This window comes from Medicago truncatula, chromosome 7, assembly GCF_003473485.1.
Source record: "Medicago truncatula cultivar Jemalong A17 chromosome 7, MtrunA17r5.0-ANR, whole genome shotgun sequence".
NCBI classification, from domain to species: domain Eukaryota; kingdom Viridiplantae; phylum Streptophyta; class Magnoliopsida; order Fabales; family Fabaceae; genus Medicago; species Medicago truncatula.
In genome coordinates this window covers 53,070,433-53,140,406 of record NC_053048.1, presented here as the reverse complement: position 1 = coordinate 53,140,406, position 69,974 = coordinate 53,070,433, and the positions used below count along the sequence as shown (strand labels likewise).

The 69,974-nt window shown below is 32.1% G+C and overlaps 9 protein-coding genes and 2 non-coding genes across 19 annotated transcripts in view; 4 read left to right on the top strand and 7 right to left on the bottom strand.

Moving 5' to 3' along the window:
• The window catches only part of LOC25499658 (protein SUPPRESSOR OF QUENCHING 1, chloroplastic), an 18,581-nt gene extending 12,913 nt beyond the window's left edge, over positions 1-5,668 (bottom strand). For 5 of the 6 annotated variants that reach the window (XM_013595008.3, XM_024770502.2, XM_024770501.2 and 2 more), the window contains exons 1-11: positions 5,134-5,668; positions 4,529-4,629; positions 4,383-4,439; positions 4,196-4,290; positions 3,755-3,854; positions 3,286-3,344; positions 3,014-3,138; positions 2,296-2,425; positions 1,153-1,240; positions 954-1,032; positions 345-405 (exon numbers count right to left, since the gene is read on the bottom strand). In XM_013595008.3, the coding sequence (XP_013450462.1) occupies positions 345-405; positions 954-1,032; positions 1,153-1,240; positions 2,296-2,425; positions 3,014-3,138; positions 3,286-3,344; positions 3,755-3,854; positions 4,196-4,290; positions 4,383-4,439; positions 4,529-4,629; positions 5,134-5,485 (1,247 nt within the window). In that variant the 5' untranslated portion in view covers positions 5,486-5,668. The remainder of the gene's footprint in view (positions 1-344; positions 406-953; positions 1,033-1,152; positions 1,241-2,295; positions 2,426-3,013; positions 3,139-3,285; positions 3,345-3,754; positions 3,855-4,195; positions 4,291-4,382; positions 4,440-4,528; positions 4,630-5,133) is intronic. The other variant, XM_013595009.3, reaches the window with a different exon arrangement.
• Positions 5,669-10,608: 4,940 nt separating this feature from the next.
• On the bottom strand, positions 10,609-12,008 carry LOC25499657 (nicotianamine synthase). Its single transcript, XM_013595007.3, has one exon. It carries the CDS (start codon positions 11,952-11,954, stop codon positions 10,992-10,994), a length of 963 nt encoding a protein of 320 aa, XP_013450461.1. The 5' UTR covers positions 11,955-12,008; the 3' UTR covers positions 10,609-10,991.
• A 5,065-nt stretch (positions 12,009-17,073) lies between these two features.
• On the bottom strand, positions 17,074-19,108 carry LOC25499656 (uncharacterized). 2 transcript variants are annotated; one of them, XM_013595006.3, is made up of 2 exons: positions 18,950-19,108; positions 17,074-17,707 (listed from the first exon to the last, which is right to left on the bottom strand). In XM_013595006.3, the coding sequence occupies exons 1-2, from the start codon at positions 19,056-19,058 to the stop codon at positions 17,130-17,132; spliced, it is 687 nt and encodes a 228-aa protein (XP_013450460.2). In that variant the 5' UTR covers positions 19,059-19,108; the 3' UTR covers positions 17,074-17,129. The 2 variants fall into 2 exon arrangements, with proteins under 2 accessions (XP_013450460.2, XP_039683401.1); XM_039827467.1 differs by lacking the exon at positions 18,950-19,108 and adding an exon at positions 18,202-18,591.
• A 2,938-nt stretch (positions 19,109-22,046) lies between these two features.
• Positions 22,047-23,789, bottom strand: LOC25499655 (uncharacterized). The gene is made up of 2 exons (XM_013595005.3): positions 23,503-23,789; positions 22,047-22,810 (listed from the first exon to the last, which is right to left on the bottom strand). The coding sequence occupies exons 1-2, from the start codon at positions 23,582-23,584 to the stop codon at positions 22,245-22,247; spliced, it is 648 nt and encodes a 215-aa protein (XP_013450459.1). The 5' UTR covers positions 23,585-23,789; the 3' UTR covers positions 22,047-22,244.
• On the bottom strand, positions 22,680-28,578 carry LOC25499654 (peptide chain release factor PrfB2, chloroplastic). Of its 2 annotated transcripts, XR_003007108.2 has the most exons (9): positions 28,077-28,578; positions 27,772-27,984; positions 26,539-26,640; positions 26,163-26,300; positions 25,203-25,507; positions 24,972-25,125; positions 24,626-24,884; positions 23,503-23,601; positions 22,680-22,810 (listed from the first exon to the last, which is right to left on the bottom strand). XR_003007108.2 is itself a non-coding variant. In XM_013595004.3 (7 exons), exons 1-7 carry the CDS (start codon positions 28,455-28,457, stop codon positions 24,750-24,752), a joined length of 1,428 nt encoding a protein of 475 aa, XP_013450458.1. In that variant the 5' UTR covers positions 28,458-28,578; the 3' UTR covers positions 24,183-24,749. The 2 variants fall into 2 exon arrangements, 1 of the variants encoding a protein (XP_013450458.1); XM_013595004.3 differs by lacking the exons at positions 22,680-22,810; positions 23,503-23,601 and having other exon boundaries at positions 24,183-24,884.
• Positions 28,579-30,654: 2,076 nt separating this feature from the next.
• On the top strand, positions 30,655-33,536 carry LOC25499653 (GTP-binding protein SAR1A). Its single transcript, XM_013595003.3, has 3 exons — positions 30,655-30,951; positions 31,809-31,940; positions 33,041-33,536. Exons 1-3 carry the CDS (start codon positions 30,823-30,825, stop codon positions 33,359-33,361), a joined length of 582 nt encoding a protein of 193 aa, XP_013450457.1. The 5' UTR covers positions 30,655-30,822; the 3' UTR covers positions 33,362-33,536.
• Positions 33,537-34,373: 837 nt separating this feature from the next.
• TRNAA-AGC (transfer RNA alanine (anticodon AGC)) lies at positions 34,374-34,446 on the top strand. Its single transcript has one exon. It is a non-coding gene; the product is annotated as a tRNA-Ala (tRNA).
• A 5,839-nt stretch (positions 34,447-40,285) lies between these two features.
• On the bottom strand, positions 40,286-44,605 carry LOC25499650 (zinc finger matrin-type protein 2). Of its 2 annotated transcripts, none has more exons than XM_013595000.3 (9): positions 44,445-44,605; positions 44,261-44,366; positions 44,113-44,195; positions 43,773-43,805; positions 43,008-43,086; positions 42,856-42,908; positions 41,705-41,765; positions 41,092-41,171; positions 40,286-40,781 (listed from the first exon to the last, which is right to left on the bottom strand). In XM_013595000.3, exons 1-9 carry the CDS (start codon positions 44,466-44,468, stop codon positions 40,692-40,694), a joined length of 609 nt encoding a protein of 202 aa, XP_013450454.1. In that variant the 5' UTR covers positions 44,469-44,605; the 3' UTR covers positions 40,286-40,691. The 2 variants fall into 2 exon arrangements, with proteins under 2 accessions (XP_013450454.1, XP_013450455.1); XM_013595001.3 differs by having other exon boundaries at positions 40,286-40,778.
• Positions 44,606-44,694: 89 nt separating this feature from the next.
• TRNAP-CGG (transfer RNA proline (anticodon CGG)) lies at positions 44,695-44,766 on the top strand. The gene has a single exon. It is a non-coding gene; the product is annotated as a tRNA-Pro (tRNA).
• Positions 44,767-44,920: 154 nt separating this feature from the next.
• LOC25499648 (probable protein disulfide-isomerase A6) lies at positions 44,921-48,128 on the top strand. The gene is made up of 11 exons (XM_013594999.3): positions 44,921-45,107; positions 45,437-45,521; positions 45,603-45,700; positions 45,837-45,892; positions 46,505-46,622; positions 46,751-46,778; positions 46,888-46,979; positions 47,077-47,233; positions 47,325-47,449; positions 47,582-47,681; positions 47,978-48,128. Exons 1-11 carry the CDS (start codon positions 44,953-44,955, stop codon positions 48,041-48,043), a joined length of 1,080 nt encoding a protein of 359 aa, XP_013450453.1. The 5' UTR covers positions 44,921-44,952; the 3' UTR covers positions 48,044-48,128.
• A 1,408-nt stretch (positions 48,129-49,536) lies between these two features.
• Positions 49,537-54,369, bottom strand: LOC25499647 (uncharacterized). The gene is made up of 6 exons (XM_013594998.3): positions 54,013-54,369; positions 53,737-53,851; positions 53,239-53,297; positions 51,388-53,136; positions 50,973-51,117; positions 49,537-50,475 (listed from the first exon to the last, which is right to left on the bottom strand). The coding sequence occupies exons 2-6, from the start codon at positions 53,831-53,833 to the stop codon at positions 49,793-49,795; spliced, it is 2,733 nt and encodes a 910-aa protein (XP_013450452.1). The 5' UTR covers positions 53,834-53,851; positions 54,013-54,369; the 3' UTR covers positions 49,537-49,792.
• Between the last annotated feature and the right edge of the window lie 15,605 nt (positions 54,370-69,974).

Below are 69,974 nucleotides of genomic sequence, written 5' to 3'. Positions count from 1 at the left end.
TTATCATAGTATTTTAATAACAAATTACAACCTCTTGCTTACAAGCTACAATTGTTTCTCTCTCCAGAGAGGAGGTAATACATATAATTTCACACTCACAAACAGAAAATACTCCCTTTTTGCTATATCATTGGAGAATATCGATAAAACAGTTAAATATTATAAAATTAGAGTATAGGGTTAAACTTAATTTCACACCCACAAACAGAAAATACTCTCTTTTTGCTATATCATTGGAGAGTATTGATAAAACAGTTAAATATTATAAAATTAGAGTATAGGGTTAAACTTAAAATCACCATAAAATAGTTATAAAGAAAGAAATGTATCAAAGTACTAAGTACCTGCTCTCCAGATCAGCTATGTAGTTCACAAATTGCGGGATCCTATCAGATCTTGAGTTACCTGAGAACAAAAGGAAAATACTCTGACTCTTATTTCATCTCTAAGCATGACCCCAAATTATTGATGAAAATAACCCAAGAGCGTCAATACCAGCATAATTGACCAGAGTCTCAACTTATGCACTAATTATAGTATAAAAAAAAGTTTCATCTGTGCTACCTAGCAGATTAAGTTCTCTGAATGACTTTTTTTGTCATGACCATAAACTTATCTAACATGCTAAAGTTTTGGATTGAGTAGTCCTTTTAAGATTAATAATTATACATAGCATAGCACCATCAACAGAAAACAGCCATAAGATAGGAAAGTAGATTAAAAAAAGTTTCATCTGTGCTACCTAGCAGATTAAGTTCTCTGAATGACTTTTTTTGTCATGGCCATAAAGTTATCTAACATGCTAAAGTTTTGGATTGAGTAGTCCTTTTAAGATTAATAATTATACATAGCACCATCAACAGAAAACAGCCATAAGATAGGAAAGTAGATAAATGCAGGAAGTATATAACAGCAGGGAAGACTGATTTCCCAGCACATCATTGGTTTGTTACCTGCTTTATACTCCATGGGTGGCTGGGTGACACCAAACAACAGATTCCAAATAGCTTGGGGGGAAGTATATTGCATTGCCTGTAGTATAGTAGTTAGCCCGTTAAACATGACCGACTTTCTTTATAAAAAAATTAAATTAAGGTTCAATAGAGATGTAGAACATATAATTTGCAGCATATTCTTACAATATTATTGTACCTTCCAGTTATTTAAGGTAAAGGCAAGGCAAGAGATAGCAATCCCAAGACTTCCATATCGCACTATATCTCGCCGTGAACCCTGCAACCTGCCCACAAATTATTTCTGCACCCTCACAATAGTAAATCAACAAAAACTCTGCTTGATGCATGGACCAAATATTGAAACGATAAATATTTTCATGGTATAAAATTACATACATGGAAAAGCAATTATTCATCAAATAGGAGAATGGCATCAACTTGTTATAAATATAACATGACTAACATCAAAATAGCTTGCATGGGAATTCTCCAATAGGTAGTTCATGAATCACTTTTCTAACATAAAAAATGAAAATACAATATTAACTTTATAATCATATAAATAATATATATATATAAAATAATCACTTCCGAGCATATTTTACACTCTTTTATATTGCATGTGATATATAACAATTTTTTATTTTTTTTGTGTTTAAATGGCAGTGACACAGATATTGAGTTCCCCTCTGTTATACACATATCACCTGATATGTAAAAGTAAGGGAGGGGTGTGTGTGCCATTTATACAGAACTGAGTGGAGATGTGTGTGATTTCCCAATCAAATAAGGGTGGTGAGAGCACTGCATAACACTACTATTTCATGACAACTTGTTTCCTCCTTCCCAAATAGTGAACCTTAGACTTTTATATATTTCGTAATATTATTTCTTTTTTAAAATGCGAAAAATATATATTAAAAGCCAATCCCAGTTCAGTTCAGGGACTAAACTCTAAATTGTCTTAACCAATCCCTGTTATTACATTCAAGGGAAAAGTGAACTCAATTTTCTAATCATGCACCAAATACCGGCACATTATTAGCAAGATTTTCCTTTTGAATGGTCAATGAGTTTTGGCATGATAATTTAAAAGAAGAGGACCAAGTTAAACATAAACCCTCAAAAAGGTTAGTTGAACTAATATTGTAACTTTGCAAGCTAAGCTTCGATTATCTGCTAGTAGTTATGTATGCATTGCCAACACCACAAAAGCTGATTAAAAAGCAATGACAATCATCCTAAGATTGCTTACCTTAAAACCCATAATTCAAGAAAATGTTTAGATTTCAGAAGATAGAATGAGAAGAAAAAGGTAGACAACAAAAAACTGTCTTACCCTCCAGTTGAGGGAGTTTCCTCATCGGTGCCACTGGTAGTTCTTCCAACTCCATCTACTCCTCCTGCAAGCACATCGGATGAAGACAGAGAAAAATTAATTGGAGTTTCGGAGCCCTGCATCTTCTTCTCTGCAATGGCATTTCTAGATAAGACCTCATGCAACATAATATATGTACTCTAGAGCATTATCAAACAACAATTGTCAGGTAAATAACTATTCTGAATAAAAGGTACTCCCTCTGGACTCAAATATAAACAAAAGTAACCAAATACACGCTAATTAATAATATTAGTTAATCTCATATAACTTTCTTGATGTAATAAAAAAGTTGTATGCCCCAAACTACTATCTCGCTTGATTTAATTTACTATGGAAACTTGTTTCATAAGAACATTAATGGAAGGGTAATTTTGGAATTCAATATCGTGAAGTTAATTGGAATTTCCTTATATTCGGGTTCACCAAACATGACTTTTTTTGCTTATGTGTGAGTCTGGTGGGAGTATACTTTATTAAAGAAACTAAAATATAATGTGAAGTATCAAGTGAGAAGGCACACATTGCAATAAGGGAGAAGGATTTGTAATACCCGGAGTACCCATTGCTCATAGTTTTTTATTTAAACAACAATATAGTTTAACATTTTACATCAAAGACAATAAAGAAAATTTAAAGGAAAATGATAGATTTACAACAAACTCCCAAGACTACATACTATATCCAACAGAGTCACCATTGAGAATTTCATCAAGTGAAACACTTCCTATATCGTCTCGGATAAAAGTCGGGCCAGCAGGCTCCAAAGCTTCATCTGATAATGTGGTCCGTACAGCTATGCATCTGCAAATAATAAGATTGAAAGCATACATATTTTTTTATTTCTATTCTCAATAGTCCATAAACAAAAAGTCATTTTAAAGTTTAGAAATTAGTCAGGGTTGGTAAGTTCAAGCAGCCATTATAAATCCATTTTTCACCGGTGCTTACCTCATTTGTGCAGCTTTGGCAGCTTGCACTCCAGCTAGCGCATCTTCTATAACAATACACTGGGACAACATATAAGGAGATCACTTTGTGACATTTAAGTGGAAATGCAACAATTCTTTTGTATAAGAAATTCAAAGTGGGCATGATAAACTACTTGTGGGACTGGGTGAATTAAACTCGGAGTCTCCCATAAGTTATTACATAATCCAGATGCATTGCCATATATAGTTAGAGAAGCAGAAATGGTTTTAGGTTAACATGAAAGAAATTCAAGTCAACTTTCTGCATAGTAGCACTAGCAAACATTCAAGAAATTTTTTACGTACATGCTTGTCAATTATTATCTACATGTTGCTGTTATCCTAAATAACCAACAACAATAAAACATTGCTACTCTAAAAAGTCAATCACCTAAAAATTACAACTTAGCCCTCTCACATGCTCAGTCTAGTATCGTTATATCATATACCTCACTGGCGGGGACATTCAATATCCTTGATGCAGCTAAGAAAATATCAGGAGCAGGTTTCAAATTCTCAAAAGCATCTGCAGAAACTATTGCATCGAACCTGATAAAAATATAAATACAACTGCAAAATTTTAACAACCTTGATAGACAACAGATTACAATTGAAGTCAATCTTATGAAGCCATGCGTAAAATGTAATAGGTGCTGTTAGCACTTCATTTAAAATAAACATCTAACAGTTTAGTATATAATATGCAGCGGACTTACAACTCGTCTTGGATTATTTTGTTTTAATGTCTCAGTGTCGTCATGATTAAATGAAGAAATTGCATAAAAAAATTCAAAAGAAAATGCCAATAATATATAGTGCGTATTATCAATAACAATTAAAGGTCCATATCTTCATGCACATTCAACAAGTCACTCAGAATGTTAACTTACATTGACAATGGCAAACCAGCGGCAGCTAGATTTGCATCAACCTTTATACGATCAGCACTAGATGCAACAGCGACTTTAAGCCCTTTGCTTTTACACTGTCAAACTCAAATGCCAGCATGTCCTATATTACTACATTAATCCCTCCATGAATCAGCAAGGTAATCAGATCATGATAAATCTTACATACCTGAGAAATGAGTTCAAGGGCACCTGGAAATCCTATTCCAGAATCTGGCTTTGCATACTGAAATAAACAACAAAACTTTAGTATTTAGGCAAAATAGAGTAAAAGAAATAAAAAGTATAGCATCAAGCGAAATATACACCTTATACCTTGTCCAGATATATTTCAAAGAACCTCTTCTTTGCAGCTTCAGTATTGAAACCTTCAACTCCCTTAACAGAGGCCACACCTCCCAAAAAGTTTGCTTCTCCTTTCATGTTTTAAATAAAGACAAATAGTTTTCATATAAGCTATAAGTTGTTTTCAAAAGATATCTTGAAGAGCTTATTTATAAGCTATAAGTTGTTTTCATAAGCTATGCTGAAGAGCTTATGAAAATAAGCTGGAAACATTTTATTGACATGTCATGAGTTGTTTTCATAATCTTTCCCAAACAATATCACAAGAGTTTATGACGGTAGATAAGCTCAAATAAGTAAGTTCAAACATAAGAAAATTAGATAAATGCAAACAAAGTAGTAAGATCATCCTGTTTGGATAAACAACTTACTTATAGCTTATAGTAAAAGATAAAATAAATCTAAACTGTTTTCGTATAAGCTATAAACTGTTTTCATAAGTTATCTTGAAGAACTTATGAAACTAAGCTACCACATTTAATTTAATGTAATGGTTTGTTAACTAAGTATAATCTCAAAATTAAATTAAAACTGGACATAAGTAATTATTAATTTCTCTGAACAAGTATACGTACCAGTTCCCATGAACGGAACAAAATCGTCGACGGTGACTTGAACACCGATCTCGGCGAAGAAATCAACACCGGATCTTCTAGAAGGTTCTTCACTGTTACAGAGAACACCGTCCATATCAAACAAGACTGCAGAAACTTTCCCCCATTCTTGTGATTTTGCAGCAACATTCTTCTCTTCAACGTTAATCGCGCAAGCTTTCACAGCAAGTCGTCTCGGAGTTGAAACGAATCGTTTAGAATGGGAATGGAAGAATCGAGAAGGTTTGGTGAGTCGTTTGAGACTAGAAGAGAAGATGAAGTTTGTTGTGGTTAGATAAGAGTGTGTTGTTTGAAAGGCCATGGCCATGGCCATGATGAATGAATGAATGAGTGCTGATTTACTAACGAAACTGATTTTGTATTACTATTACCACCAAATTCATTCATGCAATTTTTAATGTTTTCATTTCAATTTCTCGCTTGCAAGTATGTATGTTATGGTGGGAAAGAACTGCCAGCGATATTTTTTTCAAGGGTTGCCTTATCCAATTTTTTTCGTGGCCACATTTTCATTTTTACTTTTGGGCGTAATTTTTGTTGTCTCATTTATTCTACTACTCCCTCCGTTTCAAAATACATGTCCAATTTTTACAATGTGCACTTGACTTACTTTGACCATACTTTTTAACTAATATATAAATACAAATATTAGCATGTAAGATGTTGTTTGATTTGTTTCGACAAATATTTTCAAAATATTAAATTTTTATAATTTTTTACTTTATAAAATTAAAGATATTAACAGTCAAAATTATGCATTGGCATATGTGAAGTGGTTGACTTGGACATGTATTTTGAAACGGAGGGAGTACTATTTTTAACCAATATTGAGTTCGTACAGAAAAATTAATTATTTTTATACAATGGTGAATATTTGGCTTCGAAAAAAGTGACAACTAGACTACCCATGAAAGAATGATGAGTAATTTACTCCAACTAATACACATTAGCCACATAAGCACATATTCATGAACTATTTTGACCCCACAAATAAATTGTTCATTTTCATTGGTTGGTGGTAAATTACCCACCATTTTTCAAAGGTAATTTAGAAGAAGAAAAAAACCTTTTTATTAGTATCTTTTACAATTTTACATATTTAAAAAAAAAACATGTAATTTATTAATGTGTAATTTCTTTTTAATAAACTAAACTAACACACTCTTATTGGCATAGAATGAGTACACTCCAAAATCTCAAATCAATATTATCAAGTCAACCCAAGCACATTTATTAATGTGTAATTTTATGTATAAATAATTCTTTAAACTTTAATTTGTAGTATTAATAATTTTCATGCATTCTCGATGTAAAGTATTTTACACTAGTCAGCAGTAGCGCATCACAATCATTTATATGCATGATTTTAATTGTGGTTATGATAAAAGTGAAGAAAAAAATTAATGATATAATAATTATGATTGATCATCAATGTAAAGAAAAATTATACCAGCAGTGTATAAGAATTAAATCCTGATAAAAAATATCGTTGACAAAAACTAATGAATTTTTCTATTCACATCCTATATATTTTTGGTTACACCCAGTTTTTTTAAAAAGTTTTTTATAATACCAAAATTGTTCTTTTATATAAATTTTCATAAAATCTTTCATTCATTGTCACTCTAAAATTCCACTCTTTTTCACCCACCAACGATCAAACAATCTTGATGTTCAATTAATCTCTACGGAAGATTAAAGAGTGAATCAAAATATCTTTCATTCATACTCGATTGCATATAAATAAGTGAATTTTTTTCTTCTTTTTCAATAACGCTGGTTTCAATTTTCTTCTTCTTGTTCAACTGCACTATACGACAGTTTCAGTTTTACATTGTTGAGGTTAACTTAAATTCAGTTTAAGTAGGTTCATGAAAACTTAGTTTACATAATCTACTTAAACTTAGTTTACATAACCTACTTAAACTAAGTTTAAGTATGTACACTTAAACTCAGTTTACATGACATACTTAAACTAAGTTTACATGTACATACTTAAACTGATATTACGTATAATCATTGAACAAGGTTGAACTTTTAGATGTACACTTAAAATCAGTTTACATGACCTACTTAAACTGAGTTTACATGACCTACTTAAACTCAGTTTACATGAGCTACTTAAACTAAGTTTACATGATCTACTTAAACTGAGTTTAAGTATGTACACTTAAACTCAGTTTACATGACCTACTGAAATTAAGTTTACATGACCTACTTAACGTGAAGATGGATTTTAGGGTGTAACCAAGAAAAAAGGAAGATGCTTTTTGAAAATTAAATTTTATAGAAAGATAATTTTGTCATTTTAAAGTGCAATCAGGATTAAGCAGGGTGTAATTAAAAAAACTCAAAACTAATAAATGTATCTAATCATTTAATATGTGCTTATATTCAAAGCCTAATTATATTTTAACTTAAATATGTAAATTGTTATGTAAATATCAAACATTTTAGTTTTAATTTTTGTAACTATATTTTTTTGGTTTTATTCCTTGTCAATATCTAATTGTTTACTTTTGGTCTTTGTTGTTTTGTTTTAATCCTTGAAAAATTGGTTCATGTTGGATTCGTTCATTGTAATATGTATAAATTTTTATTTCAGTCTCTTAAAATAAAGACTAAAATGAATTTTATTTAGACCAAATTTTATATGAATATAGATTTTACGGTGACTAAAATAAAACACCAAGAACCAAAACAAAATATTCTATATTTGCAAGAACAAAAACAAAAAAAAATATACTCCCTCCGGTCCTTTATTTAAGAATTGTTTTTTAAAAAAAAAATTGGTCTTATTTATAAGAAAATGTCATAACTTTTAAGTTGTAGTTATTACTCAAAAGACTTTTCTACCCCTCATTTAATGATTGTCATTTTAATATTAGTGGATGTACTTAATATTTCACAACTTTCTATATAGGGGTCTGTCGAAAAGAGAAAAAAGAACTTTCTATAAGGGTATATTTGTAAAAATATTTAAAAAACTACAACAATTAATGATTGTATTAGTTTTAATATTTTTTGGTTTTTCTTCTTATTGGAGAGAGTATATATTTTTACAAAAACTAAAGCCAAAATGTCTCATAGATGATTTTAAACTACCATTTTGTTCTTTTCTGCTCTTCATTATTGGCACATCTTATTCTTTGAGTAAATAGTCAATTTCCCCCCTGAAATTGTAAGTTTCATCAATTACCCCCCTGAAGTTAACAAAACTTCAATTACCCCCTTGAAATTTCACAACGTTAGTCAATTTACCCCCTCCGTCAAATTTGTCTGTTAGTGAACATGACGTTTTGCAAATACCCCCCTGAAGTTTTGCACTTATGTGCAAAATGCCCCCCAAACTTAAAAATTTATATTATTTTTTTCTTAAAAACAAACAATTAATAGTTAAATATTAAAACTAACTATTAATTTTGGAATTTGGGAAAACTACATGCATATATACATCAAAATAGGCTCCAAAATGGGGGAAAATGTGTATTTTTTAAAGTGACAATAATGGTATGATTTGTGGATTAATTTCAAAAGTAAAGAAATAAATTTTTAAGTGTTTGACATTTTTCAATAAGTGTTCCTCTATACATACCGATCACATATTTTATTTGCTGATGATTTATGTCTTTTTTAGATGAATATTACTTAATATGCTATATATGATTTGTCGGTCTGATAGTATTGTGGTGTGAGCTATATTGTATACGATGAATGATTGTCCCTACCTGAAGCACAAACAAGAAGTTAGAATGAAGTTTTCTATAAAGTGTGTAAACAAGAACAAGTCATATGAAAATATTGGGGGTTGTGTAGTTTAAATGGTTTGAACAAATTGTTGAAGGAGTTGGAGGAGTTAAAAGACTAAGATGGTGAAGGAGAAAATATAAATTTAAATCTGATTATTAATTTGTTTATAAACCTCTAAAAATAATAATTTGTCTATTAGAAATAACCATTATTGTCACTTTAAAAATACACATTTTTCCCTATTTTGATGTATATATGCATGTAGTTTTTCCAAACTCCAAAATTAAAAGTTAGCTTTAATATTTAACTATTAATTGTTTGTTTTTAAGAAAAAAATAATATAAATTTTTAAGTTTGGGAGGCATTTTGCACATAAGTGCAAAACTTCAGGGGGGTATTTGCAAAACGTAATGTTCACTAACAGAAAAATTTGACGGAGGGGGTAAATTGACTAACGTTGTGAAATTTCAGGGGGGTAATTGAAGTTTTGTGAACTTCAGGGGGGTAATTGATAAAATTTACAATTTCAAGGGGGAAATTGACTATTTACTCCTTATTCTTTGTATATTCTATTAGGTGCTTAGTTTTTCGAACATTGCTAATTTGAGTCAAGTTGGGTGAATCTATATAAGATGACACAATTCCCCTGACTCCTATTTTTCAACTAACAAAACTATAGATTCGTGACCTTAATTTAGAGAAATGGACTAACACTCCCACGTAATAATTCATAACATTTGAAAAATTAAACACCAAAATACATACATTATATGTGTTTATCTTTATCTACACATTTTTAAAAAATACAGACAAAAATGAACACCATATTCGAAATCATAATTTTGATGTGAGATAAGATTCACCAAAAACACATAACATAAATCTTTTCACATCTTTGATATGAGAAAGAGAAACTAGGAGTATAAAATGGGTACATTCTTAAATTCTAGCACTGGTGTAAAACAGTTCTATCCAGTACCATCTGACTTGACTTTTGTTTGAAAGAGGGAGAAAATATCAAGATATATTCCATTTTTGGAGTTGCACACTGCAACTATAACATTGTGACGAATTAATGCACTAATAGGCCAAATAGATGAAAGGAACCAGCCACCAATAATATCTTTGATCATTGTCTTCTTATTATAACCCAACAAAAATAATAAGATCTCTCCACCATATAAATTTGACATTTTCTAGATTCTTCATCAACTTTCCTCAATATAGCAATATTGGCATCTTAATTGTGGAATGGAAGATATATACGCCTAGCTATTTGATGAACAAGGACAGTTCGAAAAGTTAAGATATCCATAATGCTTCTTCTATTGATTCTTTTCTAAAGTCAAAGATAACTAATAAAACTGTCATCCACATAAATTTTACAACTAAATACAATTATTGAAAAAGGAAGATAAGTAGGCATCCTTTCAAAGCCAACAAAGACGTTTTTGATTTGATAGGCAATGTCCCCAAATTTAATAGACAAGAATGGGGGAATCTCAATTATTTTGATTGATTGAAATTAACATTAATGAAGTTAAAACAAACAAATTAAAGTGTAGAAAAAAATAAACATCTTTAATTTTTCAAGATATACCAATACAAATGTTAGCAAGTTAGAAGTTAAGTTCGTTTTTCGAAGATAATACTTTGAACCTCCGATTAAAAGCAACTATGAAGACCTTAATGTAAATCATATAATTTAATTGATTTAAATTGAGTTCTTACAACAACAAAGGATGAGCAAGATTGAACACAATAAATTGTATACAAGCTATGCTAGTAGTGTGTATGCCCATACGGCTTGCTTAAAGGAACTCGATCTAAATCACAATAATATCTTTTGTATTTATTGAAAATTTAAAAACAACATTATGAAAATCACATATGTTGTGCTCCATGAGATACAAAGCACTCGGAGACATAAATACAAATATATCACAGCTAAATTGTAATGACATGATCCAATCTTCAGCCAAGCTAGCTAGCATGTGCTAGAGACACTAGTCAATTAAGTATATAATAAGTAGTTGATATATAAAGCAAATCAGCTGGAGAAATATAGTTTACATGAGTTGGTCATCAATGGTCAATTCCTCAATCATATTCCCATGGTTGAGTCCCCTAAGGGGATTGAAGACTTGAATCTCAGAACACTTGTTTGGTAGGATCATTGAACAAAGGCTATGATCATGTGAGTGTTTAGGCATAGGATACTTACGCGATATGACAATTGAATTGATAACCTCGTCTGCAGGATGGAATACAGAGAGGACCTCAAAGCCTCGAAGATCAGAAGCTTCAACCACTGGATAGAGAAAAGCACGAGCCCCGTGAGCACTCCTTAACATAAGAAGTGCTCCTGGGGCCATGTGCTTCCCCAAGTGATCAATGATTCGATTTTTTTCCTCCTTGTCCATACCGACCAGGGCAGCTAAGTAAACAATTTCATAGTCTTTCAAATCATTTGACACGTCCAATATATCATTGGTGTGAAAAACCATACGGTTTGACAAGTCAGGATCAGATGAAACCAAGTGCTTAGCACTTGAATTGGCTAAAGGGTCGATGTCGTAGTTGTGAAAAGTGGTTGAAGGTAAGTGGTTCCATGCCAAGACAATTGAAGTAAGGGGAAGGGGTCCCGAACCAATAAAAGCAATTTTGTTAGGGACATGAGTGCAGTGTTGGCTAAGGATAGAAAACTCAAGGTGACCAAGTTTGATGTAGTTTGAATAATAAGGGAAAATATGGAGATGATTAAGAGGGTTTTGGTATGAGCCTAAGATGGCTGAATAGTGTCTCTCCAAATACCCTTCAGCTTCACCACATAGCCTTATAAGATGGGATCTTTTTCCTTGCACAGTGTTTGGGAGTTTAGTGACATCTATAGGGCTAGGTGGCATGCATGTGAGGACAAGTTCGGTGAAAAGCATGTCGACATTTTTGCAAGGTTTGAGAGTTTCAAGGCTTGAAATTTGTTCATACAAGTTAATCACTTTTGCAATCAATAACTCTTCTTGGCAACCCATGTCGACACTATGAGGTTATGGGGAAGACTTGGTTCAAGAAAACACATAACTAGGCCATGGGGAGGAGTCAATATTTATGGCCAATTGTGGGGTCCACAAGGATCACCCCCTTGAGTTGAGACTTTGGTATTGCCTTTTTTTATTCTATTTTTGGATTAAATATATTGTTATGTTAGGAAGGTGTTTTTTAACCTTTTCAAACATTGTTTGATATTAACTAAGTTGTTTAAACATATTTCAGGAATTATCAATAAGATTTTATAGGTAGTGTCACAATAACGATTTCATAAGTCTTATAAGCATGAATTTATAGATATCTTAAATAAAGTTAATTAGAGTAATGTTAAAAAAATTGTCAAAAAAAGTGTGGTGTTAGTTAAAAATGCTTATATTTAAAAAATTGAGAATATTTACATTAAAGACATCAACATTGTCATCTTGTGTTCAGTTTCTTTTAATGTACAAGTTTTGTTTCAAATATTCTTATTCGGCGGATGAAAGATTTTTGAATCAGAATCAAAATTGAATATTAAAAAACTCTAACATCTTTTTTTTGGTGTGGACGGTTATCCTTTGCGTGCAGTGCATAGAATAATTACTCAAGTTGGTAGGACCGCAATAACTCGCAAAAACTCTCGTTCAAAAGATTTAATATTGTTGCATTTTTAGTATTGAATTCAAACTCCAACATCTAATTAAACTATAAGAGATCTCTTATAAAGAAGAAGTTCAAGTAACCTAATGGTAAAGTTTGAAAATATCTTGAGTCTTGCTAACAAGTGTCTTTAGGGCGCATGTTAAAGATACAAAAATGAAAATAATTGATAAATTTTAAATAAAAAAAATTACTTTTTAAAATTTCAATGCACTGAATGCACCATTTCTAAGATAATATTTCACATGTGCCCCAAAATTACTTGTTAACATTTCTCAAATATCTTTTATCATCTCATTCGGTATTCTTGGGTTAGTTGTTGTGATCTCTTACCAATTATCGCTGTTCTTGTAATGATTTCACAAAGCTTTGAAAGCTTTTAACACATTAGAATAAGGACCGTTAAAAGTTCTTAAAAATCAAATAACCTTTTAATCAAGAAAGAATATGCAGAGAAAACTTTAAGAGAATTTCAACTTAGTGTTTATTCTTTGTAAATCTTGATCTTGAAATTTCTATATATTCTTGCGGAGTAATTTATACTTGTTCATCGCATAATATTGTTGAGACTCGGTGACACACATCATACCCATCAAATTTTTCTTTTATGAATAGTAGAAATTTTTTCGTCCAAAATAAATATTGAAATTTATTTTCGTATTTATTTCTAAAGTTGCATATGATTTTTAATATGTGCCTTTTATCCAAAGTCGAATTTTTCTTGTAAGACTTGGTGTAAAGTTAATCATACTAGATAAATGACCACTCATTAAGTATGTGTTTGCTTCAGCGTTTTTCCTTTTCTGCCGCAAGTTTAAAGCACTTTTTGTTGTTGTTTTGAGAAGTTTCTATTTGTAGCTTCTGTGTTAACGTGAATTTCTATCATGCTTTTGCCCAAACGTGAAAATTGTACCGTCCAACCAAACATAATTGTTTATTTCCTTTTTAGCTCTTAACAAGACCCTTAAAAAAAACACTCTAAGCTTGAATCTTCTACAACGGACCCATAAACAATTAGGTCATTTGAAAGATGTTGAGTCATGATGTAGCTTGAATCTTATAATTTCTAATTAAATATGTTTTGCAACCATATTTAATTAGAAATAGTTGACACGCAAAATTATGGACCGCATCGAAGGGTACCGAGGATCGAACCCATGCACTTTGGGAGTTTGTGAGCTCATCAATCCACTGCGACACCAATGTAACATATGGTATAATATGCATAATATGATAATTATAGGAAACTTGGGGGGTGCAGTGGCTCCCATGGGTTTTCAAGAAGATATGTTCGTGTGCAAATGGTTGTTCAAATAACATATCTCATTATATACTCTCTCCGTCCCATAATAACTAAGTCGTTTGCAAAAAAAAAATTCCAAAATAACCGAGTCATTTCACTTTTCAATACAATATTAATTAATTTTTTCATTTTATAACTCTAATTAATACTACTTTATTTTTTTGACGGAATTAATACTACTTTTATCACTCTCAATTCAATATATTTCACTTTGCATTTATGATAGTAGAGAATGCACAAATATTTAACAAGAGCACTCAAAACCATTTTTTTTCTCCTTTATTTATACATTTTTCTTAATATGTATGAAATTAGCAAATGTCTCACTTAATCCGGGACGAAGGGAGTATAGGTTAAGCATTGAAGAAAGAAAAATAAATAAACATGAACTTATAGTAAAATAAATAAGCACAAATACTTCAATCTTATTTTTCTCTAAAAGGATTGAACTTATTTTTTTTCTTAATAGTTTCTCCTTTTTATAAAAATCTTATAATTTTTTTTTAAAAAAATCTCCAATTTTCTCTAACATATATCTATTATTTTTTTAGAGTTGTGTTATTTGAATATCTATTTATATGACAACCTTTGAGACAATCAAAATATACAAAGAAAATAGTAAGATATTGACACAAAAACCAATACAATAGAGAGAGAAAATAAAAATATAATATGAGTATGAGAGAAAAAATTATTAAAAAAAAATTGTTCAAATATCATTTTTATTTTTTTAAAGCTAAAAGAAACCATCCTAATTTGCTTTAAAAAAAAAAACATTTTGGAGAACAGACGAAGAAGGATTTTGACTCATCTTTGATTCCATAATCTTGTTCGTTTCACACTCGTGTCCTTTTTCGGGGGCCATCAATCATATGGTGTTCTTTTACTATTTTTGTCAAATCTTTCACAAAAATCAAGTAACTATAATATGCAGTATCTTTATAGTTTTTCGGGAGTAATAATCATTTGTTTCTTAAATATGCAAAAAGAAGTCACACAAATACACAATAGTCTTACAATATATCAAAGTTTTATAATAATTCTAATTGTATATAATGTTAGTTAAAATAAAGAAGTAGATTTTTGGAATTTTTTTTCTATTATACTTTCATTTTAATCAAATATATTTCTAACTTTTTGCACACACTTTCTCTTTTTAATAAATTTAATATATCATTTTTCTCATAATAAACAATTGTTAGTTACAAATTCTTTCTTGTTTTTGCGCGCATTATTTCTCAACTACATAACAAACAATTGTTAATAGTTTAAGTATTGCACACATCTTTTTAATAATTATAAAACAAAATAAAATTTATTCCAATTACACGTTAATCAAAATTTAACTATGCTATTCAATTAGGAAAAAAATTAACTGTAAGACAAAATAAAATCTATTTCAACTACAAGTTAATCAAAATTTAACTATGTTATTCAATTGAGAAAAAAATAACTTTCTTCTAACTCATCTAATTTATAGAATTTCAACTCTTTATAAGACCATTATTATAGATAACAAAATTTTGTTTAACTTAAAAAACTTGAGTTTTTCAAATAAATATCATTAATTATTTTGAATTTATTGAAAAAAGAGTAAGTAAGAGTAATTGAGAAATGATATAATTGACAAATTATATCCTTAAACTATCAAAATGATTGTTACATAGAAGCGTTACATTCATATTCTAATGACACTTAAAAAGGAATAGAAAGAGAGTAATAATATAGTATTTAAAAATAAATAAGGAGGAAAGCCATGCATAAAATAATATAATTTATCATAACTTCGTATGAATGGTGCAAATGTATTTTGATTCCCTTTATTTCGTGCAAGCAATATTCATAACACGCCATGCCTTGCACGCCTGTAGTAGATTTCTCTTGTACTATTGACTTCCTTGCAAGAAATAATAAATTTTGTTTACATTTTTTATTGAAAAAAGGACAAGGAAGTATTATTTGTCAAATAAAATAAAAGGGGGGCCATAATTATTTTTCTTTTTTGTTATTTCCAATTACATGTCCCCCCCTTTAACTAAAACATTATTATCCGCAGCTCAATAATAGAATGTTTTAATAGTATTACATCATTCTAAATTCCCCAACCGGTCCACATACATGTTATTCAGAAATTGGGACCTCTTGGTAACTCAAATTGGAAAGTTACATGTTTGAGGTAAATGGCATATTATGAACAAAAAAAGCTACAGCTTTTAGAACTGGCCCCTATGAATTATTATGTGTTTTATATGGTTACCAAATTGGCCACTTTCACTACATGATTATACCCGTACCAGCATCAAATGCGATAACTCGACGATGATGGGGCAATAGTGCAAATACACTTTTGCATGGTTATCAAATCAAATCAAAAAGTTTCAACCAAAGATATGCTGCTACAAACAAATCAATCAAAATATTTAAGTTTTTATGATAATTAAGCAATATTCGATTTTTTATTGCTTTACGTAAGACAAGGATTGCATAAAATAATGGGTAGCACATTGGTTGGATATGAATTAAGTCAAATATACTCTTTTTTTGTGAAAGATATGAAGTCAAATATACTTAATAAGTAGTAGTAATTTGTTTTATGCATAGGATGTGTGGCAACCACACGATAGCGTGTGGCCAAAGGAATCCACTTATCCTCTCAATGATGCTCCTGTCGTCATACAACAGCTACATATATCGACTATATGGCCCAAGTGTCTGAATTTTGTTTATACTAATTATATGCTCCTTTCATTGATTCGTAACCAGAACAAGCTACGCAACCTCACATAATCAGTAATTAACACTATATACAAACTCTATTCATTGATTGAAGGAAATTGTGATAATGGATACTACTACTACTAGTGCGCAATTATTTAATTACAAACTCTTTGACATTGTTTAGTGTTAGAAAATTCCGACAACTTTTATACATTCATATAATGATGTATATTATATGAATGGTAATCATATTATCATATTAAAAAAATGAAATAAAATAAAATATAATATTATACGTTTGTTATCTCTCAATTACTTCAGGGTATATCTAAGAATGTACCTAACATATTTTAACGGGCTCACGAATATATATATATATATATATATATATATATATATATATATTAAGATTGGTTAACTCTTCTGGTCATCAACTAACTAAATTTAATTAAGGGTCATGTTTCAACTACATGCAAAAATGAACATTTGTAAATCAAAGCTAATCACGTTCAAATGTGTAGTTGAACAAACTGCAACATATAATATAATGCACTCCATTAACCACATCATATAGCATGAGCCCTATTCTACCACCAACCCAACTTCCCAATTGACTTCCAACAAGATAACCACCAAATCTTCCAAGTATTTGCTCCCCCATGAAGCCTCCACTATAAGTTCCAAAAAATGTACCAGTTCCCCTAAGAAATCCCTCTGTAAAGGTACCACCATGGTAAACAGCTTCAAAGAAGTCCCATCCGAAAGAGATAATCGGACCTATGACGCGGTTGGCCTTATGAGTAGCCAATTTCATGGCTTTCGCGCCTTCTTTCTGAGCATATTTTTCTGAATCAGTTGGTGGCATACCCTGTGAAGCAGCATCTACAAGAGCAGATAGGATTGCATTATCTCTTGCTTTTTCAACATGAGAAGATCTAATATTGTTAGCATAGAGCTTCACACTTTCCTTGACCCCACATGCTAAAGTTCCAGAGCCCATATCAAAGCAATTTAAGAATGTAAACTTCCCACTTTTGGATGATGTATTCTTGCCAACAAGCTCCCTGCATTTTTTAGCTGAATAGAGAAAACATTTTATGAGCATAAGCAAAAAATTATAATTAATGAAATGACCTCCATAGTCAAAGATAGGTACCCAAGGCTAGGGAAACCAATGCAAGGAAAAATAGTCGTTATACTAATTATCACATCACACCAAATGTCTATTTGGATTAACTTATTTGAGCTCATCTAATAGTATAAGCATTTGTGAGACTAATTGATAGAACTTATGAAAATAATTTATATTTTCATCCGTTGTTTTCAACTTATTTTCATAAACTTTTCATGATAATTTCTGAAAACAAACTATGGTAAATATGAAAACAATTTTATTTTATTTTATCTTTCGTTATAGGAATAGCTTATGCATAAGCACTCATGTGATAAACACTTCATTAAATTGTTTATCCAAACATAGTCAAAAACTTTTACAAACAACAAACTAAAAACAATCCATGTTAGAAAAGAAAGATTCATCCCTGACCAAAAAAAAAAAAAAAAAGATTCACCTTTCATCTCCAAAATCAGTCAGCCAATTTTGTGTCACTAAAGGGATTTAATCTTTAAGTTTTCCAAACTATACTCTTCACTCCAAGAACTATCATCACATACAAGATATTGCAACAGTGAATTGACTCTAGACCTCCTTTAATAAAGTTTTGAAATATATGCACTTGGATGAGATTCCATCATAACCATAGGTTCTGAGTTCAAATATTATTCTCGAAATACAATAGTGTTAAATCTCTTGAGTGAGAATTTTGTCACTTATTGCAGTCCTACCCGACATAAGATATTAATCTTTGCGGTTGCGCGCCAATTCAAAAGAGGAAAAAAAGTTTTTGAAATATTATTTCCAAATTGATAAATTTTAATATTAAATAAGATGAACCTGATTAGAAAAACTTCACTAGCTAGATTACTGGCATTAATTGCTCTCAAAAAAAAAAAAAGATTACTGGCATTAATTAACCCCAAAACGTTAAAAAGAAGGAAATACAAAAATGAGAAAACAATAATTGTTCAGTATTGAATTGAGCCTCTAATGTGAAGGGTCCAAGCTTCTTAATCCAATTAAAGTCGCATGGTATAAGATCATGCAGTGTCTGCAATTTAAGAGTTTTTTTTTAAACAATATTCAAATATTATTTTAAAAATCACAAGTGGTCCAAAAAAAATGTAATTCGAATTTCGTTTACATTAATGAAATTGAATTGTAACTGCAACTATTAAATGGCAGATAAGACAAGGTAGTACCTGCAATGCTAAGAATAATGATGGCAGAGACAAATAGAAGAAACCAATCTCTTTTCTTCTTCTTCTTCTGGAAATCCATGGCATGGTAAAAAACAGTTAAAAATAACATAACCTAATTATAATCAGCAATAAATTAATTAATTAATCTTTGACAAGAGGGAAGAGTCGGAACAACAGATTGTTGCTTTGAGGTTAAGGCAACCCTTCTGGTAATGGTAAAACGCACAACAGTTGTTAATTGGCCGGAGTTTTTAGGTTACATAGGTTGAGGGCGGATAAAGACATTTGATATATGTGTAACTAATATTACAAAGAAACAATGATACAAACTATATTAAAAATAAAAAATAACATTGTTTGGTACGATACATTACAATGAAAATCGTCTCATATTCATTTGTTGAAAATGAATTAAAATGACATCCTTAGTAATTGTTAAAAGAACTTCTCTTTCTATATATAGTAAATTACAAGACAATCATTTATCCACTAATCATCCACTTTGTTACATAGTAGACTCTTCACAACTTTCATAGTTGAAAAAACACGTTCAACACTTCGGTTGCTACTGGCAAGAGCAAAGCCGACTTCCAAAGCTTATAAACCATAGCAAATGTGTTGCACTTATTTGTTTTCACAAGTTTTGCACAAAATCTGAAAGTCCTTTCAACTTAGCAAATTTCAGGTCAAGTTGAACAATTATTACATAATTCCTAAGTTGATGGCATAACGCCACTTCCGACATAACTATAAAATTATTTGGGTAAACCTCAGTCATCCTCGATAATTTGTTCACATCAAAAGTTACAAATAACTTTACGGGACAAAGAATGATATGGAATACTCAATGTTGTTCAGCTTGCTGGAGAATTGCTTTTGACACATGTTATAAGGCTGAGAAACACCAGTAAAAGACGAAAATGCCCCCTCGGCAGTTAACTACCAAAATAGTGAACCGGCTGCAGTTAACTGCCTGCCGACGAAAAATGAAAAAAAAAAAAAAAGTGCCGAGGATCTCAAAACTACAAATAATCATATGCCTATTTACTTGCTATGTTCCCTTCATCTAGAATTGTATCTGAGATTTCTTTTGCATTATAAAATCAACTATTAGACAATTAAAAGAACCGTAATTAAAACAAATAAATAAAAGTATGGTTTGTCAAAAAGCAATTCTCAAACTCCTTCATTACCAATTAGTACTGTTGGTTTGTCAAAAACAAAAGCTGCTGATTGTTCCTCTGAATCATACACAAAGAGAGAGGGCCACAACCCCATAACTCCTTCATTGAATAAGGGCAGTCACACTTCGGAACTTGTGCGGTGCTAGTAATACTAGTACCAAGTTATGGCGTATGAGATTGTGTACATTATTGTAGGTGTTACTGTGTCACTATGTTCTTATTCTGAGCTTCTGTTCAATTCGTTTTTTGAAGGGCCAATATTGTTGTAGTGTTGGAAGGAAAATAGTAATAGAATGATATAATAACAGCATTATGCCGCATGCAAAACCAAACATAGTCACACAGTTAACTACCAAATTTGTAGTTTTGAGATCCTCGGCACTTAAGTGCCGATATTTTTTTTTCTTTTTTCGTCGGCAGTTAACTGCCGAAGGAACTTCGGGAGTTAACTGCAGCCGGTTCATTATTTCGGTAGTTAACTGGCGAGGGGGCATTTTTGTCTTTTACTAGTGTTTCTCAGCCTTATAACATGTGTAAACAACAATTCTCAGCTTGCTGTTACATATTATGTTTTTTTATATTATTAAAAAAAAAAAACAAAAAAAAGGAATTACATGTGTGGCTTTAGCCACACATAGACTCATAGTGCATCCGCCACGACTAATGAAAGGGCTGTCAACATTAAAGGGAAGCGATTTTGAACCTTTTTTTTTAAATAGAAGGGGTATTTTCGGTTTTCCATGGGGCGCGAAAGGCCAAAAAATGATTATTCAACGATAACCAAAGCACAAGCAATGCTAAGATTAACAAACTATATAAATTACAAATGTCAATTATAAAGAAGGCTCTACAACAACTATGCCACCAAAATAAAGAAAATTCAATTGTCGGATAAAGTCAAACCTAAGCATCTAAGAGATTGTTTATACAATTGATAGTAATCGTAAGAGAAGCTCTTCACTGTGATTTTAATTCATGACCAAACCAAAAGCTTCATCATATCGATCATAGAACTTGTTAAACTAACCTGCCGAACAAAAACCACAAGATTTTGATTCTACCAAGTAATTCAAACACAAGGCAACCAAATCGCATAAAAGTATTCCTTATCCTTTTTCAATGAGATATCAAATTTATAGGTTCAACCACATGACAAAAGTTGTTGTTGGTCAACGGACAAGTTTATCTTAACCAAAACAAGATACCTGACCATAATTTCCCATAAATAGAACATGCAAAAATTTGTACCCCCTATAAATCATATTATATTTACTAGGAAGTCTATTATTAAATAATCTCCAAGCAAACAACGATACCAAATTATTTCAAATCAAATCTTACAAAGGGAAACTTGCTACGGCTTCAAGATTTGAGATCAACATGTAAGCTTCTTTAACTGAAAACTCATCATTAGAATTAGGGTCTCAAATCATTCGTCCTCCATATTTTCCTGCAAACAAATATTACACACAACCATACACCCATCCTCTAAATCAGCCTCCCAAACAACAAATAGATTTCTTCTCCAACCTCATTCCCCTACTTCACTTCTAGACACCATATCCTTTACTTACATATACATTTAACCCAATCATTGTTAATCCAGTTCAAATGTGTGGTTAATAAAGTTCAATAGATGGTTTAATAAGTTGCAAAACCTGATATATCTTTTAACCAAATCCAACATTTCATTAACCATGGATGTGAGTTACATCAACCATTTAAAAAGTTGTTGAGTTTTGTTTTTCCCACATTTATGTTATCATACGATATATAGGTTCAAAAGGTTTTCCAATAAGAAGATGAGAAGACAGCATGTGCACTGTATTTGTTAGAACAAAAATATATATGACCATGCATATACAAAACTGGAGCAGACACAGAGAATAAAAACACATGTACATCCAATTATATAATGTGAAAAGAATAACAATATTGGTATAAACTTTTGTATTTCATATCATTTTAGAATCTTTATATGTTTTCTTGCCGTTAATAGATATATTCATAATCTACAAAGAATGGAACCTCTAGAGCTGTCATAAACAGGAATTTCATGGAAAGGAAAAGAAAAGAACTTAAAGTTTAAGAATTTTCTTGACAGTGTGAGCTTATGTTTCTTGAATTTTACTTCCATACTGCAACATGAAATGCACTCCATTAGCCACGTCATATACCATGAGTCCTATTCTACCTCCAATCCAACTTCCCAATTGACTTCCAACAAGATAACCAAATCTTCCAAGCCTTTGCTCCCCCACAAAGCCGACACCGTAAGTCCCAAACAACGTACCAGTTCCTCTAAGGAATCCCTCTGTAAAGGTACCACCATAGTAAACAGCTTCAAAAAAGTCCCAGCCGGAAGAGATGATGGGACCTGTGATGCGGTTGGCCTTACGGGTAGCCAATTTCGCCGCTTTTTTACCTTGTTTCTGCGCATGTTTTTCTGAAACAATTGGCGACATACCCTGTGAAGCAGCATCAACAAGAGCAGATTGGATTGCATCATGTCTTGCTTTTTCAACATGAGCAGATCTAATATTGTTAACATAGAGCTTCACACTTTCTTTAACCCCACATGCTAAACTTCCAGAGCCCAAATCAAAGCAATTTAATAATGTAAACTTCCCACTTTTGGATGACGCGTTCTCGCCAACAAGCTCCCTGCATTTTTCAGCTGAACGGAGAAAACAGTGTGTGATCATAAACAGAAATTATAGTTAATGAAAATGGCTTCCATAGTTAAATATGAGAACCCAGAGCTAGGGAAACCACTGTACTTAACATTCGATGTACGAAACAATTTTTTGAAAAAGTGATATGGGGAACAATAGTTAAGAATTTATTACTACATCACAGCACGGGTCTATTTGGATTGTGACTTATTTGAATTTATCTATCTAATGGTATAAACATTTGTGAGACTATTTGAAAGAGCTTATGAAAACATGTTATGACATTTTAATATGTTAGCTTATTTCCATAAACTCTTCAAGATAGCCTATGAAAACAACCTATAGTATATACTCAAACAATTTGATTTGTTTTCATCTTTTGTTATAGAAATAGTTTATACACTAAATTTGTTATAGTAGATAATAAACACTAAAGTTGTTTATCGAACTATGGCAGATAATAAACATTTAACAAACAACAAACTCAAAGCAATCTATAAAACCCATGCTAGAATAGAAAAGAAAGATTCATATCCTAGGACAATTTTTGGGGTCAATAATTTGGAGATTTGCATTGAATAAGATGAACCTGATCAGGACTGTCATTAATTGAACCCAAAAAGTTATAAAGACAATTATTGAGTCTGATGCGAAGGTTCAAAAAATAGTATTAATGGGGAAGTGGTATAGATACCTGTGATGCTAAGAACAATGATGGCAGATACAGATAGAAGAAACCGAACTCTCCTCTTCTGAAAATCCATGGCAATTGGCATGGAATGGAAGAAACCAACTGTTAAAAACAAACTAATTAATTAAAGAATCATTGAATGCTTCTACAATAGGTAAGAATCTTAAGTTGTTGTTGTTGTTGTTGTTTTTTCAACAAAAAAAGAATCCTCTCACGAGAATGCACCACAATTGAAAATGGGCTCTCGACCATAAAAAGGGATTTCGATTGTGTGGCGGTCAACCCCATTTAAACCCCTTGGATTAAGATCAGAAGCTCTAAATAATGTACATTTTGATTTTCTTTTTAAATATAAAAGAAGTGAATGATATCAACTTCAATTAACAAATCAAAAATATTATTTTAATTTACACTTTACAAGGATCCATATCCAAAAAATATGAAGCTTAACTTAAAATATGAACCATTTAATCTTGATCGGACGGTTCAGCAAAAAGATTAATCTTAGACTTTTATAACAAATCTTGAAATCTTATTCAAAAAAGAAATATTGAAATCCAATGCAAAATAAAAGTACTCACTGTAATATAAAAGAACTTTAACATTTTAACAAATACCATACGTCTTGCAACTTAAAAACACCCACTATATATTGATATGAAGAAAAAGAAAGAAAAAAAAAACCCTCTTGAAAAATAGCTCACAATAAATATTGAATAATTTCATTAGGGATCACACCTAATCAGATTTATACTATGCTTTTCTCTGAGGTCGTGTTCATTCATAACAATAAATTACAAAAATTTATCCGCTGCCATGATTCCTTGAGCAGAGTTAGCAATCCAGTACTATTTGTATCTTTTATCAGGAGAAAAAAAAATCCAAAAGTCAAATAGCATCCATCTACAGTTATTAATGTATACAGTTTACAAGTGAGTCATAGAGCACAAGAATCATGAGCAGCAGCAACATAGGTTATTGATGAGTTATTTGGACAGTGCAAGCCCTTATAGTCAAGCTTCTGAGCTTTGTGCTTCCATATTCAATTGTACATACTCATTTATTTATGACCACAAAAATACTGATAGGAAGCCAAACAATATGTATCCTTGTAACACCGTTATACCTTAATGAGGAATGACAGCAACTGTAGGACAGTGAACTTCAGTTGCGCAAAACTGATAAAAATGCCATTTGAGCGCAAAACATACTTTGTGCCAGTGCCAAAATAATCTGGCAGTTTAATTAATTTAAGCATCATCTTCATTTTTATCCAAAGAAGCTGATAAATAGCTCATGATGAAACCATCTAGATCTCCCTCAAGGACAGAGTCAGGATCTGAAACCTCGTAGTTAGTTCTGAGATCTTTTACCATGCGGTAAGGCTGTATCATAGATAAAATAGTTAATGTAATGATCAGAAAGTCAAAATCTAGCAAGAATAGAGGTGAAATGTACAATCTCAAACCTACATGGAGCACATAACTACGAATCTGACTACCCCAGGTTATGTCAGTAAGAGACTGTGTATGCTGAGCATTCAACTGCGCCTGGCGAGCCATCTCAATCTGGTTTAATCTTGACTGAAGCACAGCCATTGCCGAAGCCTTATTCTGATGTTGTGATCTGTTTCAAAATAGTAACCAAACTCAGAAGTTAAAAACATGAGAGCAAATGTGTGAATTTGTATGTATGTTTCATACCTTTCATTCTGACAAGTTGCAGTAACTCCCGTAGGAATATGCGTTATTTTTACAGCACTCTCGGTAGTATTAACATGCTGTCCACCAGCACCACTGGCGCGAAATCGTTCAATTCGAAGATCAGATTCATTAATCTGTACACTGGAAGATTCATCACCAAGGTTTGGAATGACTGCTACAGCAGCAAATGAAGTATGTCGGCGCTTATTACTGTCAAACGGTGATATGCGCACCAGTCTATGTACTCCTATTTCTGCTTTGGCATATCCAAATGCAAATTCACCGTCTACTTTGATTGTAGCTCGCTGATAAGATATATCGATTTTTATTCAGAAACAAGCAGTTCCCAATAATAGAAAATAAAATTAATCTACCAGAAAGAGAGATACAAGCCTAGAGCAGTAGAATATGTTAAACTAGAGGCCCCACCCAAACTGAAACAAAATCCACACAATAATTTTCTCAAAGCTTAAATGTAAATTTAGCAACTATGAACTATGTATGTAAAAAATCTGGAACCTGATAGAAACTGGTCTCTATGATTAAGAATATTAAGGGATAAATACAAAATTTATTACTTCAACTTCTGGAGAATGATTCTGAAAACTGATGAAAAAGTATAGGAAAACAGTGACAACAATTGCCCACCAATATGTTTGAGAGCTTGGTCTCTCCTTGATTCAAATAACCGAATGACCCTCCCGTTGCCACAACCTTTCCGTTTTATTAGAATTCATAAAACAAATGATAAAAACTGCACACATAAGCATAACTGCCACAAAACTGACCAAAGTCAGTTTTGGCCTTCTCTGCCCCTTCTCCTACAACTCCTTATTGAGATGCCTCTCAGATCCATAGTCACATGGGAGGTAACCATGGGCCGTGAATCGAAGCATGTAATAGCAATTTCGAAAAATCTAAAATAGCCATAAGTAAGACATGAAGGATAGTAAGAAGAACCTTGATTCCTGCAATCTCACCAGGCATTTCTTCCATTACAGTAACTTTATATCCACGTCGCTGGGCCCATGATTTATACATCTGCATGATCATAGAAGCCCAGTCCATGCTCTCGGTACCCCCAGCTCCAGCCTGAACCTATGTTAAATAATAAAGCAGCGTCAATAGGAGCACACATACATAACCACAGAGCATGTGTAACTATCTATTAGTGCTGGACAAGGGGAAAAAATAAAATTGTCAAATATTCTTGTGTGGAGCATGCAAAACCAAGTTAATAGACTTAGATTGGGCTTAATATCCGTAAGGACACTTTTCCCGAAAAAGCACCAACACAATGCAACTGTAGGAACTTTTAAATATCTATGAGTACAACCTCAATGTAGCAAGAACGAGAATCTTGCTCATCTGCCAGCAATGCTTCTAGCTCTTTCTCTTTTGCATTTACTCTCATGTTAAGCAATGCTTTCATTGATTCCTGAAAAAGAAGAAATGGTCTGCATGAATATGAGTCGGCATATATCAGTAGGAAACTACAATGGAACATGTTTTATATGTTGAGGTCCACGCTGTACACAACACAATGAAGCATATTTCCACTAAATTAGATGTATCTCTCAGAATATTGAGCTCTATCTATTATCAAAATTTCAATATACAGCAACAACAATGCCCTCGCTAGTGGGATAAGGCTTGATTGTTGTTGTAAAATTTCATTAGAAGATTAAATAATCCATTATCTTTTGTAACTTTCTTACCATGACAATAAAATTAATTACCATGTCCTCACTAGCTCTACTGTTCAGTCGTATTATTCTTTACTTTGAAGTTTATGTTGATATTACAAGGAGATGAGTTAGATTACTCAATGTAGCTAGGATCCAGTGCTGGCTCATAGGATCGTACGATTCTATGTCCCTCCGCACCTCAACCGTGCTTCGACTTTACTCCGATTCGTTTTTGCTCTGTTTTCCCCTGTTTTCTCTGTTTATCGTTGTTTTTCCTCAGTTTTCTCTATTTTTTTTGCTTGTTTCCTCTGTTTTTCCTCTATTTTCTCTGTTTATTTATCTCAACTCTATCAACAAACTAGCAATCCTACATACTGTTTATTTCTCTCAACTCTATCAACAACCTAGCAATCCTACATATGAACCGTGTTACGTTCCTTGTGTTTACGTTCCTTCACCGGCTGACCGATCCGATCCTACTTAGGATCTTGATCCTGACTACATTGAGATTACTCTATGCCTGTTTGGATTGGCTAATTTGATCTTACCTACTGGCATAAACAATTTTGAGACTGTTAATGAGAGCTTATGAAAACAACTTATGACATGACCATAAGTTGTTTTCAGCTTATTTTCATAAGCTCTCCAGAATAGCGTCTATGAAAACAACTTATAACTTATATGAAAACAGTTTTGACTTTGTTTTAACTTTCGTTATAGAAATAGCTTATATATAATCACTTATACAATAAACGCTTAACTAAACCACTTATCCAAACAGAGTCTAAATAAACACTCTTTTCTATATAACTCAAACCCTATGGTGACAAAAAAAAAAAAAAAAAATGAATACATGCCTAGATGATGAAGGGAGTCCCCACCAATTCCAACTCTGAATCATTCTCTTCACGAGCAAGCTTTATCATTTCAATATCGTCAAGTAACTCTCGCTCCAATCCATTCACCTCTTTCATTTTCCCAAGTAGTGAACCGTGCTCCCGGTTAATTTTACCAGCACGTACAGGATCATCCCAAAGATCTTCCTTATTCAGCTGGGCTGATAACATATCCAACCTAACCTTCAACTTCTTCCACTGTCACCGTGAACAAAGATAAACGGTAATTAACAAGTTCCTATTAACCTTAATCATGCTTAGTTAAGAAAATAGTAGAAGGTTTAATTTACCTGTAAGCGGCGTTTGATCAAATGAATAGATTGAGCTATAGCTGAGGCATGACTCTTCCAATCACTGTCATTTTCGTCAAGAATGGGCCAATTTTTGGCTAGAATTCCTTGGATGGTGAGCCCATCAGATGTTGAGTGTTCAGCGGCGGCGGGCTGAGAAGCCCAAAAGCGAGCCTGCGTGGGAGATAATAGCCCGTGAGAGTAAGCGTCTCTTGAAAGCCACGTGGAAGAGAAGAAAGGAAGGGCATGTGATAAGTGGCGACAGGAAAACAACGTTGGTGAAGGCGAATCGGACAAGTTTCCGACAAGTTTGGATAGAAACGAAGAGAAGGTGGTGGTAGTAATCCTAAGTGATCTTCTTCGAAGGAAATAGTACGACATATTTAGGAAGGAAAATATTCTACCAAGAAGGAAAAAAAGACAACTTCGAGCTTTGCTGAAAGAATGAAAACGAAGAACAAACTTATGATGCTATGCTGCAGGGAGTGCCGAACAAGTTCAACTGTCTAATGGGCTGGGCCGGGACAGTTAATAGTTTGATGTATGCTTTGTTGGCCGGTAATTGCTCTTCTCTCATCTGTTTTTGCTCATTTCTTTCAGATAGCGGAGCGCGAGTTAACTTACTTACACATGCGTATTTTCAACATGAGTTAACTCACGTATGGAAGAAGAGCAATTCTCTTTCTGGCCCCCTCATTGCTTTCAGGCCTCGCAAAATTCTTGCTTTGCACCTAAACTTAGCGTCCAGGAGATATGTGTTGAAGCAATTCTGAAGATATCTTCTGAACAATTCATTTTATATTTCATAATAGAATTACAGTTTTTATATATACCTTTTAAATGTTTAAAAGATGTGAAACTTCAAGTATTATCCAAAAAAATACTAATTTCTTCTATTTGAAACAAATCTAATTCAAAAAAATCACATTTCCTCAATAACACATCAAGTAAGTGTTCGACAAAATGCTTGAATGATAATAATTTTTTCTTATTTTTTGTTGTGGAAATGGCTGATAATGTTGGTAAGATGAGACATGGCAAGGAGGCCTTGCATAGTTTCGTTTATAAAGAGCGGGAGGCAAATACTCCTCCAACACGTGGACATGGTCGTGGTAAGAGTGCTCGAGAGGGAGCAGGAGATACTGGTTCATGTGTTGAATAGGATGATGTTGACATTGTTGCCATCATCACCGCCATGTATGCCATCACCACCACGTTGACATTGAGATGCCTCCTTATATACATGAATTAAAGAACCTTCAAAATTTGGGCAAATACATTTCAAATTAGGAATATTAGCATGCATAAAAATGGAAACTACAAATGATTTATATGTAAGTTGGATGGAACTGTTAATCAATTTTTTTTAGAATGATTGAAAAACACTAGTTGTAATGAAACAGTGCGATCTCACACCTAAGAATTCAACCGTTCAGACTACGTCTAAAAAAAAAAATAGCAGTCGCATTGTTGCATCAGTAAATTATCAATACACAAGAGCCGAAAACTTGGATAAAGGAACCAACCAACCTTTGAATAGTCATATCAATTAGACTTTTAGACTCACACCTCACCCATGAGCTGCAAGTTTATGGGGATCAGGGAAACTATTTGCAAGCAACATCTCATCTCAAGAATTTCACACGCGCAATTTTGTTTTTTTACAAATTTCTTGCACCTGAGAGTTTTTTTTAACTTTTATACTCTTAGACCCATTATTCATTACAATGACCAAGAATATATGACAAATGTAATGGTCTAAACCTAGAAGGCTTGACCTAATTATCATATAAGTCGTTCAACAAGAGAGTCCATTATGAATATGACGAACAAGGAGACTAGACCCAAGTTCATTCAAGGTGACCATATCGTCTTGCAGCACGGTGCATCACAATATATTACCTTCTACATCACCACATGATACCTCATGTCTTGAAATAACGCGCAACACATGATAGAAACCTCATACGAAACCTTGGGAACCCCCTCGTTCCTCCCATGAGAAACAAATAAAGTACTAACCTACTCCACCACTTAAACACTAACAAACGACTAGATAATCACTAAGCCATTCGTACTTAATGAAGGCTCATTTGAATTAGATAGACACCATTACATATCTCATATTCATTTACTCCAAAGTGCTCGAGTAAATTAGTTACAAAATGAACAAATCTAAGAAGCAGAAATAAGAACAACCACGGAGCGAGCTCTCAAATAGATCACTATAAGTGATGCATTACCCCCATGTATGATCACATTACTCACTCTGTTTTTACTCGCATACTACTTAGTAGAGCCCATACTTGAGCATCAAAGCACCCCTACCCGATCAGAGAATGAGTATACGATCATGTTTACTCTTTTTTTTTTCTTCCAATTATTATTATACCATTCATCATCTATTAATTTTTTTTTTAAACAATCAAATAAAAATTATAACTTCAATCATCTTCATTGATAAAATCAAAAGATCGGGATAAGTAGGGTACGTCTTCCTTAAAAATAAAATAAAAAGTGGTGTACGTCTAACAAGTCTGTCCCACATGCGAATAGTAACGTCTGTCCCACATGTGAATAGTAACAATAAAATAACAACAACAAAAACGAACGCGATTATAAATAAACCAACCTTCTCTCTCTCATCACTGTTCTTGGGGTTAGGTTAGGTCATTCAATTCCTCACAACGTGAAATTTGTCTCACTTCGATTCATAAAATTGAACTGAATTAGATCGTAAAACACGATGTTTTTGGTGGATTGGTTTTACGGGGTTCTAGCATCGCTTGGATTATGGCAGAAAGAGGCTAAGATCCTATTCTTAGGTCTCGATAACGCTGGCAAAACCACCTTGCTTCACATGCTCAAAGACGAGGTTTGTTCTTCAATTTCCCAGTTATTTTCATTATTATTACCGATATTGTTCTTTTCGAATGGAACGGATCTCTGATCTTATTTACTGTTGATAATGTTTTGTGGTTAATTAATATTTTGTAGTCAAAGGGGTTCATGATTTTTACCGGAGTTTTCTAGGATCAATATGATATATTATACATGTCTCTGAATGCTATTATTACTGAGAAATTTCGCAACTGTGTTACTTAGATGCTCAAATCAACATAATTTCATTTGCTCTTTCTTAGTTTAAAATTATTTTACACTTTCTCAGTTTTTCCACCTTTGTTGACATAAACATGTGATTCAATTATTCAGCTTTCTTCCATTACCTTGCTCCATGCATGATTGGCCATGTTTTTCTATGTTTAGGGCCTGGTTGGATTGGCTTATTTTAGCTTATCTATTGACATAAGTTTTGTGGGTTTGTTCGGGAGAAGTTATGAAAACAGCTTATAACTTATGTAAACAACTTATAGCATATATACAAAAACAATTTAACTTTGTTTTATCTTTTTCTATAAAAATAACTTATGTAAGCTTATACATAAGCGCTTATCATGATATGTGTTTGTGCTTTAAGTTGCATATAAGCTGTTTGTCCAAACAGGCCCTTAACTTGTTCTGGTGTGTTGCTCTCGGTCTCTTATCTTGACACTTAGCATCTGTTTTAAAATTTTATTGTGATTGCTCATATCTGTATTATTTTGTTTCGACCACGTAATCTTTTCTGGTTTCTGCAAGCAATGCATTTTGATAGTTAGCAAGCGTGTGTCTATATCTTTATCTCTGTGTCTTGGTGTAATGTTTCTTTTATCATGAGAATTGGTTTTGCAGAGATTAGTCCAGCATCAGCCGACTCAGTATCCGACATCAGAAGAGTTGAGTATTGGGAAGATCAAGTTTAAAGCTTTTGATTTGGGGGGTCATCAGATTGCTCGTAGAGTCTGGAAAGATTACTACGCTCAGGTCTCTCCTTTTCTATGTCTCAAATACTCTTTTCTAACTAGGGTAGCCCAAGCGAGAGAATATCTTAATTATGAAAAATTGGATGCCACTTGGGCATCCGTAGATATATTACATATTACACTCATATCTAACTTTATTTTGTTTATGTGGCTAGTCTAGCTAATTCGTGACTTAGAATTTGGCTTAGAATCTACAAACTAGTTCTAACTGTTACTAAGATTAAGTTTTATTCTCATGTTCAGTATCATAATGGAAGCATAGCGATTACGTTTTTTAAAGTGTAAAAAAAAAAATGACTGTCTTGTTGCAGAATGTTCATATATCTAACAAATTTAATGAATGCAGGATTTATGCCATCCTATTGTACCTATTGTATATAGTACCTACAAGACACTTCTGCCTCTGAATCAATTTACGACTCAGTAACTTGTTCAATATTTTAACTGAGAAACAAACATGTTGAATTGGTGATAGCCTACTGATAGCTGCCATTTCACTTTAGAGGATATGCTTATAGTACCTGTGAAATAATTGAATCATCAATTGGTTTTAATCAACTAAGTTAGTTCTATGTTTTGTAAAAGCTACCGTGATAGCTTCTTTGTCTAATTTTCTGTTATACCTGTTTTTTAGCAGTTAATTGGTTGATAATTAAATTTGTGAAAGGGGTTAGAAGGCTAAATAAGTCATGGCTTAGTGCTTGTTCAAAGCATGACCTTTAGTAGTGTTTTCTAGATGAAAAGAGAGAAAATTGAGTGAGCAAAACAGAGACCTTTGGGCTGGGAAATTCTTGTATCTCTCTATTCTTTTGGTCAAGAAATAGAAAGCTACATGTAGGAGAAATTGCTTTGAACCTCAATAAATAGTGTGGTCTTCCCCTTCCCATTCTTCCCTTTATTTGTTGTTCTTTCTGCTATTGAATGTCGCAGCACCAGTCATCAAGACTGGTTCAAATCTTAACAGTACATTATAAGACATTTCTGGCTATGAAACAGTTTAACACTTTGGTATAATTTGTTCAATATTTTAACCGAGAAACATTACGTGCTGGTGCTCGTTATTTTTTACTTCATTGTGATCATGAGTTTTTTGCAATGCAGGTAGATGCAGTGGTCTATTTGGTTGATGCTTATGACAAGGAAAGATTTGCTGAGTCAAAAAAGGAGTTGGATGCTCTCCTTTCTGATGAATCATTGGCAAATGTCCCTTTCCTTGTCCTTGGAAACAAAATTGATATTCCATATGCTGCCTCAGAAGACGAATTGCGTCACCATTTGGGCTTGAGCAACTTCACCACTGGCAAGGGTAAGGTAAATTTGTCAGACTCAAATGTCCGACCCATGGAGGTATTCATGTGCAGTATTGTGAAGAAAATGGGTTATGGTGATGGTTTCAAATGGGTTTCTCAGTACATCAAATAGAGATGGCTTGGTATCTCATATCTTTTAAGTTTGTTTCTGTACTTATGAATTGGAAGTGTTGTTGGTAGAAATTACTGTTCAAGAAATTGCAGTATATTTCAATTTTTATTTCTATAAAATGACTGGGAACCTTCAGTTCAGTTAATTTTTGGTTGATTATTTTTCATTTCTAAAATATGGAGACTTAAAATCTTACGCATGCTGAACATTGTCTTACATCCTTACCTGTGAAAAGTAAGCACTAACTCATACATTTCGTTGCTTAGCTATTAATTAGAGATTCGAGACAAACTTACCGAATCAATGAAGAACTGATGCATAAAATTATAGTATATGGCAAAAGATAGCAATGTTATGTTAGAAAGCTGCGCATTCATTTTGAGCTGTGATTGCACTTATCCACGATTTGCTGATTTAATTATTATTTTTTGCGGTAAATATTACCAGCAGCTAGCTTGTATGGGATGAATGCACTCTCACAAGATAGTGGAGTCAATTTGACCTCGATGTTTTTCAACGCAATAGTAGTATAATAGGTTTTTTTTGGTAACAACGCAATATCATAGAGTAATACATAACAAAAACATATAATGATATTTACACTCGTCCTTAAAAAAAAAAAAGAAATAATATGTACAGTCTAAATTTATTCCTTTTGTTATACATATCAGTAGTAGCATTGTACTATTATGTACTAGTAGAAATGAACAAAAGGTCCCCAACCTTATTAATTTTCGTCCCTCAAAGCTATTTGATGGCAAGTGTAACTAAATTTATATTACATTTTTTTGGATAATGCTACTTCTAGAATTTCAAATTTTTATTTTTTGAAAGAAGAATTTCAATTTTCACTTAGTAAGTGGGACTAATCTATTATAACCCAAAGAATCCAATTATTTAATGTCTTTTAATCGTCCACTCATATTTTAGGTGAACCGCATGCGTGATATCAACTACTATTGGAACAGAAGACGTTGTTGCTTATAGTATATCCGCGCAAAAAATGTCACATGGGGATGTAGCTCAGATGGTAGAGCGCTCGCTTAGCATGCGAGAGGTACGGGGATCGATACCCCGCATCTCCATTTTTTTGCCTTTTCTGTTTACTCACTTTTCTGCCTACTAGCACACCGTCTTACTTTAACACAAGAGTTTCTGTTATAGCTAGTCAGGATGCATCAGATCACTAACATGAAGACCGCACCTCTGCCCAGGAGGTAAACAACTTTTTATTTGAAGAAATTTTTGGATTTTCATAAATCTAAAACAATGTATAATTTTTTTTTTAAAAGTAACTAGTAGAAGGTCAAGCACGTTATTGCCCTTAATTCTATATTTATGTTTTTTTTACGTGATATTTATGTAGTTGCATCTTGTTATAATGTTTTTAGCATATACCAAACTTAAATCATTTCAGTAAGTAAATGGAAATAAATTCAAATTGTTCCTTTTTTTTAGTAGAATATTGTTCATATTACAGTAGATTGTTCCAATTTTAATGATGTTTGATTTTAATTAAAATTTTAAATATTATAAAAATAAAAATTTAAACACGGTAATTGAAGGGCAAAAGTAGAAGAAACAAATATCATGTATTCCTTTTTAAATATTTTGTTTCAAAAAAAAAAAAAAACTCCCTCTGCTCCATATTAAGTGACACAGTTGACTCTGACGCACATAGCAATGTATATTTTTTATCTTTAATTATCTACTAGAAAAATTATGAATATTTTATATTTTAAAAATATTCATTGAGGTGAATCCAACAACATCTTATATGATATTATTTATCTTTATATATTAGTAAAAAAAAATACAGTCAACGTATGTCAGGTCAATAATGCACATTGTCAAATATGTCATCTAATATGAGATAGATTGGTGGTGGAATCTAAATGTGTGTTGGAATAAGTCTTTTTCTGGTGTTTATTTACGCTTAACTATGGTGAAGAGAATGGAGCAGGGACGGAACCAGAAATACCCTATAGTGAAGGTCATGTGTATATACTATATTTCTAACTAAATATATTAGAGAAAAGTTAGCAACACACATTTTAACACACTCTCTTTAATTGGTTAAAATTCACATGAGTCCCATCAAATCACGTGGATCCCATATAAATTTAATGGGTCCCATGTAAATTTTAATCGATTAAAGAAAGTGTGTTAAAAAGTGTGTATTAAAATGTTTGTTGTTAAAATTCCTTTCAAAGGTGTACATATATTATTATATATTTAAAATGTTTTGATAGAATTATCATATATTTTATTACATATGACTATATACCAGCTTCTTTCAAAAATAATATAACTATGCTATCAAACAAATTTCAAGGTCATGGTCATCGTATGGAGAAACTAAAATATATAGTGAGGGCCATGGCACACAATCTCTTCAACGTGGGTCTGTCCCTGGAATGGAGTTTATTGGGTTTGGGTCGGTTTGATGGTTTTTTGGAGGATTTTGATGCGAGTAGCAGACGATACGTGTTTTGAAATTCATTCGAGATGGAGTATAGAGTTTGGTCTATGATGTTGTGTGGAGATTTGGCGTTGACTTTGGTGATTAGCTTTTAATTGGCGTTGGTGGTAGTTGGGTGGTGTTTTTTTATGTTTGAGTGTTCCGCTTATATATATGACTTTCTTTGTCATATTGTTTCTGTCATATCGGTCTTTGTTCATCTTATGCTATGCATAGACTTGACTACATTTAGTAAGATTTGGGCCACAAGAAGTGGACCCGTTTAACCCATCTTGCAGAGGTAAAACCCTAAACCTTGTCTTATAAATACACCTGCTTGCTCCTAGAAAGAATTCATGTTTTGACCACCGAGAGAGTGGTGGTGGTGGTGGTGCTGTTTGATCCATTGTATTCTTTTAATCAAGAAAATTACACTCGAGTAATTGAGTATGAGGGATCCTCTCCATTCATTCATCTTTTCGAGTGTATTTTCTTGATTAAAGAAATTCGTTGGATCATCAAATGTTGTTTTAACAATCTTTTTTCTTTGTTCTGAATCGTCCAATTGTTGTTTTGTTCGGTTTGATTGTGTTTTTTTTTTTTTTTTTTGCTTTTGTGGTCATATGGTTATCGTAGATATTGGTTTGATCACTTCTATCTCTTTGTTTTCTCTTATCTCTTTTGTTGTGGGTTTCTTGCTTTACATATGTTGGCGATGATAGGGTTTAGGGTTTGCCTTTGCCATGATTGATTTTTTTAGTATTAATGTCTCTTGTGACGTGTGAGTCTTTGCATTTCCAGTTCACGTGATGTGGTGGCCGTGAGTGTCGCTATCGATGCATGTGATGGTGTGGCTATGAAAAGAAAGAAAGAAAAAAAAAAAAACGTGTGATGCACTGGCTTTGAATGATTCTTATGATGCATTTGCTATGAAAGGAATACGTGTGTTTCAAAGGTTGAGGTTTCTCGCTCTTTTGCATTAGATGGTGGGACTGAAGATTTTTGATATCGGTGCTGGTGTGATTTGTGGGTGGTTGTGGTTCAGAAATGGTTGATACTGGTTTGGTCATGGATGATGGTGAAGGAGATGATCTCACTATTAAATTACATGCAAATATCATTTCCTTGAAAATTTGTTATTGTACCACTGTCTTTTGGAAGATATATTGTAGACAACAACAATATCAACAAATTGGAAGTACATATCCCACTGATCTTTTGTTGAAAACTACACAACTGGACAGTAGTTGAGTATTACACTGTTAATTGAGTAATAGAAAAACGCAGGTCTTAAGCAACTGAATAATAATCAGACTGTGTCCTTTTCCTTGTAATTGTGGTTGATTGAATTTAATTGTTTTTGTATGTATACCTCATGAATCATGTTTTTCTATTTTCTTTTCAAAAAAGTTAACATACTAATAGTTGATGCAATTGATTTCATCATTGTTCATTCTTTAATGTTGATCCTTAACATAGCTGGTTAGTTCAAAGAAGTAAAAGCATGGGCCTTGTTGCCGCAGTGGTGGATCTTGCCGAAAATATTGGAGGGTGCGGTAAATATGTACTAAATATTATAATTGAAATTCATAAAAGTTATATACAATTTCATCCAAAAAAATATCACTGCAATAGCTCAAACACGAGACTAAAGCTCCAAATATACTATATACCAACTAGAGAGATAACCTATCCTAAACTTAGAGGATCAAAACCAGCCTACTCAGATGCTTGCCACGTGCAAAATAGAAAAACAATCGCACCAGACTGCTACATATGCTCCATGATGCAAGTTTGGAACCCTACCAACCAACCGGAGCAACTAAATAAAATGCTTAAACAAATTAGCAAAGACTTACAAGGCTTTTTGAATCTTGCAAGGCTGCTCGTCCGGTTGAACTGTTTGATCACCGGAAGGGTTCTGTTCGAGATTTGATGTTGAAGCTATACAATTTGCATCTTCCTCAGGGACAGGAAGTATTCTTTTATAAAATGCTTCAAGTTTCTTATGTTTGACTTTGTCCATACTCTCCTTCAAAATGCACAATTCACACATAAATTACAAGTAACAAAATCAAACTAGAAACGGTGAATATGAACAATGACTTGAGCAAGTAATTAAAATAGAATTGAATTGAATCAGCAACATAGGAATAAAATAGAATTGAATCAAACAACATAGAAAATCAAGGATCTTGTTTCCCCCAATTTTGTATTTCTAGGGTTCAAGCAAACTGAAGTGAAAGGAATCAAATCAAAAGAATGAAATTATAACTTTTAAGAGAACAAACTGAAATGAAAGGAATCAAAATCAAAGGAATGAAACATAGAATGACAGGGAGAAGAACAAACCTAAACTGAAAATCAAGAAAACAACAAACTGAAGTGACATATATGAGAGTTCAGAGGAGCACTGTGCTGCTGCTGCCTCCACATTGCTGCCGTGATGCACTTATGTTGCCGTCGTCCGTCGCATCGCCGAAGGTGAAGCGTGGGGAGACCATGAGAGGTGAGAATCGCGTTTTGATATGTGAGGAGGGAGAGGAGAGGGGGTACCGAGAGAGAGACTCAAACAAAACAAGTGTGAACTAAAAGTGTCTCAAGGATACCATAGTAGTTTACAACACAGATTTTATAAGCTAATTCCTTGTTGGATGGAGTAGCTAGAAATCTAGGATCAAGTTATAGTGGGAAGTGGGAACTATCCCAAAACCATATCAGCTAATTCACATCCACGTTAATCGAAAATAATTGATCAATTGGGTGTTAAACGATGAATAATTGATTTTTTTTTTTGAATCAGCAAAATTTATTAGGCACTACCCGCACAAGATGCACTAGGTATGTAACCAAAAAAAAAAAAAAACAAGATGCACTAGGTATGCAAAGCAACAGAATACAATAGGTGCCGGATATACAACAAAATACAACGATGATGACATAGTGTATTTCTTCCTATCATATTATCTATATCAGAAATGATAACTAAACACACTTTTTCAGACACAAATACAACATCAGGGACAATTTCGTAATTTCCACTGACATAAGGGGTATACTTGGATTTTCAGCTGCAACTTTTTCTCTCTTTCTCTCATCGTCTCCTTCTTTCTCCCTCACTCTCTCTTCAGACCACACCACCACCATCGTTGGCTGTCCTGACAGTTACCACCCCGCCGTCCAAACCGTTGGCCGTCCTCATCTCAAACCCTCTTCTCCAGCTCATCCATCACCATCGCCGACGAGGGAGATCAGAACAGAGTGAACTTTGGTAAAGAGGTGCAACCACCACCACAACCATCGTCCTCAGCACCACCATCCTTTCAGATTCGACCTCAATCCATCGCGATTAACAACTTCTCACCGGCGGTCGCCTCTCTCCGGCCGCTGTGTTGTTGTGCTTCTGTGATTTTAGATCTGTGTTTTTTGGGTTCTTCTTTGAAGATGAAATAGATTGGAGAGAAGAACGACGGTAGTCGCCGGAGACTTGTGGAGTGGTTAGAGTGTCTAACAGTGATGGTGTGAGCTATGAGAGGAGCCGAAAATGGAGGGAGTGAGAGAGAAGATAGACTGACAGAGTAACAAGGAAAGAGAAGAAAGAAAGAAAAAAAAAATACTGTATCAAATACGGTGTCTGAATTGTGTTAGGCTTTTTTGTGTCCAGTTATCATTGCTGTATCTATATATCAAGATTCGGTATTTTTTTGAAAAAATCTAAGGATTCATATGCTGGAGTGAGTGAGTGAGTATTTGTATTTGAGTATTTGAAAAAATCTAGTGTATATGTGTTTGCAGGAAAAAGTTTAATACAAGTGTCAACTTATTGACTGACTACTCACCGAATATAATTGACCACAAATTTGAATGTGATTCACCACGAATTTGAATGTGATTAACCACGATTTTTATAAGTTTTCAACTATATATAGATTTGAATGTTTGCCATTTCAGTGAACGGAACTGACCACTATTAGAACCACAATTAATAACCATTTAAAAAATAGTTGCGAAATTTATTGTCAAAAACATTTATCAACATAGTGAACAGAAACAATTCACATTTCAGAAGAATGCTTGTCCACATGTTACTGAATTGCAAGGTGGTCCAATGATAAACATCATGGACTACAACATTAGCAGTCATGAAATAGCAATGGACAGAAAACTGTATTCGTCCAATGATTCCTTGACTGCAAACTATGAGGATTTTTTTATTCAACAAACCCTTATAGTGTGTTTGGATGGGGGAATATTTGAGGTAATGTAATGTTGAGGGAATTCAATTATTTTGAGATGGATTCAAACAATAGAATTCACCTCAAAGTAGTTGAATTCCCTCAAAACATTACATTCCCCCATCCAAACACACTCTTATAGTTTACTGCAAGCTGTGCATATGCTATCGCAAATACAAACATTATTATTCTGGCTAGAAAATCATCAATTAAACACGTATATAGTTATTATTGGGCAAAAAATAGCATGTATATCTTCCTCGATCAAAAAATATTCACCCTTTGGAAAGCATTAGCCCACTATAGAATTAAATCGAATGTTCATAATGGATATCTCTGAGCCATGGCAATCTGTCACTCCCCACATGGATAATGGTAAATAATACATGTTTCAAGATTATATGATACATCATGTTAGCTATCAGAAGAAATGTACAACAAACATACCAATCTTGTGAATAAATATAACACCATGGACAGCTTGCAAACTATTGTTTGATCCCAACTATTTTCCATTTGATCATAGGTTCATCCTAAAACCACCCAGAACCAAACTGTTAGCTACCAGATTCTGTTCAACATTGCAGAAAATTGCTCAAAATTTCACACAGCTCATCCCACATGTAGAAGAATGTCACTTTTTGTTGGACGACCGAAAACCTCCAAACCCCATCAAGGCAGCAACGTCAGGATCCATTTCAGGTTCTTCTACTGCTTCCTTCTTCTGAATGCAAAAATTGAGCATTAGTTGTGAAGAAGAAAATTGAGCATTAGTTAATTGCTGCTTTGTGAAAAAAGGAACTTTAACTTTTTAAAATATCATAAAATCATTGTGAAAAAAGGAACTTTAACTTTTTAAAATATCATAAAATCATTTTTAGAAAGATAGATGGATTCATTAACAGTTAAGTAATGACATTTTACTCAAAGCAAATCAGAAAGCTAGACAGAAATGAGAGGAGAGAAAAAGGATTTTTCCAAGATTTTGTATACTAATTGAAAATAAGAAACTGTAATCTGCAAACGGATCAGACCTTTTCTTTTTTCTTTTCCCGACGCAGTCGCTTTCTTTCTTCCTCCTCTTGTTGCTGTTTTAATATCCTTTCATCAAAATCTGCAAAAAAATAAAATTCAACTTCCACATTAAGGTGACAGAACATCAAAGTGTGTAGACTGGACTTTGTGCTACCAAAATTTGAAATTTCAACATGAATACTTTCAAAATTTACATATCACTCCTAGAAGTAGTCAAAAATACGATACACTACTAATTGAAAAATTAGCAAATTGTTATGACTGTTCCCAAACTTTAGTTAAAGATCAATCTCCTTAATTGAAAGGTCAGTTGAATTGAGCTTCTACAATTTCAGGCCAAGAAAGAAATGAGTAGGGCTAGCAAGTAGCAACACTCTCTTTTCTCACACTTTTATTGGGTTAAATCAATGTGTCCTACAATTCGGAAATGGAACCCACATAAAGTGGTGGAACATACATTGATTTCAACCAATAAGGGAGTGAGTGTTAAGAGAGAGCGCTAAAAAGAGAGTGTTGCTAGCACTACTCATAAAATAAAACCATAATAGACGTTAACGTTGCAAAGTTCTATTTAACAAATAGCCTACTCTCTTATATTATCTTAGGCTTTACCTTGCTCTGTAAAGCTTCCTAGGTCTTTCCGTTTCTTCAGATTTTCAAACCGTTCCTGAACCTGCGTTCATCACAAAGATTTACAACTGTCATGCAGAGGCACATATAAAACTACAGAAACCAAATAACACATAATGGACACATGCATGCATGGATGTGAACAAAAAATGTATTATTTCAAGCAATGTCAAAGGTACTGGCATGGTCATTAGAATTCATAGACTAGAAGGCTATCTTGAGCTGAATGGTGCAGACTCAAGGCCCAAACTAGAGAAGAAGCCTATGAGATGAGGCCCAAGAGGAGGGCTAGAGAAGAAGCCTATAAGATAAGGCCTAAGAGGAGGGGTGGCCAGATCGGACTATGAAAGGGAGAGAGTATATGGATGGGATGAGAAGAGAGGAGGGGTAGGCTGGAATCAGTTGGGACATTAGGGACTGGGCACTCTCTATTGTCTATGCATGGTTTTACCTGTCCATGCAATTCTTTTTGTTTTCAGAACCCCAAATCTGTAAATATCAAAAATGTAAAATACTAGATTTCCCATCATTTAAAACCGTTTTAAGTGTCATTTTTGTAATTTTCAAAACCCTAACTATTACTCTTCTCCACCAGAACCAAATACACAGCCACAAACTCAACTTCTTCATCGTACCAACAAAAAAAATCCATCTCCTCGTCTCATCATCTCAGAACCCATCTTTGTTCTCCTCTCTTCATCTCTTGATTTCAGAATTTGTTAATTTGTCAATTTGTTAGTTGTTAATTGTTAATTTGTCAATTTGTTAATTGGGAGGATGAACTTGTTAATTGTTAATGTTTTGCAGTTTTGTTACTTTAAGCTTTAGAGGCTTAAAGTGTCGGTTTCCTTGAATTTTATTAGTATTTTTTGCAAATATGTTTTATGTTTTGCTTAAGACTTGTGACTTTTATTTCAAATTAGGAATACTTCATGAATTTTGAGTAATGTTTAAGGTATTTTAGTAATTTTTTTAACAGTATAGTATTTTAATATTAAATATATTAGTGTCCGCGTCACCGAAATAGCGCCCGCTACGCGCCCGCACCGTGCCGCATTTCCGCTTTGACAGCAGAGATCAAAATGGTATTTCTCTGTTATTTATTTCATTTTCTGAAACCTATATCACTGTACCTGTTTGAGAGAAGAACGTTCAGCTCGCATAGACATGCCCAACGCTCTCTGATCTGTGGAATAATACAAGAATAACCATGAGCAAAGTGACGGCAATTAAAGCAATATATACACTGAAAAATCAAAGAAAATATGCCAAAAAGACTACATACGTTTCTTTCCATTAATATGATCCAAGTAGTTTGCAGAGTCCTTCACCACGCACTCACAAACTGAGCAGTAATATCCAGCCTGCAATATACATTATTAAATCCAAAGGTACTGCATAAGTTGTAACAAAAAGATTATCCATATAGGATCCTTGGCAAGGTTGTCAAAATCAAGATACATAAATCATGTGACTGTAAATCAAGCCATGATCTTCCCTAATATATCACACAGTTATGATGACCCTAAGATCATTTCTAAAATTTAATGAAATCCTTGCAAAAATTAATTTCAAAAGTGAGAAAGTCACAATTTGAATTAAAATTGTAATGTCTAGAAAAAGGGTTTTCCACAAGACAATTAAAATCTCAAAAAACACAGCCAAAGCATTGTGGAGCTCTGCCAATGGTGAAAGATCACTCGTTTGGTCTTTTCGGGCCTTGCCCACATATAATTTGGAAAAAGAGAACTTTCACGGTACTTCAACGGTTAGGAGACACATGATGAAGTACCCACCGACAAGTCCACAGGAATTTGGAAAACTTCGGCACTCAATGACAAACGTGCCCATATTTTTAACAAGCAAAGTTTGATAGTCAGTTGAAAAACTCAAAACACTTAATCACCCATAAGTCCCAACACCTCCCCAACAAAAGAAATAAAGGTTATCAAGAGAGCAAGGAGGTTAAAATTCAAAAACACATACAGATGAGAAAAGAATCATGTTTTCAGATTTCAAAGTACACAAAGACAAAATAGAAAACAAGTACCTGTTGGCTTAGTGGTGCAACCGGCGTTACAACCTGCAAAATATGACAAGATATCTCTTATCAGTAAAGATGGATGGTATAACAAAATCTTGGTGCCAGTGGAGGATGCATCCCCACGAACTAAAAGCCTACAATGTAAAACGCTTAAACATATTTCCAAACTCAAAAAGCAAACTTATAATTTTTTTTAAATCCTATAAATCCTTGACATTGACTTAGGCCCTGTTTAAAATCCTATAGAAATAAGCGCGCGCTTATAAATTATCCTAAACAGTAGTTATAGCAGCAGATAGACTGAAAGAAACTAATCCAGACAGACCAGAACCTTCTTAAAACATACCTGAGTTTTTCCCAAGCGGGATTCAAGGTCTACTTCATAATCTCTATGTTTCAATGGTTTCCTCTGCACTGGAGGACCTCTACCTATATATAATATGAAGTTACAAAAAGTAATCGATTATATTGAAAGTAATGTGAAATTAGTTTACCTTTAGGTTTAGCTTTCTCTTCTTCCTGTCTCTCACGCTCACGAGCACGTTCAAGATACTCTTCACGATCGAATTTTCTTCTGAATGTGTTGTCAACCCCAGCGGCCTAATTCAACCGAATCAAATTAATAATTTGAAGAACTTTAAAACATCGACAATATTGGGGAGATAAAATTAAACTTACACTGTTGCTTGTGGTGTTAGACATTTTTGTTCGAAAAATAAGCGATTCTAGTTCTAGAGAAAATTGGAATTAGGATGATGAGTGAAGGTGTTCGTTTATGATTGATTGATTTGAAACAGAATAAAATTTGAATTGGGGATTTTAGGAGTGAAACCCTAGTTAAATTTTGCGAGAAAGACAAAAACAATGAAAACTCTCCTACTAATTGAAATAATTATATAATTTACAACATTAAATCGAACATCAAAACGGGTGTTTGGTCTAGTGGTATGATTCTCGCTTCGGGTGCGAGAGGTCGTGAGTTCGATTCTCGCAACACCCCTTCTTCATTTTATTTATTTAACTTTTGTTTTTTTTAATTGAGGAGTGTATCAAAATCAAGTATACTATATTTAGTTTTGCTCAGACACTGAATAGTGAATATGATTTCATCAACAAATCCAACAAGAAGGAAGAAAACACGTTGTAGTAATAATCAGAGAGGAAACAAAGTTAATCCAAAAGAACAATGTGGATATCAAGAATGTTAGGTGTTGGAGCTATGACATTTGTATTTCTGATCTCAACTGCTTTAGCCAATGATGTCGTTGTACTCACAAAAGACACCTTTGAAGAAGAGGTTGGCAAGGATCGTGGTGCTCTTGTCGAGTTTTATGCTCCTTGGTAAAACAATCATCCTTATTCTCTCATCTCATAACACAGTTTTATACAAAATGCATATATTGTATATCATTTGATCCCAATCAAATCAACATTCACTCTTCTATTAGATTAAATTCGTATGAGTCTCACACGCGTAATATGGAGCTTAAATTCAAAGTTACGAGACCAATATGAATTTCAATCAATAATTAGATTAAATCCATATGGGTTCTGTACATTTTACGTGGACTTTGTGGAAACAACATAAATTGTGTTAAAAATAGAACGTTAGAGTAATTGTTGTTAGTCGTGTGATGCCAACTCAATGTGAATTGTGTTTGTAATGTCAGGTGTGGACATTGTAAAAAACTTGCCCCGGAGTATGAAAAATTGGCAACTAGTTTTAGAAAAACTAACACCATTTTGATTGGAAAGGTTAGTTACCTATGTCTCAAATTATTCTTCATCTTTTATCTTTTATCACCATCCTTGACCAATATTTATTCATATCTATAGGTTGATTGTGATGAACATAAAAGCGTTTGCACTAAGTATGGGGTTTCTGGTTACCCTACAATAAAGTGGTTTCCCAAGGGATCACTAAATCCAAAAAAGTGAGCACTTTGTCCATTTTCTTTCCTTTCAAACATCTCTTTTTACCATAGAAAATTTGAGAGATATTCATGCTCTTTACTTGTTGGTATTGTAATGTCAACCGCTATAACCATGAACAAAGAATGTTTTCTTTAGGTTTGAAGGCGCACGTACCGCTGAAGCCCTTGCTGCTTTCCTAAATATTGAAGGAGGTATTTAAGTGAATTGTTACTTTTCTACTTATTGAGTTATGTTGTTGTTTGCTTTCTATTTATTCATTCTCTTATTGTGCATGATGTCAAGATGTGTATTATCAAAGGAATTGCTATAATCTTGGAGTAGTAATTTTGGCATGTTACACACTTACTATTAATCTATTCATTTGATGAGGATTTTTGTTGAGTATCAACAATCTTACTATGTTTGGATTTTGGAATGTAAGACTTATAAATGCTTTTTCAAGAATCTTGAGCATAAGATTTTTTTTTCTCCCTTTGTAGTTGTGCATAGGCAAGGGAGCTAATTCAACCTTTCAAAACTATTTTTACAATTTACTTGCATTCACACTTTTCTGAATGATTGAGCTTGAATTTTTTATCCAAAAGTTTCAATGACTTTTGAGTCAATGTTATGAATACTTAGCAGTAAAATCTAACCCTCCTATGTTGTTTTTCAATTTTATTCATGTCTTACTGATTGGTAGTTACTCATCTATTATGTTCTCTATAGTATTTTGAATGTGTTTTAAACATTATTTTGTTGGCATATTTTAGCATATGGTGTTTGATATGTTCATCATTAGTATAAATATAATATTAATGTAGGTACCAATGTGAAGATACCTTCTCTTCCGCCCAGTGTAGTAATTCTCTCCCCTGATAACTTTGATAAGGTTGTCTTAGATGAAACAAAAGATGTCCTGGTGGAGTTCTATGCACCATGGTAAATATATAATCATGTTCTGCTATTATCTTTTTTCATATACTTTATGATATGATAATATATACTTTTTTCATATTCAAAGTTTTTGAACACTTTTGTTTTAACAAATTCATTGCTATTATCTTTAGGTGTGGTCATTGCAAGGCCCTTGCTTATGTAAGGATGTTCTCATGTCTAAGACTACTTCTATCATAGTTTGATGAGTTTCCCCTGATTATGACTGTATCGAGACTGATCCTGATACTGTTTTTACAAATTTCTTTAGACTTATGAGAAGGTTGCTGCAGCATTTAGGCTAGAGGAAGATGTAGTTATAGCGAATCTTGATGCTGACGAGTACAAGGATTTGGCTGAGAAGTGAGTGCAGTGACATGTTTTCATTTGTCTTATTAAACTAGGTTAAAATCATATTTAACAAATGCATGTGCCTAATTTGGTTTATTTGCTAATACAGATATGATGTTCATTCCTATCCCACATTCAAGTTTTTCCCAAAGAACAATAAAACCGGTGAAGATTATGTTGGTGGTCGTGATATGGACGATTTTGTATTTTTCATTAATGCGAGATGTGGCACTAACCGTGATGAACAGGGTCAACTTACTTCTAAAGTTAGTTTAAAATATATGTTTAGCATCATAAGAGACTAGAATAATATACTTGAATCTTGATAGCTGAGTGAACCAATTATTCATGTTTTAGGCTGGTATAGTACCATCTCTAGATGGCTTGGTGAAGGAGTTTGTGAGTGCCAACGACGATGAGAAGAAGATTGTCTTTTCCAGACTTGTAGAGAAAGTTAATACGCTTAAGGGTTCTACTGCAAGGTTTGAATGATATCACATTTCTTGATTTGTTCTGGTTTGCTTGAGTTTTATAATTTGAATTGGTTTTTTTGTGAGGCCCTAGTTAAGTTGTTTGATATTAATTATCTGATGTTGGTTTTTGTGGTATTTCAGATATGGCAACCTCTACTTAAAACTTGCTAAGAGCAGTATGGTAAAAGGTGCAGATTATGCGAAGAACGAGATTCAACGTCTTGAGGGAATGCTTCGGAAGGTAATTCATTAATGATAATTATTCCTAAACTTACATTAAAGATTATATGTTATGATAACGAGTATGGCGATGCATGTAATTGCATGGTTTGTCCTCTTTAATTATGTGAAACAATAAATTATTTGTCCACAAAGCAACAAGATAATCACATTTTTTTGGTTTAACAATCTGCCTCTCAATATATCTTGGAATAAACTTCTTAAGATCAATATATCATGGTATGTAAAAAGCTTTTATTTTGCAAGTTAATTTGGACAGCTTATCTGAACATTTATGAAAATTTTCTTTTGATGCAGTCAGTAAGTGCAGCAAAGGCAGATGAATTCACCCTCAAGAAGAACATCTTATCTATCTTTGTTTGATTTATGATGATATAATAGTTGAGCCTTTAAGTTCTATAGGGAGATATGTGTAATTCCTGAGTGTGCAAGTGTTATCACCCTTATGACCATGCCCTCTAAAATATGTAGTCTTTTGCCTACGTTTTTTTCCTTGTTCATGTATTGATCACTTTATAAATTAAAGCATATGATAGACTTTCAGTTGAGAAATCATATTATAGCAGTTTAATTTGGTGATTATTGTAGTTACCTCCAATACTTTGATTGCGACTTTTATTGACCGCCTACAATTACAATCCTCCATGTACAAAAAGTAATATCTTACTAACACTTCTATCCATAAATTTAGATGTGATCATTGAGAGAAGAAAGACGAATAGACAAGTAAGCAAAAATGATGTGATTAAGACTAAGATACATGTAGGGAAGGGCGCAAGAGGTAAAACAAGGAAATAATGTTAGAAACCACATGGTTTGTTTTTAAAATCTGCTGCACATAATTATCGCATATGAGACTCATTAACATTGTGGATCATGTTAATAAAAAAAAACCTGTGGATGAAACAATAAGACACATACCTATACATAATACAACGTGGATTCCCATCCAACACTAACATCAAAGTACTGTATAAGACCATATCTCTCTCTCACACGAGAGGTGAGGAGCCATGTGCTAACCATTTCCATTTGGTCTACTCATTTTGTCATTTCCAATTGGCCTCACTCTCAAGGTCATTAGCGCAATGTTTCAATAAACAGTTTAATTAAGTGTTTATAGGATACACAAATATTTTTATATGAACTAGAAGTTTTTTTTTTTTTTTTATGTGTTAATCCAATATCTTATTTATGTAACTGTAGAGACTAATCCATCGAGTTTTGTGGGAGTTAAATGAACGACAAATCTCCCTAAGCTTTATTTGTTGTCTTTGGTGTAAACTAGATATCTTACACGCACAATTGTAGAGACTAATATCACAAGTCTTATGAGACCCAAATGGACAGCAAACTATCCTTTGAGAGTTTTAACGTTGTAGCATGTCCAAACTCAAACTCAAACCTGAGACTTTAATTAAGGCAGAAAAGATACATCTCATCTAATCATATTTAGGTAAAACTATTTTGAAGTTTTCATAAACTCTTATACAGTCTCACAAATGATAATTTTGATCGGTCGAATAAGTCAATCCAACAAGCCATAAATCTCCATCTTCACTAAAATGGTGAACGAAATTACGAAATAGAGTTTAAAATTAAATAAAGGAAGAAAGGACATTATGGGTTGAGGTTGAAAAATATGAAAAGAACGCGGGAGAATACACTTGAGTGAATCCATACCCCAATCGCCAGCAGAGCTTAATGTATATATACTAAAACTCACTATCTTTGGTTTCGTGTCATGAGATATTTTAAACTTATAGGTCAAACAAATTGATATTAAATGTTTTTGTAGTTATTCTAATTGAAAACAATACTTCAGAGGAAACAGTACAATTGTACAGGGAGGGAACTTTATTAGTAACTTCCATCTTATTAATCTGCCAATGGTTACCATATAAATAACCTCTTTATCAGTATTATACTCCCAATAAGTGGTAATAATATTGTAGTACTACCCAATGGAAAAACATGAGGGACTAGAGTAAATTATGTTCCACTTCAGTGTTTCTTTGTCAGAATTTTAATCAATGGTATTAACAATTTTACTTCATAACCACTACATACTACATTTTGTAAGAAAAATGGAAGCTGCCAAGGGGTTATTAGTTAAACAAGCAGCAAATCAGAAACCATCTCATCAATCAAACATTCTAGAATGTCCCCTTCAACCTCTGACCCCTCTTCAAATACTTCAATCTCAAAGTCAAGCCATTTCCCATATCCAGTGCTCATGTCATTGCAGACAAGCTCATCCACCATTACATCTTCCAAGTTTCTAAAACTCATCATCTCCCTGTACAACTCATCTGCCAAAAAGTCCTTCATTTGAATTGATGTCACCCATCTAGGCCATGATTTGCAACTTCCAACAAAAGCTTTTTCACATCTCAACTCTAGGCACTCACTCACATAGTCAAATAAAACCTTCCTTTCAAGCTTATAGTGTTCTTCTCCACAATATGATGTACCTGATGTACTCTGATGATTCTCCAACAGATCAAAGAGATTTGGCATTATGACTGAATTAGTTTGACCCATGACAAATTCTTCTGCCATAAACTCTGCATTGCCAAGTATTTTCTGTACATATTCAAGTTCCATGTTGCTTGATGTTTTGAAATCTACCATGTTTGGTGTTCCACTTATTTGTGCGACAGCCACATATTGCCCCATAGATATGGAAGAGCTTTGCTCTGACCACATCACTTCATTTTCAAGTGAATCAGATTCGTTTATCTGGGAAATATTAGATGCTTCTTCATCTTGCATGGAAGAATAAACGGTGCTGCCTGAAAACAGGAAGAAACTGATTGGCACAACAATTTTATATGTATTGTAAGGGCTTATGCTACGGAAAAGCAACAAATTGCATGGAATTTCGTTTTCACCAAACATTGATGAACAAATATGTAACAAGTTAAGATTAACTTCTATGTAATGAAAGTCTAAAGCTTTTTCTGACACATGCATCCAATCAAATCATATGATGATCTCACTTTGTTAGATAAGTTCCTAACATATATGAGATGTCATTAGAGAGTATGTGTAAAATAATTTTACACTGACGGTACATACAAATTAAATCCTAACAAGTTTGTAACACACAGGTGCAACATAAAGGATATTTAACAAATAACATCTCATTTTCGAAAAATGTATAAAATACTAAAGGTTTTTAGAAAACTGATGCAATGCCTTATTTAAGAAGTAAAAAAAAGTAAACAGGTGAGAATTTGCTTTGAGATCAAAACAAATAAGGCCCGTTGAAGGGAAAGATAAACATTACCATATGCACTGTCTTCACTGTCCAGGTAACTTTCACTGACAGAAGGAGCTTGAAAATTTTTACCAGCATCAGAATGCTGACAACCTAGATCATTTCCACTTTCATTGTTGCTGCTACAGCTATGATCTTCCCTTACTTCTGATGTCTGTTCAAGTGATTGAGTACAAAGGTAAGCATTATGATTCTTAGTTCACAGATTATTGAAAACTGCACACAACCTAATTTGTAAAATCAGACTCAGTAAATGGCGTGTGAACAGTCTTAAACAATTGTTCTCAGTAAATTGGATTCAACATATTCTTTAGGCTATGTGTTGGAAAGAAGCTAGCAAAATGCTATATATCAGGAAAGACTACTTGAAATGAAGACCATTACATATGAAGCTGAATATGTATAAAAAAATGATATAACATACCTGCAGTTGCTGATTCATGTTGAGCACTGGTTCATCACTTGAACAACAGCGATAGTTATGCATGCTATTAAAATTATCAATGAACATTTCATCTTGTTCCATAGTATTGGTGTTTACCATACTGGATGCTTTGTCTTGCAAATTAGATCTCAAACCAGTAGAAGGCTCCTCTGAGATTAGGGTACACTGAGGTAAGTTAAGTCTCGATGTCAATTCCTGCAGCTTTTGGTCCAACAAGAAACTCAATGCATCACTATCTATCATATGTGTTGGAGATAGGGATAGTTTTTTGGGATGGAGATTATCATTATGCCCAAGAGTGTCAACACCAAATCTAGTTCTGGTTTCCATCACTTGCTCAGCAGAGGATAGTGACTCGGGCACACTTCTCTTCAAGGGAGATGTAAATGTAAATGAAACAACATCATTGCTTTCATTCATGTTAAATGCATTCTGATCAATACTTCCATCAGTTGTAAAATTGCATTTTATGGACTTGCTTTCAAAATCATTTCTTTCATGATCAGGACTTCTTGCCTCAGGAACACCTCTGCTGTCGTACTTTTTCTTTTGAGAAATACTATGTGTTTTGGATGGGGGAAACTCCTCTCGGTTATCGGTTGCCCTAGAGCTTGACCTCTTAGGCTGAACATTGACATTTGAAGCACCCTTGTTTGTTGGCTTTTTGACTCCAGTAGAACTTTTTGAAGATGAACTTCGTGTTATCGACTTATTGGAATCTATTTTTGAAGTTGATTTACCTCTGGAAGTCATGCTATTTTGCTTTTGATTATTCTGTACCAGCACATTGCCATTACGGTTTGCACACGTTTTCTGCGGCAATGCTCGGTTTGTATTTGATTTATGGCTCCTTGGGAGCTGGTTTGACTTAATCTCATTCGGTTCTTTCTGCTTCATATATTTCCTATTTCCATTTGAAACCAATGTATCTCTGCTTTGAACATTGTTTTTGGCTTGCATTGCAGGAGAACCTGATTTTCCTTTACTTGTTAAATGAGAATAATTACGTTTCTCAGAATCTCTTGAACTTGAACCCTTGAATGATGATGTACATTTGTCAAAATTAGAACTCCTCTCACCAGCCTTGCAATTTGAAGGGTTGGCATTGTTCGGGTTGACTAGCTTTCTAGACATGGGTGCATGTTGTGCAGCTTCCAATCTCTCTTTCAAATCAAGAATTCTCAAGGGAACAGATGAAGACCCACCTGATAAAACTCTATTCCTCGTGTATGGCTGAGGGCTTCCATCAATTATTTTAGCAGCCGCCTCCATTACGTGAGCTGCATTCTTCGGTGGCAGAAAACCATTACTCTTGATTGGAGACAATAACCTATTGTGAGTAACTGGAATGGGTTTAGCCGACTTTGGAGGCAACATTTCAGTTTGAAATCTCTTCATTGACTGGTTTTCCATTTTATGTGCCCTTGATTCCATGGCATCCCAAGAAGACTTCTCCGACTTGAGTGGTGTGTTTAAGTAGTCCGCACGACGAAAGTCATCCATGGATCGAAGAGCACCCTCATTATAATGAGAAGCTCCATGGAAGTTGGAGCTGTATAGTGAAGCACCGGAGAGCTCACCGACGTCCGAAGTTGGCAAAGAATCCAAACCCATGAGTCTAGCTACTAACCCAGGGGCTTTACTCCCACACCCTTCATCACTGCAAACGGATGAAAAATCGCCACTTCCTATATTACTCGGACTTGCTCCATTCTCATCCACCTTTATCTAAAACAATTTCAATAACCAAACCAAAAAATTAAATCAAATAAAAAATGCAACAAAAAAAAAAAAAAAACAGACAGCAAAAAGTGGGGGGAAAATTCACACCCTATAGAACTTTGATTCCGGTAAGGTCTCTAGATTTTCCTTTCCCTGCCTTGAAACTTCTGCAGTTGATGTAACAGAAACATTTAGAATAGGCACATCAAACTCAAGTATTTGAAGAATAACATACGACCATGTTTGGATAAACAACTTAATTAAGCATTTATCATTTAAGTGCTTATGTGTAAACTATTTCTATGCAGAACATAAAATAAAGCCAAATGTTTTTGTGTAAGCTATAAATTGTTTTCATAAGCTATCCCGTAGAGCTTATGGAAATAAGCTAAAAACATATTATGGACATATCATTATACTAAGGAGTATGGACATATCATAAGCTTTCTCCGTAAACTCTCTATAACATTCTCACAAGCGTTTATGTCGGTAGATAACTTCAAATAAGTCAAATCAAACAGGACCTAAATAGGTGGACAAAGGCGGGCAAAAAATGTGATACTAAAAACAACATTAGAGAGAGAGAAATCGGATGATTAACATTACCAGGTAAGGTTTGATTGTTCCAAACGAGCTTTTTCCGAGATTTAGAATTCCAATCAAACAGGCTAAAGAAACTTCCTTTTGAACGTTTTTTCTCCATTTCCAATTCTTGTTTTTCCTATATCACAGTCAAACCAAAACATTACCAAACAGTATCAAAATAGTGAAAGGAAACATTTTTATACATCTAAATTCTCTCAACTCCAAAACCCAAATCTGAAATCTAACGAATTCGAAAATAGAATATAAAATAGTTAATAGAGAGATTCAAGATCTTACCTTTAACGAGAAACCCTTCCACTCAGTCAGAAACAGAATTGCAAAACTTGTTCTTTACGAGGTTTTGCGACATTTTCATGAATCAAACCAAACACCCATTATCCAATGTATACAGTTTATTATAATTATTCCGCAAATCGAAACAAATAATAATAATTTATCGAAATTTGGAAAAGGGGAATACGAACACAAGTAAATAACCCTTCTTTTGTGCTCACATTCAGAGCAAAGAGATCTGTGTGGAGAGAGAGAGAGAGAGAGAGAGGTGAAGGTGTTGTTATTGTCACTTGGGTCTTGTGAAGTGAGTGAGTGAGTGACGAGAATTGAGCTCAATCAATGTAAATGCCGCACCATGCGTTTATTTTTCTTAATTCTTAATTAAATTATTATTGAATGAACTTTTCTTCACCAAAATAATTATATTTTCACAATCATTGTTCCTATTTCCATGTAAGATTAACGATTGGTTTACTACTATGTCTTGTAATTGGATTGGTTCCTATTTTAAATTTTTTTTTTTTTTAAGTTTAAATTTGTTTTTTCTCCACGACAGAAAGTTTAAATATGTTTTTAATCTGCTAAAGGTACCCATCCAATACATGACGGACACTTTTTCGTTTTGTATTGTCTTCAACAACTTTGTAAGATCATTAATCTTCAATCTTCATATCTTTAATCCTTTATGTGACGTCTTGTTTTGCCAATTTACATAATTTCTAACTAAAGAGGCTCAAAACTTATGAAGTTGCATGATTTATTATAAAAGTAAATTACAACGACTTGAATTAAAACAATATAAATTGTTCCTCAAATCAATGACAACTCCTTTAAATGACATCTTATTTGCCTTCAAATACAAAAAAAATAATTAAAAACATAGCATAAAATATTGTATAATGTTCTGTCATCAATTATCTAATTGTTCTTTCATATTTTATTATTATTAAATAGTATTATTAAAATTTCAAAGACATTATTGAAAACCCATTTTTGTTCAACATAATCCACTTAAAATACAATGTATAAAATGAGCCTAAAATAAGCTAAAAAAAAATCATTATTAAAATACAATGTAAAGCTGAAATTATACGTAATGGTGACGCTTGTGAATTGATACCTATTGTCGTTGTGGGTGTTTATTTTAGGGGGTTGAGGGATATAACATATAACTCAATGCATTTACAGGTATATTTTTTTATAAAAATATAAAATAAAATAAAATAAAAAAACTTAGTATTCAATCTAAAGATCGATTAATTTGGAAGACTAATCCCACCATTTATTAGTGGGGTGGCCATTTAAAGCTAAAGCAAAGTTTTAAATGAGTTAACCCATATGAATTAGCAGCGAATGGATTAAAACCTAAGATCTTGAGAGGATCAGACTCAAAGATTTCAAGCCAACACCCTAGATTCTTCTTTTCTTAACATCAACTCTTGTAGTAACTCCAATTACAACAACTTCACATGAGATGTGAATAATATATTATTTTGAGCAAAACAATACAATTTTTATATTTAAAGAAAAATCATACAAATTAATTTTTAACATAAATTCTTTAAAAATAGCAACTTCATGAAAATTATTTAGCACAAATAATTATATGTTTTTTCATATTTAATAATTGTCAAAACACATGTTATCAGAGGAAAAGTTATTTTTAATTAGTCAGAGTGTACTTTTTACCAGAGGAAAGTAAGTTATGTACTATTTAGAGGGATTGTGATAAGAGGATCGTTATCTCTTGAATGATTTAAAGTTACAACATCTCAGAGGACAATAAACCACTATCTTATGAGTTATACCAGATCATCATTTATTAAGAGGCAATTTGAATATTTACTAGAAGAAAGATTTCTAAGGCAACTAAAAGGGAATGAAATTATTTTTACTAGAGGTTTTTAAACAAATATTCCTTATATAAAATGAATATTGAAATTGTTCTTCATTAAGTTGAACTAATCTATATAATATAAATTTAGGACCTATTTCATAGCTTTTTATGGAAATGTTTTTCTCAACCTATTCATATGACATGTGGCACTCTCAACCTATTCATTTTCATGAGTTTTTACAAATACTCTCACCACATTCATCCTCACAAATACTCTCACCACATTCAACCTCACAAATTTGTATTTAATGCTTATGAATAAAAGGAAGTTTTTCAAATTCATATTCAATTCTAATTCAAATATTTCATATCAAATTAAAAATCAAACATTTTGAATTCAAATAATACGGATTTAAATCAAATAATTTAAATTTAAATATTTAATTTCAGGTATTATAATAAAACAAATAATAAAATTTAAATATTTTAATTTCAAAGAGATCAAATCATTGATATATGTCAAATAATAAGAATACGATTTGATTAAAAGTATTGATATTGAAATAATTTAATGAAATGTAAAATTGTTTCATTTTTATATTCACAATAATAATGTGAGCTATTATAATATTTTTAATTTTAATGATTGCAAAACAAATATGGAAAAGTTATACTTTTAATATAAAATTTAATTAAAAAAAAAATTTGTGCATTTAATCTCTTAAAAATTGCAAAAGTTACACTTTTAATATAAAATTTAATATTTGTTTTTTATTAATAATGTTAGAAAAAAAACACTTATTATTCAAAACAATACCGTATAATATTGTTTATTCAAAACAAAACAAAAATAATGTTATACGGGTTATTTTTTTGGCCAATCGATGATTTTTTTTGTGAACCAATGAAATCTATAAATTTAATAATAGTTTTTCTAATACAAAATATTATTGCAACATTGACCTATATATTGATACCCTACCAAATTGATTTTTTTTTTGCCAATCCGTGAATTTTTTATTTTATTAAGTAGTAAAATCTATATTTTATAAATTTAATAATAGTTTATCTAATACAAAATTTTATTGTAACATTGACCTATTGATACCCTATCAAATTGTATATTTTTCTCATAGATGTGCAGCTTTTTTATTTGACCCAAATAAATAGGTTGATTTTTTAGTTTATCATAGATGTGTTCCTCTTTTTGTTTGACCGAAAATAAATAGGTTTTGGAATTTATTGTTAGTTATAATCAAATTGAAACTTTCTCGAATAAACATTGCAAGAGATATTATTTGCTCTTGATTTGTAGCTTTTTTATCTGACCCAAATAAATACGGGTTATTGGAATTTATTTGGTATTAAAATATTAAAATTTTCTAAACTAAACAACCTATTGAGCAACTTTCTTTGCAATCCGGAAAAAAAAAAAAAAACAACCTTATGACCTATTGATTTTCTATTTTCGACTACAAACATTTTTTGAAGAAATCAAGGGAGTGATTATTGTTATTACATGATGATTTTTCCTATAAATATTGTTTATGATACTCACAAGTTTTACATCACATGAAAAATGCAACACAAATTTTCTGAAAGTCTCTATAAACTCAAATTTTTTGTTGAATTGTTCTTTATTTTCTATGTCTCCTATTTGAATAATAATTTCAATTTTCATTGTTTTTGTTTTTAGACTTTGGTTTATATGTGATTGAAAAATGTTAATCTCTTATTCTCATTAACATATATTGCCGTTTTCATTTTAAATTTAGATTACATAAAGCTTTTATTTTTATATCTTTTATTGTTTTTTAGTTTAGATAAGGAGACAAAGTGATTAGAAATTGTGACGCACAAAAAGTCGTTTATGAGGAAGAAGAGTCATATGATGGAGCATTGCAAAAGACATTGATAATGAGGCGTTTGAATTTAGTGTATTAAGAAATAGTGCACTATTTCTTTAATTTTTTTTTTCAAATACAAGAATGACAAAGAAACTTAAGATTGTATATATTATATTGGAAATTTTTGTGCTGCATGTCGTGAATGCCCCTTTTTCTTCATGATTTGTAATTATTAATTTATTGTATATCACATGTACATGAATAATACAAGTATGTGTGCATGAATTTAGATTATTTTTTCACGAGTTTTTATCGACACCCTCGGTAACACTTTTCACGTAAGAAATTCTAAGGTGAACTCTCACATAATAATTAATAGTTATATACAATCAATATTTCTTTAAAAAAAAGTTATATACAACCAATCAAATAAATACAAGTAACAAAGTAATAATAAAAATATAATTATTTAATAAAATATATTAATGCGATATTTCCCTCTGTAACCAAAAAAAATATTAACGTGATACAAACATCCTAAACAAGTCATCAAATTGTAATATTTTGAATAAACATTAATTTTTATGAGAATATTTTCCTTAATGAATAATGATGTCTTCAAATAAGTCATTTTATTATAAGATTTCAAATAATAATTAGCTTTAATGAGAAGATTATCCTTAATGACAAATTTTAATAATAATTGTTATGTATAATGTATTTAATTTTTTATGAATAAATTGATTAATTTGTTTACTAACTTTTTTATAAAAAAAAAAATGAAATATTTATGAATAAAAATACTTTGATCTTTTTAAAAAATTTAAACCTAAAGAAATTTTTAAAATAATTATATTAATCTTTTTTAAAAAAGCGGTTAATTTCATTTTATCAAAAGTTGATTTAATTTGGTGATATGTCTTTAATATCTAAGATATGTCTTTTTACCACTAGACTAAACTTTTACAAATTTATTACATTAATCTATTATTTGCTAATTTTAATTTTTTTTTTTATACTTCATCTTACTCTTATGTGTGTGTGTGTCAAATTTTATCAACTTGTGATAAAATGAAATGAAAAGGGTTTCCAATTTTTTTTAATAATACTTATTAGTTTAATCTATTTTTTTATCAAACCTATTAATCTATTGTTCCTTTATATTATTGACATTAAAAGAGTTTTCTTTTACTTTATTTTGGATATGTAAATATTGATCCTAATTATAGTGCATTATATTTGATTGGATTTTTTTTTCTTCAAAAGATTCATCCAAGTCAAAGTTAACCGTGTTTGATTTTATATTTGGATCATATGATATTTTGCCTAAAAAACATTTCGAATTAGACTTCAAACAAACCTATAAATGATTATTATAGTTTTTTATTTACAGTAATTTCGATTTTTATTGTTTTTTTATAGTTTTTTTTTTTATTGAAAACATTAAAAAAGTATTGATTTCTATAATCCTAATGTGCATTAATCATAATTAAAAAAGGTATTTTATCAAAAGATAAAGAATGACAATTGAATATTTAAATGTTTGAGTTTTAATTGTTAAAAAAAAAATGTTTGAGTTTTATTAAGGAAATTAATACATAATAAAAGAGAGTACAACAGATAGTCTAACTCATATTATACCATGCAAACCATCTCCTTCTCTTGAAAAATAAAATAAAAATATACCTGTTTTTTGTCCTAAAAAATAACTTCTTTTTTTTTTTTTTAAGTAAAAGTGGGATGAACACTTTCAATATGTCATTGTTTTTTAATGAACTGAAGAGAGTTTCATTGATGAGGAAATTAAAATCAATCAATAGTTAATGACCACTAACATAGGAAATACAATCATTTAATTCCTTCGTCGTTTGTAAGAAAAATAATTCAATAAAAAAAATTAAATTTAAGCAAACATAAGTTTGTGATCGTCATGGGTATAAAAAAAAAATAATTATGGATGATGGTAACTATTTAAAAAGAAATTAAGCAAACATGCTTTAGCATCCACGCCTACAGGTGTTCATGGGATGAGTCGGTTTTCATTATAATCTATTACCCGATGCAATCAAGTTTCATTAGGTTTGATCAATAAATAATTACACGTAACTTTATTTTAAACAAATCTTAAAAATATATATAATTAAATTACATTCTATATTATAAAAATTTCAAGACTTGGACTAGATTCTACTAATTAAAATTTGAACACTTGAATTTAATTGAAACACTTTAAATCTCTATGACATGGACCAGGTATATAATAGTGTGAAACTGGATCAATGCGTAGAAGAAACGCGTTGTATAGCTCAAATACAATGTTAAATGAGCAAGGATGGATACATCGCAGCCTGAATGCAGTAAAAAATAAGCAAGGGTCTCCACATCTTTGTAAACGAGTGTGGGTAATCAAGTTAGTTAATGAGAGTATGATCTGTTTTAAAACATGGAATAAAGGTACTCTTATTTGAACATATATGGAAATAGTTTTTTTTTTTTTTAGATCACATATATGGAAATAGTTGACGCTATGACTAAAATGAAGATTAATTTTATGTGCCAGCAAAAAACTATGTGGGTAGGTGAAAAGGCGAAAGAATTGGATAGTTCAAGATATAAGCATTGATAAACTGGAAAAGTTAGATTGAGAAATGATGTATGCATTATTGTGGATAAGGAATTGAAAAAGGATATTGTGGATGTAAAGAGGATGTGAGATTTGATTGTATCCCACAAATTTTTAGTTTAATAAGACATCTTTATTTTTTATTTTTTTAAAGGAAATAAGACATCTTTAATGTTATGAGTGTTTACCCATCTTAGGTAGGTTTGGAAGAATATTCTAAAGTTAAAATTTGAAAGGTTAAATTCAAGATATACCACAAGGAGAAAATGTTTTTCTAGGAGGTGGTCTAAATGGGCATGCAAGGAGTGCTTGATAAGTTTTAAAGGCTTGAATGAGGGTATAGCCTTGGGGAGATAAATGCATTGGGTAAATTCATCCTAGATTTTTTTTTTTTTTTTGTCTTTTAATCTTACTTTAGGAAAATAAAAAGGAAATTTATTACATACAAGAGTGGGATTTCATGTTCTCAAATAGATTTATTTCTTATTAGGAATTATGACAGAAATATTTGTTTGAATTTAAAGTTTTACATGGAGAGAGTTTGACTATCCAACATATAGTATTGGTTATGGATGTAAGGGTTAAGATAAGAGCGGAGATGAGAGGCCATGATTGGGAAACAAGGATCAAGTGGTGACATTTAAAGGATCAAAACCAAAGTGTTTTTCTGCAAAAGATTTTGAAGGAAGGTTGTGTGAAGCTACATAGAAGTGAAAATGATACGTGGAACAAGATGACATATGAGATTAGAAAAGTAGCAAAAGAGACACTGGAAGAATTAATAGGTTTTGGACCTAGCTAGGAGTAAAAAATCTTGGTGGAACCAAAGAGTTCAAATTAAAGTGAGAATCAAAACAGTACTTCACTAATAAAAAATAGGGATAAGGGTGATACATATGAAGACTATTACACATTAAGAAATTTAGCACATTCCAACCTTGATGACAGGGTTGTTTTCGAGGGGTGTGTTTTTTAGGATATAGTAAAGGCTGATTAGAGTAGTTTAAGTAGTTAAAAGGTACTTTTTTTAGGATATAGTAAAGAAAAAACTAAGAGTTACTAACTCTACGATACCATTCAACATTTTTTAGGCTGATAAGTTTAAATATAAAGGATTCTCATATAAAGCTAATATTTTTTCTTTCTCTTCAACGTGCACACAAATGCATGCAAAGGTGTTAATATTAATTTCGTTACTTTACATTTAATATACAGATCTGCGTATCGGTGACGATGACTTTAAGAACCTTTGTTTGACTGAAATTGAAATGTTGCTTCAGGAAAACGGAGAGTCGCTTACTGACTTCAAATCTATACTCAGGCCAAACGCAGCAGACATGCCAACTTTCACAAACAAGCTTATCGTTGATGAGCTAAATTACAACAAAGATGAACTGTAAAAGACACATGCTGATATGTTACTGATGCTGATTGATGAACAAATATATGTGCATGAAAAGATCATGGAGTCCGTTGGTTCTGACGACGATGGTTTCTTTTTCTTATATGGTTACAGTGGTATTGGAAAAACCTTTATATGAAAACATTGTCGGCTGCTGTTAGATCGAAGGGGTTAATTGTATTGAATGCTGCATCTAGCGGTATAATGACTCTTCTATTACCAGAAGGAAGAACCGCACACTCGACGCTGACAGTCCCTATTGAGATTATGAGGCATCATCGCTTACGATGGAAAAGGATAGTCCTAGGGCAGACCTGGTGCGTGCTGCAAAGTTGATAATTTGGGATGAGGCTCCATTGATGCACTGATGGTGTTTTGAGGCAGTTGACCGATCAATGCGTGATATCATGTCCAAGAATGATCCCCTAAACGAGTTTAAACCATTTGGTGGAATGACAATAGTTTTTAGGTGGTGATATCAGGCAGATATTGCCTGTTGTCCGAAAAGGAACGAGGCAGTATATTGTTGATGCATCAATCAATTCATCAAAGATATGTGCTTATTTTAATGTGTTGAGACTTACTGTTAATATGAGATTGGGTGCATCTTTGGTACCTGCAGAGCAGAAAGAAATTGCTAATTTTGGCAAGTGGATACTCTGAATTGGAGACGGCAACAACGGTTCGGATGAGAATGGTGAAATGAAGGTAGAAATTCCTGAAGATTATTTTTCCAAGAAAGGGGAATACTCGCACCAACGCTTGATTCAGTTGAACATGTTAACGAATATATGATGTCACTGATTCCAGGTGAAGAGAAAGAGTATTTAAACTCTGATTTTGTTTGTCGCTCGGGTGAAAATTCTGATGTCCAAAGTGAGTGGTTCACAACTGAATTCCTTAATGGTATTTAGAGCTCTGGAATTCCAAATCACCGGTTGAAACTAAAGGTGGGATGTCCAGTTATGCTGATGAGAAACATCGATCAGGCCAATGGACTGTGTAATGGTACAAGGCTGACAGTTACACATCTAGGGAAGAGCACGATAGCTGCTACCGTAATTACAGGAAAAAGGGCAGGTACCAAGGTATTCATTCCCAGGATGAATCTTATTCCGAGTGATCCAGGACTACCCTTCAAATTCATGCGCATATAATTTCCATTGACGCTTTGTTTTGCAATGACAATAAATAAAATTCAGGGTCAATCTTTATCTCGAGTGGGAGTTTATCTTCCTAAGCCCGTGTTCACGCATGGGCAACTCTATGTCGCTGTCTCTCGAGTTACTTCTAGAAAAGTTTTTTAAAAAGTATGATCATTGGTTATATTTTAGAATTGTTGTTGCTATAATTTAGAAAACTAAAGTTGCGCATTGATTGAAAGTTATTGTTTTTTTTTTAATTTCTTTGTAAGGCGTACTGGTCATTATAGACATGCAATTTCTATATAAGCAGATCTTTCTGCCATTGACTATTAATTCATGCATTTTTCAGGTTTAACAATCCGCGGAACCTTTTTTTTTACATCGTTGTTACCCCTAAAATACAATATTTACATTAGACCATTTGTTTTGTAAAAATTAAAAACAAATAACAATCGGTGTTTCTGTAGCCCAAACTATATTTATACACACCCGTAAAAATTAAACGTTTGCATTTACCGACTACGTATATGCATGTGACAATGACTATTATATAAAAAAATACATATTTTTTAGTTTTTATGATTAATAAAATACATTTTGTCAACAAATATTATTACACAGTACGTCGGCGTATTTTTGCAAGAAAATTACATATGCTAAGTTTAACAATGAATGCATCTTATACTACAAATAATTAGTACAAGTATAATAATCCAAATATTTTTATCGTTATATGCAATGTTTAGATATTTCAAAATATATACAAAATTAAGATGATATTTTTTTCATATCGAATTTAAAATCTATACATTTGATCAAAAAATTTTTTTATTTCACTATACTAGTATTACCAAAAGATTACCCATATAACAACTTCTATTAGAAGATATTTTGCCTCTCGTGCTTGTGAACTTCTCTGTTCGCTAAGTCTTCAAAAGTTGTGATTTAGATTGAATTAAATCAATTGGGCACATTTTATGACAAGGACTTAGTGAACTCTAACTTAAATGGTCCTTACAAAACACATAATCTTCTCAAACAACATTACATGACACTCCCACTCCACATTTTTGTTTATTAAGAAACCTCTTTTCCCCAATAAAATTCACAAGGCTTTTCTCTCACCAAATTATTTGCTCCACTAAAATGCCTGTTTAGTAAAAAGTAATTTCTGGACAAAAACAACTTTTCCTCCGGTAACACGTGTTTTGATCTCACATGTCAACATTGTTTTGACTTATTTGACAATTATTACATATGTAGAAATATGCAGTTCTTGATGCTCAATCATTTTCACGAGGTTTTGAAAATATTATTTGTTTGTATAATTTCACATAATCAAACTAGTAAAAGACTCGTGCTTTTGCACAGGTCTTGTAACATTGCAGTAATTACAAAAAAAAAATATTAGATTGTTAATATTGTCTAATGTCTAAAGACATTAAATAATTTTTTTTGGTATTAGTGCAATGTTTCTATTAAATATTTTTCTCTTGTATATACAAAAATTTGTTAAATAGTTGAATTGCGTCAGTTGTGGATTTTATTTACTTATATATACGAAAACAATTTTTTATGTATATATAGGAGAAAGTCGATATAATAAAATGTTGAAAACTGACTATTTTAAAAATAACAAAATTAATGCAGTGATTATATTAAATAACTTTTTATTTTATATTCAAAATAATGTTCAATGTTTGCAACTCACCCATTGCAGATTTTGTGTTTATATCTACAGAAAGAAATTTTATATACATATGCGAGAAAATCGATATGATAAAATATTGAAAACTCATGATCGTTTTCAAAATATCTACCTTAATCTAGTGTTTCTATTAAATAAGTTTTTATTTTATATTAAAAATATCGTTAAATATTTGCACTACATTGGTTGATGATTTTATATGCTTATATATGCAGAATGAAATTATTATGTACTAATATAGTCGAGACGATAAAATTTTGAAAACTAGTGATTATTTTCATAATATAAACATTAATATAGCGTTTCTATTAAAAAATATATATTTTATACTACCGAAAAAACAAACACTTATTGTGCTAACGTGTGTAAATTATGAACGGTATTTTATATTATATTTTGATTTTAATTAAAATTTTAAGTATAAATATGTTTGTCTTTCAAATTGTAACAAATCCAGAAATTATGTTTGTCCTTTTCCATTACAACCATAGTTTTAAAACTCGGACCGGTCATCGACTCGGTGAGTGTAGTGGGTCACTAGGTCATTGGTCGAACCGCATGAAAGAATCGGATGACTCGGTCATTTCACTCGGTCTATTCTTTGTATTAAACAAGTTGACTCGGTCTAAACAAATGAAAATAACACTAATAAAATATTAAAGAAATCATCAAATAAATTAAGATAATTTCTCAAATTTGTTCTTCAAATTTAAGTCTAACGACTATAACATAATTATCTTATCAAACACATAAATTAATTATAATATAGTTATGAGTATAATAAATTTGAAACACTTATTTTTACTATATATTATCAAGATAAAAATAAATTGAAATAAAAAAAGTGAGAAAATATACATGTTAAAATTTGAATTAAAGCATGTATAATCATAATGTAAAAAATAAAAAAAGGCATAATAATCACAGCATTTGGTATTTTAAATATATATAGCTAATAACACCTAAAAGCAATCACAACTAAGCGAATGCTGCAGCGGTGAAGAGAAGCCAATGACATATGCATGTCTCAAGTTTGATCCATGGCAGGGGCTGTTTTATCTTTTTTTAATATATAAAATAGTTGTTCATTCAATAAAAAACATTAACCCGGTCCGCTTAGAAATTTGTCGGTTCGCCGGTTTTAAACCGGTTTGGCCGATTCACGCCGGTTCGCACCGGTTCAATAACATGACCGATTGACCGATCCAACTTGGCAAACGAACCGGTTACCCTTCCGTTTCACGGTCGGACCGGTCCAACCGGCCTGTCTGGTTTTCAAAACTATGATTACAACAATAATTTAACCAATATAATATTAATAATTATCTTTTTAACGTTACCAATAACATAACATTAATATATGAAAATTTGTTTGAGCGTATAATTAGAATAATACAAAAATCAAACCAAATGTGTATGTTTAGTGGTGATGTGGTTGTGTATTGCTTTAGTGAATAGAGGAATTAAATCCTCATTCCGTTTTAACCTATGTATACTTGCTTAATTATCTATCTATCTCATTTTCTTTTATGTCATAACTTGTACATATCAAAACTTTCATTCATGTTTCTCTTGATAAATTAATAAGTTGTAATTGAAATTGATATTTTTTTATCCTTTGGTACGTTTGTTTCAAGAAAAAGATTATGTGTTTGATATCGTAAGTAATGGTGCACGTGCTATATCAAGCGGTTCTTATGAGCATGTTAGGTAATAGACAACTTTCCATTGCCTTTACGATGTTCACAATGATTTGTTTAAAAAATGCCACACTGTTTTCTTTGCGGCTGTTTGTAAACTTTGTGTGATCTTCTCACATGTTTTGGTCGTAGTATCTTGACAATATGTCTGCAAACAATTGAAATTTTTTTAAGCACAGGTGCAGATAATTGCGATGCTTGACATCAATATATTGACGAAGAACGACATATAAAAATTAAGGACTTCCTTGATCGCTAAGACAATGGGATTAGTGATAAGGCGGTTGAAATTTACTACACAAACTTGTACGAGTACGATGATGATGATATGATAATGGCATAGGATAACACTTTCTACAACCCCTACTATCATCCGGATGGTTATTTCAACCTTGATGTTCCTCACAATGTGGATGGTTTTAACTTGTTAACGTCTAACATGTAAAAATTATTAATGGTATTTATATTAAATTTTGATTTTAATTAAAATTATAAGTATAAATATGCGTGACTTTCAAATTGTATAAAACCCAACAACCATGTTTGTCTGTTTTTATGACAACAATAATTTAACCAATCTAATATAAATTCTTATCTTTTTAAATATGACCAATAATATAACATTAATATATAAAAATTTGTTTAAAGGTATTATTAGAATAATACAAAATTCAAACCAAATGTTTTTGTTTAGTGGTTATGTGGTTGTGTTCTGTTCTGGTTTTGAAACACTACAAATATATTGCTTTAGTGAACAGTGGAATTAAATCATCATTCCATTTCAATCTATGTATTCTTGCTTAATTTCCTATCTATCACATTTTCTTTTAGGTCATAACACGTACATATCAGAACTTTCATTCATGTTTTTCTTGATAAATTAATAAGTTGTAATTGAAATTGATATTTTTTATCCTTTGGTCCGCTTGCTTCAAGAAAAGGATGATGAGTTTGATATCGCAAGTAATAGTGCACGTGTTATATCAAGCGGTTCTTATGAGCATGTTAGATAATGGACAACTTTCCATAGCCTTTGCGATGTTCACGATGATTTTTTTTAAATGTCACATTGAGATTAGTGATAAAGCGGTTGAAATTTACCACACATACTTGTATGAGTACGATGATGATATTATAATGACATAGAATAACACTTTCTACAACCCCTACAATTCTCACAATGTGCCTCTGGGAGGTTTTATTTTTCAATCTTGATGTTTCTCACAATGTGCATAGTTTTAACTTGCTAAAAGGCATTCACGTTTGGAAAACATTTTACTCTAAACATCATGATTCGTTTATGTGGTTTCTCTTTGCTTGATTGAATACTAATTTTTCATGTTGCGCTCATTGTTGATTTCCAAAGTTTAAATTCATTTTGTCCTCTAAAGATATGTGAACTACCCATGTTAGTTTGTTTTAAATCGTTCTTCATGCCTTTCTCATTTATTTTGTTTAACTAAATGTTTGATCAATCTTTATATAATTTCACTTGCTGCGAAATTGTTTTATCTGCTTCTTATCAATAGTTTATTTGTATTTTTTGGTTAGAAAGAAAAGTAAGAGAAAAGAAAGTGTTCTCTTCTCTATCCCTTTGTTCGGTGGGTAGAAATGTGAGAATAAAGAAAGTTATATTACTTTTAAAAGACAACTACGCACAACTTTCTCTCCTATTCTCTATCTCTTTTATTTATAATATGAGACACAGGACTCTCTTTATCTCTTCCCATGTTTTATGCTTCCTCTTTCTTATCCACCAAATAAAGTTCTAACTTGAGTAGTAGTATCAAGTTGCAGGATGGTAGGAAATGTATTTTCTATGTTGCATTCAACCTGTATTTTTGTCATGTTTTGTTTGTGTATATATGTACCCAGTTGACTTGTTTTTTTGCTATGTTTTGTTTGTTTATGTATCTAGATGACTTGTATTTTTGGTATGTTTTGTTTGATAAATGATTTAAAGTGATTTTTTTAATAGGACATTTATTTTACTTTTCATGATCTTGCGCTGGAATTCAATTTGGCTTTGCTGTCCAGATCTCATCAATGTACGTGGTGGTTTCAACTTGCTAAAATGTATTGATTTGTGGAAAATTCTTTATGGTGACTTGCTTTGTATTGTCAATATGGAGGAACGTATATTCATGTTTCAACTTACCATGTATTAATACTATAGGCTTGGAATCAAATACTCAAATATTATATGTTTGTTATACAATGAGTGCATTTAAAATTTGGACAATCCAATCTTATTTAGAGGTCCTAACGTCATCAGTAAAAATGTTGATCACATGAATCAAGCAGCATTGCTTCAATTTTACGACAATTGAAATCTCTCGTTTGTTTGAGTAAGTTTGTACTTGAGTTATTTCTTTCTATTGTGATTGTGTTAATTGGTTTTATGTCCACAACTTTTTCTTTATCCACCCTTATATGCTTTGAGATAAATAACAATCCAATTTCTTCTCATAATCAACCTTACAAAATCAGTTCACTCGAAATTAATTTTAAACGTTTAATGAATATATAGTAATAGCTAGTTGCACCACATATTAACTTCTTTTGTATGAAAAGAAAAACACTACTAATGTAGTTGTACATGAGGATTATTTTTCCATTATTTTTGTTGGCTCGTCGAATAATTTAGTGTTAAGATTTCTTGACACGGTTTATGGTTCTACTCTTAACACTTTTTTATATGCAAAAATGTAGTATATTAAAAAGGAATATCAAAGTATTTTAAGCAAGTATATCAAATTTACAAACTACATTTTTTATGGAAGCCTATTATATTATTATACCAACATAAAACAAACAACCACTACTCATACCCACCATTCCAATAAACTAGCATTAGTTGTAGAACTTAATCCAACTAATTAAAGTATAAAGTTGTAATATCGGTCACTCTACTTTGAAAAATAATTTTGTCCTCAATGATTTTACATCTAGGTAAACAAGGTGACCTAGCTTTAAAACATTTCTCTATGGTGCAAAAATGAGTTATAATCATTTGCAAGATACATACCATCAAATGGCCACCATACATGCATATATGGATTATATGTCCAAACATTATATGGAAAGTGACATAAAAAAGGTCACTCTTCACGGCTAGATTTTTAACTACTTAAATAAGTCGTCATTTTTAAAAATGTAAACTTTAGGTCCAATATAACTCCATTTTTGCTTGTATTGGTAAAAAGATCAATATAAAAATATTGTGTTGGAAGTTGATGAATTCAATTGTTTTAATTGCAAATCTACAATTTTTTTTCGATTAAGTAGTCTAGTTGATAGATTCACACAGTGTTGAGAAGTGAAACTCGTGAAGTTCAATTTTTGACCTTTGTAAATAATGTCTCTGCAAGCTACTAGTTAAACCATACTTACTGAACATTATATTTGTTTTTTAACTTGTGCATCTAGAACACTGTTTACATGACCCACATAAAATTCTAGCCATCCTGAACTCTTAATTCATAAGCAAATTTATATTTTATTTCATTGATATTTTTTTTAAAAAAATCTTGATATAAATTATCTCTTAATATTTATATTTAATGAACACATACAATTGAGGATTCTTCTTAAATTGATGTTTTAATGATTACAAACTCAATTGAACAAAGAGGTCAAATTGATTTTGATATGTGTTGGTTTCTAACAAGTTTATTTGAGTGTTATTTAGAACAAGATATTA

What these genes read in the sequence shown, in the direction of transcription:
- LOC25499657 (XM_013595007.3), bottom strand. Translation starts at nt 11,954, where the DNA reads ATGGGTTGCCAAGAAGAGTTATTGATTGCAAAAGTGATTAACTTGTAT.
- LOC25499653 (XM_013595003.3), top strand. Translation starts at nt 30,823, where the DNA reads ATGTTTTTGGTGGATTGGTTTTACGGGGTTCTAGCATCGCTTGGATTA. An exon ending in TTCACATGCTCAAAGACGAG is followed by an intron (nt 30,952 to 31,808) that starts GTTTGTTCTTCA and finishes TTGGTTTTGCAG; the next exon opens with AGATTAGTCCAGCATCAGCC. An exon ending in GGAAAGATTACTACGCTCAG is followed by an intron (nt 31,941 to 33,040) that starts GTCTCTCCTTTT and finishes TTTGCAATGCAG; the next exon opens with GTAGATGCAGTGGTCTATTT.
- LOC25499648 (XM_013594999.3), top strand. Translation starts at nt 44,953, where the DNA reads ATGTGGATATCAAGAATGTTAGGTGTTGGAGCTATGACATTTGTATTT. An exon ending in AGGGTCAACTTACTTCTAAA is followed by an intron (nt 47,234 to 47,324) that starts GTTAGTTTAAAA and finishes TTCATGTTTTAG; the next exon opens with GCTGGTATAGTACCATCTCT. An exon ending in CTTAAGGGTTCTACTGCAAG is followed by an intron (nt 47,450 to 47,581) that starts GTTTGAATGATA and finishes GTGGTATTTCAG; the next exon opens with ATATGGCAACCTCTACTTAA.
- LOC25499647 (XM_013594998.3), bottom strand. Translation starts at nt 53,833, where the DNA reads ATGGAGAAAAAACGTTCAAAAGGAAGTTTCTTTAGCCTGTTTGATTGG. An exon ending in ACATGAATCAGCAACTGCAG is followed by an intron (nt 51,118 to 51,387) that starts GTATGTTATATC and finishes TCACTTGAACAG; the next exon opens with ACATCAGAAGTAAGGGAAGA. An exon ending in CAGTGAAGACAGTGCATATG is followed by an intron (nt 50,476 to 50,972) that starts GTAATGTTTATC and finishes TCCTGTTTTCAG; the next exon opens with GCAGCACCGTTTATTCTTCC.
- LOC25499655 (XM_013595005.3), bottom strand. Translation starts at nt 23,584, where the DNA reads ATGCCAATTGCCATGGATTTTCAGAAGAGGAGAGTTCGGTTTCTTCTA. An exon ending in CATTGTTCTTAGCATCACAG is followed by an intron (nt 22,811 to 23,502) that starts GTATCTATACCA and finishes TTCTCCGTTCAG; the next exon opens with CTGAAAAATGCAGGGAGCTT.
- LOC25499654 (XM_013595004.3), bottom strand. Translation starts at nt 28,457, where the DNA reads ATGTCGTACTATTTCCTTCGAAGAAGATCACTTAGGATTACTACCACC. An exon ending in TGATCAAACGCCGCTTACAG is followed by an intron (nt 27,985 to 28,076) that starts GTAAATTAAACC and finishes TCACGGTGACAG; the next exon opens with TGGAAGAAGTTGAAGGTTAG. An exon ending in GCAACTTGTCAGAATGAAAG is followed by an intron (nt 25,126 to 25,202) that starts GTATGAAACATA and finishes ATTTTGAAACAG; the next exon opens with ATCACAACATCAGAATAAGG.
- LOC25499656 (XM_013595006.3), bottom strand. Translation starts at nt 19,058, where the DNA reads ATGTTATTTTTAACTGTTTTTTACCATGCCATGGATTTCCAGAAGAAG. An exon ending in CATTATTCTTAGCATTGCAG is followed by an intron (nt 17,708 to 18,949) that starts GTACTACCTTGT and finishes TTCTCTATTCAG; the next exon opens with CTAAAAAATGCAGGGAGCTT.
- LOC25499650 (XM_013595000.3), bottom strand. Translation starts at nt 44,468, where the DNA reads ATGTCTAACACCACAAGCAACAGT. An exon ending in CTAACACCACAAGCAACAGT is followed by an intron (nt 44,367 to 44,444) that starts GTAAGTTTAATT and finishes CGGTTGAATTAG; the next exon opens with GCCGCTGGGGTTGACAACAC. An exon ending in AGGAAGCTTTACAGAGCAAG is followed by an intron (nt 41,172 to 41,704) that starts GTAAAGCCTAAG and finishes ATTTTTTTGCAG; the next exon opens with ATTTTGATGAAAGGATATTA.